Source organism: Eschscholzia californica, unplaced genomic scaffold (genome assembly GCF_041429995.1).
Source record: "Eschscholzia californica isolate CP2 unplaced genomic scaffold, dmEscCali1.0.p SCAF_3, whole genome shotgun sequence".
Taxonomy (NCBI): Eukaryota; Viridiplantae; Streptophyta; class Magnoliopsida; order Ranunculales; family Papaveraceae; genus Eschscholzia; species Eschscholzia californica.
In genome coordinates, this window is record NW_028238420.1 from 17,089,026 (window position 1) to 17,161,114 (window position 72,089).

Genomic DNA, 72,089 nt, shown 5'->3' on the forward strand with positions numbered 1-72,089 from the left:
GTGGTCCAGTGTGCCTTTCCTGGATTCGATTGGTAAAGACTACACATGCTGAAAGCATATGAGACGTCTAGGCAAGTACAGATCGTGGCATACATGATAGATCCTAATACCAAAGCATAAGGCACCTTATCCATGCGTGCTTGCTCATCTGGGTCCTTAGGACTTTGATTCTGGCTTAGCACTGTGCCATGAGTCATGAGAAGAAATCCTCTCTTAGAGTCTTTGATACTAAAACTGTCTAGAATCTTATCTATATAAGTTTCTTGACTGAGTCCAATCATCTTCTTGGATATATTTTTATAGATCTTGATCCTCAAAATGTACTCTGCATCTCTTAGGTCTTTCATTGAGAAACACTTCCGCAACTAGTCTTTTACTGATTCCAATAACGGAACTGTTGTTTCCAATTAGAAGTATGTCATCTACATACAGGTTCAAGAAAACTAGGTCATTCCCACTAACCTTCTTGTAAACACAAGTTTTTTCTTCATTTTTCGAGAAACCAAACTCTTTGATTGCCTCGTCCGATTCGAAGATTCTAGCTCCTGCTTGCTTGCTTTAATCCATAAATGGACCTTTGAAGCTTGCAAACTTTTCTAGAATTTTTGGTGTCTATAAGTCCTCCAGGCTGTGTCATGCACACATCGTCTTCCAGATTTCCATTTAAGAAGGCAGTTTTGACATCCATTTGCCAAATCTCATAATCATAATGAGTGGCTATTGCTAATATAATCCTAATGGATTTAAGCATTACAATAGGGGAAAAGGTTTCTTCACAGTCTATACCATGAATCTGTCTATAATCTTTTGCCACAAGTCTAGCTTTAAAAACGCAAACGCTTCCATTCTTGTCTGTTTTCATCTTGAAAACCCATTTGCAACCGATAGGTGTTACTCCATCAGGCAAATCAACCAAGTTCAAACTTGATTTTCAGACATGGATTCCATTTTGAATTTCATAGCTCCAAGCCATTTTTTAGAGTCTGGGATCGCGCATAGCTTCTTTATAGGTGCTAGGTTCATTATCTTTTAGTAACAGAACTTATGTTCTTTGAGATAGTTCCCTTAGTCTTTGAGACATACGAGGGGCTTGAACAACTAGTGAGACGCTCTCAACTTCTTGAGGGCTCTCTTGCGAATATGATTCGTCTTGTGCGGGAGGATCTTCAAGATCTTCCATCTCTACCTTTCTTTCCCTGTCTATTGGGCCTGAAAGATGAGGACCGCGATTCCTGACATTCTTATATCACTGTCAGTTTGTTGCTCAGATCGGATTTCTTCGATATCTATATTTCCCCCCACTTATCTTCTTGGAAAGAAACTCCTTTTCAAATAAGACACCATCACGATCAACAAACACTTTTTTCTCTAATGAGTAGTAGAAGTAATAACCCCTTGTCTCTTTTGGATAACCCATAAAGAGACCTTTGTTTGATCTAGGTGCTAGTTTATCTCCTTATAAATGTTTTACATAAACTTCGCATCCCCAGACTTTGAGTAAAGACAATTTTGGAACCTTTGCAAACCACAACTCATATGGTGTGTCTTTTCTACAACTTTAGACGAAGCACGGTTCAGTATGAAAAGCAGTCGTTTTCAAGAGCATACCCCCAAAAGGTGTTAAGAAGACTGGCTAAGTTCATCATTGATTGAACCATGTCTAACAAAGTTCGATTTATCCTTTCGGACACACTTTTCACTTGTGATGTTCCTGGTGGAGTGAGTTGGGATACTATTCCACAACTCCTAAGATGATCCTCGAACTCTTGACTCAAATATTCACCACCTCGATCTGATCAAATGGTTTTTATTTTCTTGTCGAGTTGAATCTCTACTTCGTGTTGAAATTGTTTGAACATGTCAAACGATTCTCTAGGTACGAGACGCCTAAGGCATTCCCACACGCGTCCTAGACACCTCCGACCCTTGCCTTAGTCCTAGGCCGTCTGGAACTCTAAGTCCGAGACACCTCAAGAGACGCGCCCTAAGACACGTCTGGTAAGGAAGCTTCCTTTGCGCGTCAGACTTAAAGTTCGAGACGCGATAGGGAATCCAAGACGCGCACGTCTCTTACTCCCAGTCCCAGACGGTCTCGGTTTCAGACCGAGACGCGTCTGTCTGGTCAGGACGCGTCTTGGCTGGACAGGAAACTATTCAATCATTTATTTCTTTTATTGTTTTCTCTCTTCCACCTACAGAAACTTATGATTCATAATAAAAAATTCATATCTGAAAACCATTTCCAAAATCTTGTTAAAACTTTAACCTAGCTCTTCTTTCGAAAATTATTTTCAAAAACTAAAGTTTTTAAAGTTTTAACCCATGGAAATTCTTTCAAAATCTATACGATTAAGCCTAAATCTTATTCAAACTAATCAAATTGATGTCCGAAAATCTATTCGAACTTATCCATCTAATTAAACAAGTCTGAATCTAATTTGTCTAGCCAAAATTAGCTCGTGCAAGAGGCTCTGACACCACTGTTGGGTTATGGTGTCACCTAGTGTTCTAAGCGGAATCTCAGACATCTAATATGCCTAACACTAGTTTCGCGGATCACATGCAAGACCTAACAATGAACTACAAACAGAAAGAAGATTACCTTAATCACTTTCCCTCAAACTAAATTCCAATGCCTTTTAGAAAGATAAAGAGGTCCAAAACGTAGCTCCTCTACTTGAGACATCGAGTAGGTTGAATTGAACTCCCTTCATTAATGTCAGCTAGGATCTTATTGAAGGTTGAGAATAAGAACTTCTTTCTTCCTTGACTAAATAGATGATTGGGAGCTGATACAATAACATTAGCGTTTTATGTTAACTGGGACCGTGACATTTCGTAGCTAAAATGATCATAAGCCCTGCCTTGCAGACCATCAGCAAGGATCAACCCTGTTTTGGCGGGCAACGAAGGCCAACCTTGTCGAAAACACCCTATTCACTAAATTGTCGTAACTTTTACGTACAACCTCGGATTAAGACTTATAATGTATCGAAGTTGTGTATTGACGAAACGGTGGCGCCCGCATGGCATTGGGACTGTAGTCCCAATAGGTCGACCCTAAAAAGTGCTTCTACGATGTTCCGTGGGAGGATTTTCTGTTTTTCTTACTTTTTAACAATGTTTGAATTTACTTGTTATAAAGTTTTAGTATCTTTAGACTTCTATTGTTTTAGGGTTTCAAGCCTATAAATAGGGCTTTATGTTCTTAGAAAAAGACAAGTTAGTTATTCAATAAAATTTCTTTTGATTTAGTCAATCATAGAGGAGCGATCTCTGTTGTTTTGATCTTTTGTCTACTATGTGATGCATCAAAATGTCTCTAGATATTTTTATTATTCGTTTAGGATATTTCAAATGTCTCCCAATGTCTTTGTTATTTATTTGAGATATTTCATGTCATTCAATGTCTTTATTATTCGTTTCACCCAAAATTATAAGCGCTTCAAGACATTTTCCTTTCATAAACGTTGACAGACATTTTAATGTTTTTTTGAGTAAACTTGGGAAACTTTTGCAAAATAAACGTGAAAAATATTGAAGATAAAATAAATGTAAATAATGATCACAATATATTACTGATAATAATCATAATGTATTACAAATAATCTTATGATCACTAATTTTATTATTATTATTATTATTATTATTATTATTTTGCATTGAATTATTATTATTATTTTTATTATTATTATTATTATTATTATTATTATTATGTTGTAATATATTTAATTAGAAAAGAAGAGAAATAATCAACACTATTTATTATCTTAATAATAGTTGGAGAACAAATTACAATCGAAAAAGTAAAACCATACGACATGAGGGTGTGCATATAAGATAATGGGAGTAGTTTTAAGGTGCTGATGTAGCTGAACAGTCCTCTTTTATTTCATCCCAATGCCTAACATTACTTCATATCCCGAAGTTATGAAGTAATTGGACTCATATTACCAACTTTTAAGTGGGTGTTGAGAAGGCTACCCTCACAGTGCATAAATGTTGGCAATATATGGTAATATTAAAGGCACCCAAATCCACATAGAATATTAGTAATGCTTATTACGATATCACTAATAATAATATAAATAAAATATCCAACAAATTTCCAACAATATCCGACTTTTTAAATATCAATAAAAATAAGGGTTATTTTCTAAATACCGCCAACTTTATGACCAGCATCCTGTCTAGCCCCCTACTTTATCGAAAATACCCAGATGACCCGTTTTTTCAGTTACCGTTATATGTCCGCTAACTAGTCATCACCTCTCTCTCCTCCATCTCGTCACCTCTCTCTGCCACTTCATCCTCTCGCCACTTCATCGTCTTCACTGGCAAAGGTTGCCGACCGACCAATTTTTCGGTCGAAGACCTTCAAACATAAAAAAAATGCTCTCTCTCTCCAATCTTTTGGAGAGAGAGATTAGCTAGAAAGAGATTGGAGAGAGAGGGAGATTAGTTAGAGAGAGAGAGAGAGAACACGAGAGAGAAGAGAGGGGAATAAGAGGAGAGAGAAAAAAAAGTTTTGTTTTTTTTTTTATGTTTGGAGGTCGCCGGCCGGAAAATTAGTCGATCGGCGACCTTTTCCGGTGAAGACGATGAGGTGACATAGAGAGGTAATGAGATGGAGGAAAGAGAGGTGATAACTAGTTAACGGACATATAATGGTAACTGAAAAAGGGAGTCATCTGAGTATTTTCGACTAGGGGCTAGGAAGGAACCTGGTCATAAAGTTGGGGGCTATTTGGGAAATAACTCTAAAAATAAATTTCATATGAGAAGATAATAATATTGTAATAGTAATAAGTGTCTATCTAGTGTCCATCATATCTATAGACGTCCTGAAAGTTCGAGAATATGTTTTAAAATAGTAGAACAATAAGTTATTTCAAATGAAACGATAATAAATATTACAATAATAAATATTGTGATAGTAAATATTATGATAATAAATATTTCACCAATTAGTGAAATTCCACGGATTTCCATGAAAATCTGAGAAGACATTTACAAAATTTCAGTAAAATTGAAGTATTTCACATGAAAAAAAAAGTATAAATTAAATATCCACATATTCTCCACAAATGTTTGTATTTTTTTTTTGTTGAAATCCACAAATGTTTGTAATTTACGCTTTTCGAAAATACGTATGTGAAATATCAGTATAAATATGGTATTTCATATCGTAGGAATAAGAATAATCTACCAATATTTGTTTTGTTTAATAAATAATAAGAAAATAATAATGATAATAATTTAATAATAATACTTACTAGAAATTGATGATCCAGAATATGGTTATCAGTTAACTAATAAGTCAAGAAATGACCAAAAGTCCAACGGGTCAACCTATATCAAGTCAACAGGGAGGTTGAACCCGAAAGAAGTTTGTCCGCTTAATATAGAATTAGGGAGTCGATACGATCGTTACAGACGCCTAAGTCTTGCCTTGGCTTATTAAATACGACTAGGTCTGCCCTACGATTTAAGAAAAACTATGGAGATTCGCTTAAGTAAGGGCGATGCCTCAATCCTGAAACATAGAGGGTAAAAGCGTGCCTAATACCGACTTAGTCCTGAATCCTATCAAATACACTACAAAAAAACTGCCTATTAGGGACGGTGTAAAACTGTCCCCAATAGCTAATAACCGTCCCAAAAATGTTTTTGGGGACAGATTTTGTCTGTCCCCAATACCGGCGTCCCAAATAGTATTTGGGACGAATATAGCGGAATATAGGGACAGATGAAAATTGTCCCAACAGAGTATTTGGGACAAATGGCACTTGTCGGTGTAAGTCAAATCTTCTGGACTGGCTTCCGTCCCTAAAATGATTGCCAGGAGATTCTTTTATTATTATTATTTGGGAACAGTTTCTTTTTTGTATAATTATTCCACAGGACTATTTGGGACAATTCACTAATAAATTTAATTAGGAGAAAAAAATATTATATATATTGAATTTACAAATTTCCAATTTGCATTCAAAAGCAAACAAATTTCACATTCACATCAAAATTTAAGAAAATATAACATATATTGAATTCATAGATTTCCTGTTCCATACCAAAAACAAACTCACATTCACTTCAAACAAGTTTAAAACAATATTATAACTCCAATTTATTACTTGGATACCCATGCTCCCCCTAATACCTATTCCAGCCAGTACAATCTACTTGAATCACCACCATAAAACGCCATCCCTGTATTTCCTATAACAAAGACTTTTTGCTCTGCTCGATTGTGCCATTGCTATTTCTTATTTGTAGCTTTAAATTGCTTCTGCTCGCTAAGACTAACAATATTGGCAATGCCATTCTCATTAATCTTGCCTAAATTAGTTGTACGTCAAGGATTTTCTCCTTGTTGCCAGTTCGATTTGGAGATGAGCGTTCCTTTATCTTCTTCACCTCCGAGACAACCTCCTTAGCACTATGTTTACCACTTATTTCGACATTTCCGCATCTCTCTGTACGATCTCCATCCTCTGCTAGAGCATGAATCAAGATGATACCTATATAACTTACCCATCATTAAATCGTTAGTTAAGAGTGTAGAACATGGAAGGCACTCACACAATCCGCGTTACTAAAAATTGGTTGAGAATTTGATTTAAGATCGACAAACCTATCCCTATCTCTTCCGAGGGATGATTCCATATGCTTTGCCTATTAAAATACATATTCTTATTCATCTAATCGAATACTAATATACGAAGAAATAAAACAAGGTACTAGAAGTTAGTAGGAAAATACCCACATGTCAACCCTTTGTTATTTTTAATTGTGCCATCATAAAACCCTCTGCAAGATTAATCGTACCATCCTAAAACAAACATAACAAACCAAGATGTCAATTAACAAAAATATTTGATAAAGTAAAATAAAAAAACTGACATACCCTGCACCATATTATAACTTTGAGAAGTGAAACGAATAAAACACTACTTGGACGTCTCATGTACCGTGTCATCAGTAGATATTTGAATTCATGTGATTCTGCTTACTTAAATTACTCTTTATTACAAATTTAACAGATTTTTTAGTCTAATTGCTACTAAAATATCATCATTAAGTATTCTGACTTGTATAGTTCTATTATTTTATTTTTCTATCTTACTTTACAATAAGAAGAAAGTATGACTAAGGATTCTATTGTGCGCCAATCTGTCAGGTTATCAAATTTAATGCAATGCTAAGAACCACATACAAATGAAGTAGAAAATGATGGCCTAAGATGTTTAAAGATCTAGAAGAACTAGAACGTACCTCCAAAATAACACCTTTCAATGGCCTTCACTTTAGGCACCCTCTTGTTTGACTTCAACCTTTTCTCGACGCTTGGTTATGCGTTCAAAGAGGTAAACTCTTAAATTCCATAACTGCATCAGTCTAGAAATTCGCACATTAATACAACAGCCATATGATCAAAAAGCAGGATACAAATGACTTAATGTATTGGTTGTTCATGCTCTTCTTGCTTTTGTTCTTGGTTATAACAATTGATTACTGTTATAATGTATGGTACAAACTAGAGACATAGAAAAGAAACCCTAACCTCAACCCGTACTTAAAGGAAACAACTCCAAATCCTAATCTAAAACCAACAACCATAAAAAAGCAAAAGAACAAAGTAGATGCAAGCAGAATAATAGTAATAGATTGAGAATTGATCAAATTACCTCCACCTGATATTACTTGGAAAAATTAACTCAAATGTTTAATACATAACCCCTACAAAATCAAACTCAACAATGAATCACATTCATTTAATTGCTAACTATCTTCGAAATCATACATAACCTAATCAACAATCATCTTTACTATCATTCATTGCAGCAAAAAGAAAAAACCTAAAACCAGATATCATTGTGTGATATAGATTAAAAGAGCTAAAACCCCATCTGAAAATGAAAAAAAAAGAGAAAAAATTAACAATTTTTCAATGAATTCCTATGCTAGATAAAGTGGTAGGAAAGTAAAACCTAGTTCAGAAGCCCCAATTTCGAAATATTTAACAAAAGAAAGGATGGAAAACCAAACCCTCGTTGAGAAATTCTTACCTTCCAGAATCGGTCGTTCCTGGGGTTTTTGAGAAAAGTCTGAAACCCTAGTTTTCACTCAGGGTAAGATGAAGACTTATAAATATATGTCTCTAGAAATATTGAGAGAAAGACTAAAAACTCTCCTGCCGAATAGTAGTAGTAGTAAAAGAAGAAGAATTTTATTTCTCTGGTTTGTAGAAGAAGATGGAGAAGGAAGGAAGAATAAAGGACAAATTGGAGTAAAATCGTGGAGAGATAAAAAGGGAAATTTCAGGGTTTATTTAGACTTACTCCAATCCTTTCTGCGGGAAATATGCCCGCCTCGTTTGTTTCCAAAATTTTTTTCGGAGTTTCGGAATTTTTAAATTTGTGAAAGGAATATTAATAATTCTCCGCCTTTTTTGTCCCTAGTGTAAATTTTGTGGGGACGGATACTAAACACTGTCCCTATTTTAAATGTATTAGGGACAAGCGTAAAAAAGTACGTCCCTATTAAGCCTTTTTTTTGTAGTGATATCTCGTTCAGTGAGAATCTTAAGAAATTATTAAACTTTCAAGAGTCACAAATAGAGAAAACTTCTCCTACAGAAACTATAAGATCGGAAACACGATCTATCAAATATCCTTGAACAAGGTAACTTTTATTAATCGAAGCAGGGTAATCCCAAAGAGGAATCCTGATATGTCACATATACGAAATAATAGTTTCAATATAACATGTTGGTCTCAGTTGCTTCATTACACCGCCTATCAACACTCGGTCAAAGAAGTCTATAAATGGTAAAGAAATACATGTAGAAGGCATAAGCACAAGTGACGCCCAGACCAAGATCACAAGCTAAGTCTCAAGCTTGATGATCAATCAAAGATCCAATCCCTAAACTCGTCATCACTCAATACTCCATATTTTAACTGGAAGGACAATCTGACTGTCTTAGACGTCAGAGAAATCTCTGAGTTTCTTGCAGGTTTTGCCCCCAGATCGTGAAGAACATAATAGAATTCAACACAGCAGTCAGAGCTGGCCCTGACCCAAATCGAACAAAGCCTCACTCTGGCCCATCAAAATTTGGGGCTTCATTAACTCTCAAATTTAGAGGTGCCTATAAGAGGAGATCATCCAAACTTAATGAAACTAAAGCAATAGCGGGCCTAATGCTTCTCAAGCCACAATAGAGTCCACATTTCCATCCCGTGTTAGCATGTAGGTTGTACGTGAGTTACAAAGGGCTACATCTAATTTGTCCCATAATTATGATTTATTGTAAAATTTGGCCCTTACATTTATCTATTAATCAAATTTGGCCCCTACAATATCTATTAATAAAATTTGTCTCTGATCATAATTTTATCAACTAACTTTAACTGTCAAATTTTTAATTTTAGTTTTTACCCTTTTGTTTGAACTAGTTCCTTATCTTTTTACTCTAAACCACCCTCACCTTCAGAACAACTCAATCGTAAAAGAGTTTGGTTTAACTGTCCACTTGTAAGTCAAACATACACTGACAAATCTCGTCAACGAAAACAATAACCCTGAAATATATATGACCCAAAGAATTGCGACATCATTAATTAGATTTTTGAAAGACTTCTTGGTTCATTTAAATTGAGAAAGAACTCTTTTTACACAAATTTAATTAAAAAAATAATTATATATTTACAGTTTGTTATACCCCTACTATATATGTACACACGAAATTGGGTCAAAATTCTTGTTCGTCGTGGCTAAAAGTACATATGGATACTTTTCAAGCTTCGACCTTTTTGAGTAAACTCCTGCAACTATGTGTGAACTTGTGCAGTGTGTAAATCTTACATATTATATGTCAGTTTGTGCTAACTTGTGTAGAGTTACACATATACATAATTGTAGCCCAAAAAATTGACAAATCTTTTCTGACAAAAAATATTTTTCTTTGGGATGTTTTGGAAAATTAGACTTTATCTATACACATACAAAGTATAGGGCCACATTTAGATAATTCACTTCCGACCTCAGAAACGTCGGCGATCATGGCAGCGGTGTCAACATCTTGACTGATTCAAGGAAGATAAATTTTGACATCAGCACAAATTTTTGTCTATAGAGTGAATGTCTTAAAATGTCCAAAAAATATTTTGTATACGGACTTAATGTCTTGAAATACTTACAAGACGTTCTGTTTATAGAATCAGTGCCGTGAAATGTTCTTAGAAATATGTATGTATATTTTGTCCATAAATATTTAAAAGCGAAAAAAAATTTGAATGTGAAACTAATTGCGGAGAATGAGATCGGGAGTCTTAAAGCATTTCCAGTGGGACACTCAAACTTTAAAAATTAGAGTGCGACTTACGAGTTTTACCGTTTTTGTTAAAATAATTACTTCAACGGGACACTCTATTGGACACTCCATGATGATGTGGGTGTATTTACTATAGATACTCTCAAGAGGGCAGTCTAAAGTTACAATGTCTTTCTTGAGTTTCCCTAAGTATCACTGCATCAAACTTTAAAGTTTAAACCATTAAAAAATGTTACTTTTAACTACTTTTTTCATATTAAATTTAAGAGTGACATTTGCATTAAATAAAATTATTTTAAAAATCTCTATTAGAAAAGTAAAAAATCTGTAGCGTCTCTATTTTGCTACTTAAAGAATCTCCGATGAGACACTCAAGAAAAACCTCTAAGAAACTTAATTGTCAAGTGTCAATTCAGATTCTCTTTGTTAAGTAAAAAACTGAGACACTCTAAATTTTGTGTGTCTCCAACAGAGATATCTAAAATAACTTTATTTGATTCAAATGTCACTCCTAAATTTAATAGGAAAAATAGTTAAAAATGAAAGTTTCTACTGATCTAAAGTTTAAAAGTTTAATGAAGTGGCACTTATGGAAACTCAACAGGACACTAAGTTTTCTTTTTTGAAAGTCCTCATAATATATCAATACTCTGAAGGAGATGTCCTTCGACTAAAGTGGCAATCCGAGCAATTTGTCGGATAGGACAATTGATAAAGAAGATCATCAAAGTCTGTACGATTTAGGGATCGCAACATTTACATACAAACCAACTACGATCGTCGAATCACTGGGTGGTTCGTGGCTAACTTCGTCTGGGTCCTACATTGGGTTACACTAAAGGGTTCGGTTTCATCAGAAGATATGACTAGAGGGATGTGACATATAAGTTTGGATTGGATCCATAAATATGTCCAAAAGGCAATAAGGCAAAGATAGCAAAAGGCCGAAACAAAGGGGTAATGGCCCGGGAAAAAGGCGGCCAAAAGAGGGTCGGCCAAGGCATGGCAGACCATGCTTTAGGGGTCGGCCAGATCTGTCCCTGATTGGGCTGGGCCTAATCAGAATGGGATTCCAAATATCTAATTTTGTGGCTAATAATGAATCCTTGTCCGAATAGGATTCCGACTCCAAAAATTCTATATAAGGGCCTCATTAGAACAGAAAAATGTGTGAAAAATTCTAAGAGAGATTTTTATCTTTACAACATCAAGTAAAGAGAGAAAGAGAGAATAGTTCCTCTCTATCTATCTAGTCTGATGAAGGAGTTCTTCGTCTAACTGCCGGGAAGTTCTAGCTAACTAAGGCGGGAGAGCAAGTCGATTGCTCTTGTATCTCAAGTAGAGGAGCTACAGGAGCTCTAGGTCTTGGAGAAAGCAATCAAATCAGGCCATGGGAATTAGCGATTCAGGTAAATCACTAAACCTCTTAATTCATCTTTAACCTATGCATGAGATCCTGGGGATAATAGTGTTAGACATTAGATGTCTGAGATTTCGCTTAGAACACTAGGAGACACATAACCCAACAGTAGCGTCAGAGCCTCTTGCACGTAGCTAATTTTGGTTAAGTTTCAGATTGATTCGAACTTGTTTAGATAGATAGATTAGTCTGAAATAGGTTTCATGCATCAATTTGTTTAGTTTTGAATTATATTTAAAAGTTATTCAAATTGATTTCAAAATTGGAGTTTGAAAGAGGTTTCAAAAGGGTTCGATTATGAAACTTTGGTTCTGAAAAGTGTTTCAAAAGAGGTATTAAATTTCATAAATTTTATAAGCGTATTGGTCTTAGAGACTGAGACGACCTAGGATGAGCCCAAGGGTAGACGCGTCTCAACCTTAGGGGCCAGGACGCGTTTGGCCCAGGGCAGGAAGGGCCTTGGCATAGGCCAAATGCCAAGGCACATCTTCGGCCTTGGCCGGGACAAGCCCATGGGCCTAGATCGAGAGGGTCTTGGGCCTTGACCGAGGCTTATCCCAGGTCATTCCAAGAACAGTCTCAGACTAGGGGCCGAGATATTTTGGGTCTTGACCTGAGTGAGAGTTTTTCCGTCTAAAATCCGATTTTTCTCCCGGCTCCAACCAAATTTTTCCGAAAATGTTAGAGGCCACCTGAAGGCCTAAAACGGGGTTTTCTTAAAAGATGATTTTGGAAATCATAAAAGATAAACCAATTTTTTCCGAAATTGACTCGGGCCATGCGAAACCCCAAACAGAGTTTTTTTTAAAATTGATTTTGGAAATCTTTACAAATAAAACCAAAACGCACCATTAGTCAAAATCTTCGAATATAACTTAAGATCTGTTTTCCATAGAGTTCACATCCAAGTAACTCCGGGATTTAATCATGCATATATAATTGATTATTTTGAATATTATATGAATGCATGTGATATGAATGTGGAAACTAGTATTGCCATAGAAAGTTATTTCTTTCATTCTTATTTTAAGCACAAATATGTGTACGCTGTAATAATTTTAATTTCAAGTTTATAAGATCTGCGTAACGTTCGAGTCTTCTAATTAGAGTTTTGGGTCTACGAGTCCATTGAAGAAGCTGAAGGATGGGATCCTGATTCGAGTGGGAGAATTCAATGGAGGTTCGAGGATGGAGATCCAGGTGAACTAAGGAAAAATTAGAAGAATCCTAAGAAGATTAGAATTAGGCTTAGGGCCATACTAGGATCCATATGTTCTTGATTTAGTTTCTCGTGCGCATTTACTTATTTATTTACGTTTATGTTGTAGATGGTTAAGTTTAAAGTTCACTATAATGCATGTTAGAGAAAAAGTAAAATTCCCTAAAGGAAATTTTTGAGAAAAATGCCTACCCAGACAAAGACACCCGTTGCGCCCTTGATCATCGATGATGGGTCTGCCTCCGTAGGGTGTCATCCTTTACCTTGGGACAACGCGGGTAAACCTATGGTTCCACTCGACAGATCAGGAAAAGAATTTCGGATACTCAAGGCAAAAGAATGGATTTGATATTTATTAATGCAATCCATCAACCAAGAATCATAAGGGTATGATCAGAGAAGGAGTTCCCTCACCCAGGACAGCGGGGTTAAGACAGGGCCCTAGTCTGCTTAACTCGAAGAAATGGGGTCTTGGAATCACGTTATTCAATTAGGGACGGTTTTATATTGAATAATGTGGGAAAACTGAATTTTTCCAATGATAACAAGTTTTAACTTTGCAATTCTTTCATGTAGTTTTAAAATGACATAAGAAAGTACATTCAATGTTCGTTCACTCCTTGACAAGGAGAGGTTGAATGAGAATAACTTCCTTGAATGGGAGAAGAATCTAGGAATCGTTCTCAGATCAGAAAACAAGTTGAACGTTCTAGACAATCCAATTCCAAAATTGGATGCTACTTCGGCTGTTGAAGAAAAGGACCATAAAAAAAGATGTTCGGAAGAGGGCAGAATCAGTAACGTTCCTAATGTTGGCAACCATGGAACCTTCTCTTCAGGAGCAGTTCATTGACATGAATGTCTACACCATGATTCGACAACTTAGGGAAATATTCCAAAAGAAGTCGAGGATAGAGAGGCATGAGACTTCTAGGGAATTACTGAACTGTTGCTTGGAGAAAGGAAAACCCGTAGGTCTCATGTTCGCCAAATAATTAGACTTTTTGGGAAATTGGCAAAGCTAGGTTTTTACATACAGTCAAGAGTCGGCTGCAGACATTACCCTTCACTCTGTTCATAGTGGTTTCAATCAATTCAAAATAAACTACAATACGAATGGATGAAGTAAAACCTTGGAGGAACTGTATGCGATGCTTCAGACTGCCGAACAGAATGTATTAATAGTTGAACCAAAGAAGGAGGTTCTAATGGTTCCGAAGGACAAAGGATTCAAGAAGGCTCGCAAATAGAAGAAGAAGAACGAAAGGAAAAGTCAAAAGAGTTGCCAAGGCCAAGAACAAAGGTTCTTCTTCTGATGCTAAGTGTTTGTACTGCGATGGCACAGACCATTGGAAAAGAAACTGCCCTAAGTTCCAAGAGGACAAGAAGAATAGAATAGTGGTTTCCGGTTCAAGTATACACGTTGGCTGTTAATTTAACAAATATTGTAAATTCCCATTCTAGTATTAGATACTTAATGCTCTTATTATTATGAATATACAGGAGCAACTGGGAACTAAGTATTTGGCTAAAGGAGAAAAGATCCAAGAGGAAGCAGACAAAGCAAAAGGTTACTGAGGATGCGAAAACAGGGTCGAAGTCTTGTTAGGCACTAATCTAGATTAGTTTTATTTTCTGTAAACATCATCTCTGTAATAAGTTTATCAGACAATCAATAAAGAAGTTTAGTTCTATATTGAGATGTTATAATAATGCAAAATTAACAAATCAATAATACCAAATGATTTGAATTTTGGTTATTCCTGCTAGATGAGACACAACAGATGATTTGGAATCATACAATGAATGTGCTTCAAAGACAAGATCCCCATAGAAAAGGGATGAGGACAAGTTGTCCAGAATAACCAAGAACACTTCAAGGATGAAAATGGTTGAACAACCAGGTTTCAAACCGAAGTAGAGAATCATCTTAACTGGAAAATGGAATCATCCAAAAGGATCGATGACTTTTGAGTCAAATACAGAGGTTGGTCATCATAAAATCATGTAACTGCATTATAGACCTGTCCAGTTACAACTGTCCAATAGGATAAATTGAAATCTATTAGACGAAATTTAACTAGATGAATTATACCCCGTCCTCCAACCACTTTTAAAGATGTCTAGATACAACTTTCTTCCCACATAAAACCTACTCTGTATAAAGCTCAAAAGACTTCACAAGGATATGAAATTGGAACAATTCCTTGTCCTTTCACAGAGTCTGAGAAAGCTGAGTCTATGTAAAAGATTTTACAGGTTACAAAATTAACAAATCTAACAAAAAAAAATTTGTGGATTATCCAGAAGAAACATGGGCCTTCTCCACAACCAATTAGAGAACAACGTTGTTGTTGCTCGTGGTGGTATCTTCCTTAAAATAGTTATTATTCAAGGAAGATAAGTAGGAGAAAAGTATATATGGAAAAGTTCGATGCAAAGCAACAAACTGTAAAGAGCAGTGAACTGCGGTTCCTAGAGGGAGGAATAAATTCCAAGAGCAAGGAATAAAAGGTAAAGCTAGACAAACTCTAAATACCTACCATACAAGACGAATTAGATTCGCAACAAAAGGAGAACTCCCAAGTAGTTGAAAGTGTCTCAGACGAAAATGTCTCAAGAGTTGAAAACATTCCACTTGTTGTTTACAACCTATTTTTTAGGTCATAATGGTTTATCTATCTAGTTCAGAAGATAGAGATTTTGCTGATAAAAGATAATAAGTCGTAGACCTGCGCAGAGCTATGACGAAACCTAACTCTAAAATTAGCTTAGAACCAGAAGATCAGAAATGAAATCCATATCTCATAAAGTTTGGAACTTGAAAATTTGGACAATGGAGTAAAACCTATTGGACGCAAATTAGTTTTCCAAAGGAGAAAACAAAGAAGGATGAAATCATTGATATCCCCTAGAGCTAAACGAAAGGATAAAGGCCACAACTTCATAGTATGAGACTATGAACAAGATCTTTACATTTGTCTCTAAGCTTAAGTCCATAAAGATCACACTAACACATGGAGGTCAAAAACCATCTTCCTTAATGAACTTCTGGAAGAAGATTTGTACTGGACAATGTCTAAAAGGTTTTTGGCTCTAGAGGTTAGTAAAACACGCAAGCTTCAGAAATCCATCGATGGATTAAAGTAGGCAAGTAAGAGTTGGAATCTTCGATTCAACGAGGTAATTAAAGATGTTTGATTCCTAGAGAATGAGGAAAATCTTGAACCTCGAAAATTTCAAGAAGGTTAATGGGAGTGACCCAGTTTTCTTTGTCTGATATGTAGAGGACATTACAAAAATTGAGAACAGTTTATAACTTACTCAATAAAAGGATCACACAAAAGGATGAAATGTTTTTCGGCATCAAGGATCTATAATGATATTTGATCGAAATGATGACAGGACTAAATCAAGAAACTTACGAAGATAAGATTCTTGAAAAGTTCAATAAGAAAGACTCTAGAAGAGAAATTCGACCCAAGTCTCATGGCACAAAGCACATCAAGAATCAGAGTCCGGTAGGACCTGATGAGCAAGCACGCATGAGAAATATGCTTATACTTTGAGCATAAGATCGATCATGTGGGACATGATCAACATTCGCCGCAGACGTCTCAAATACTTGGAGTATGATGAGTCGTCACCAATCAAATCTAGATAAAGATTTTGGACCATAACTAAGTAACATCCTGAAGAACTTGGGAAGTACTTAGGATAAGTTCTTGGTACAAAGTGGGAAGTGAAAAGGTAATAGATCCCATATAATGCAAACTTCTAGACATGGAAAAATAGTAGGCTGGAAAGAGTTCCAAGTTGGATACTGTTGCAAACTCTACAAACAAAAGAACATAAAGCTTTAGAAGCATTAATTCTAGGAAAGAAAACCAGAAATTATCAAAGAGAATTGAAGGAAGCAAACTTCAATTAAGTGATAGCCATCAAAGGTTTACTCGGATGGATTAAATGATTAATCATTTGGTTGACAGTTATACTCGAGATCAAGAAAGTTTGAAAGATATGACGTATTAGATGGGATATAAATTGGCATGGGAATCGAGCATTACACTTGTTCTAAGTACAAGACAGAGACTGATGGAGATGTCCTTCGACTAAAGTGGAAATTGGAGCAATTTGTCGGATAGGACAATTAATGAAGAAGATCATAAAAGTTTGGACGATTTAGGGATCGCAATGTTTAGCAAGAAACCAACTACGATCGTCGAATCACTGGATGATTCGCGGCTAACTTCTTCCGGATCCTACATTGGGTTACACCAAAGAGTGTCGATTTGATTAGAAGATATGACTAGAGGGATAAGACATATAAGTAGGGATTAGATCCATAAATATGTCTAAAAGGCAATAAGGCAAAGATAGCTAAAGCCCGAAACAAATGGGTAATGGGTCGGACAAAAGGCCTGGCCAAAGGAGGGTCGGCCAAGGCATGGCCGACCATGCTTTAGGGGCCGGCAAGATCTGTCCCTTATTAGGTTGGGCCTAATCTGAATGGGGTTTCATATATCTATTTTTGTGACCAATAATGAATCCTTATCCGAATAGGATTCTGACTCCTAGGATTCTATATAAGGGCCTCATTAGAACAAAAATGTGTGGAAAATTCTCAGAGAAATTTTTGTCTTTACAACATCAAGTTAAGAGAGAATAGTTCCCGACTATCTATGTAGTCTAAAGGAGTTCTTTGTTTAACTGCTGGGAAGTCCTAGCTAACTTGTAAGGCAGGAGATTAAGTCACTTGCTCAGGTGTCTCAAGTAGAGAAGCTACAATTGGAGCTCTTGGTCTTTGAGAAAGCAATCAAATCAGTCTGTGGGAATTAGCGATTCAAGTAAATCACTCAACCTCTTAGTTCATCTTTAACCTACGCATGAGATCCTGGGGATACTAGTGTTAGATATTAGATGTCTGAAATTCCGCTTAGAACACTTGGAGACACCATAACCCAACATACCCCAACTCCATCATGGATTTGTATAATAGAGTGCCCCGCTAGAAAAGATTTTTAAGAAAATTTTTTAAAAATCAGAACTGACATTCTAAAGTTTAGAGTTCGATTGTCCCATTTGAAATACATTTAGGGGAAAAAAAATCTTCACTAAGTCTTAGAACATCTCCAATGAGACACTCTAACAAACACTCTAGAAGTTCTAGTTGTCAAGTTGTTGGGTTTTACATTTATCTAATACATCCCTAATCATGTTACTAGTGTTGGTAGCGGAATCTGAATCATCATATAATTAACACTAACTTTTCCAGGATCTATACATGAACTAATCGATGAACTAGAATGAAGAAGATTACCTTTATTCGCTTTCCCACGAAGTAAATTTCGACCAGTATTCAGAAGATAAAGTGCTTCAAGTGTAGCTCCTCTAGTGGAGACACCAAATTGTATAACTCGAACTCCCTTCATCCAGTCAGCTAGAACCTTCTTGAAGGTTGAGTTTAAGAACTGCTTCTTCTAGACTTGATAGATAGAATGGGAACTTTTTCTCTAAAATCCTCTCTCTCCAATAGTTGTCTGAGGAGAGTGATTTCCTTCTGAAAAATTTCTACACCTTTTATGAACTCATTATGAGGCTTTATATAGGCATTACCTTAGTAGAGTCCTACTCAAATAAGAAATCCTAAAAGTCCCTCGGAAAAGATAAGTACCAGTTAGTGTTAAACTAACTGGGACTCATAATATGGGGAAACCCCAAATTAGGGTTTCCCCATGGTGTGGCCGGCCAGGGTAGCCCTTAATGGGCTTACTCTGCCCGACCCACCCATTTATTAAGGCCGGTCAGGGATCTTCCCTTAAGGGAATCCCCTGTTGCCCCCTTAAAGTGAGTTTTTGCCTTTTCCAGACTTCTCTTTCGAGCCCGACTCTTTCTATCTCTTAGACTGGATCATATCTATCTATATGCTAGTTCCCATTAGTCCATTCTCACTGTTCAAGTTACCGATTCTTATGTGTAACCCGTTGTAGGATTCGGTCTATGTTAGTCGCGGATAACCGAAGTGATCCGAGAATCGTAAGCGGCTTCGAGCTAAGCATTACGACTCCTAATTGAACCGGATTGATTGATCTTCCAATAAAGTCATCATTATCCTACGAGCCAAATCGTATGCATTGCCATCTTGGTCGAGGACATACCTTCAGACTCCAAGGACATATATCCTTCAGTCTCCCACTTGTACTTAGAACAAGTACAATGCTCGATTCCCATGTCTTTCATATCTCATCTGATAGGTCATACTTTATCATACTTTCTTGATCGGGAGGACAAACTGTCAAATCAAATGATTAACTTTTTAATCCATTTGAGCACGACCACGCATTTCCAGTTGTCACTCCTCAAGTGGCCTAGAGATACTTTATCCTAACTCTCGTTAGGAAGACATATTCCATTCTTGTACTCCCGCTCAGTTTTATGTCTATCCTGTCTCACCTAGCCTGCGTCTTTATAACCTCTTTTACGGCGCGGCGTTTGACGGGACCAAGGCTCGACATTCCTCACATAATGTGAGCGCAGTACTCATGTTTTGAGGAATCTCTCCAATTTGCTAAATGAGAGTTATGACGTTCATATCTTCAACTTCTTGAAGTAACCTCACTTGGTGGGTTCCAGTGTATCTTATATACCCATGTAGTTGACTTGAATTCTCTAATTCCTATAGCCCAAGAAACAACGATATCTTGTCAATCACTCATGCTAGTCTTCTTAAGTCAACGTTGTCCAACCGATGTCCTGGATTAGGGTTATTTTGTAATGAAATGCTTCGATGTTCACTCAGCAGGGTTTCTTTCATTATATCACGTATCTAATAAACCTGCCTGGAACTTTCCATTATTTTGGACTGTCGTCTAAATTCTAAACCACAATTTAGATGACGAAATAAATTTAATTTATTTCGGATAACAAGAGTTTGTAAAAGTGAGTTTCCAACGTAAACTCTTTTACGTGCCCAGTTTCACAAGTCTCTTAGGGCAGTCTTTCACGACCCTAACTCCTTAGATTCATACATCTCCCATGTTTGATCTATGGTGACAGTTTAGTTTTGTGGATTCAATCCACTATTCTTTTTCACTTTGCTTATCATTATTATGCTGAAGAACGCCTTTGTCAGCTTTTACAATAATGTCAGTTTTCTTACACTGAAACTAACACCTCCTAAGACCTAATTTTACTTTCTTTACTAATAGAGTTTGCAACGACTCCCACTGTGCAAAAATTCTTTTTCACCTGGTTGTCCTTCCTAAAAGATTCCTATCTTTATTTTTGGAAGATTACTTTTATGACTTTCTTCAACTTTTACTTTCAGAGACACTTTCTTAGATACTCCAAGTATCCTAGGAACTTCTCTGTTGTTTTAGGGCGACGACATCAAATACTTATGTATTTCTAGATGAGCGGGTAAACTTCGATCATCTTCATAATCGATCTCATGTCTCGCGACATTAGTATTTTCCTTATGTGTGCTTTTGCTCATCAGGACTTCCAAATTCTGATTTTTTGCTTAACAGTGATCTATGAGAGATGGGTAGAATCTCTCTGTAAGAGTATTTCTAGTTAGACGTTTCAAAACTTATTTTGAACGAGTCTTATCATATGTTAATCTATAACTTTTTAGATTTCGATGCCCAATTTATTTATTTCTTTATTTGTTTACCCTCGTCAGGTGTCCTATTGAGTCAGTTCCTTAACTGTTTTTTCAATTCTAGTATGTTTCACATACAGGACGTGAAACTAACTTGTTTTACTCCAACTTACGCTGTTGTCGAATAAGAATCTAATCATTCTTTTCAGAAGATCAACTCTTGAATTTCTTTCATGAATGTTTAGATACCAACTCTTACTTTTGATCCTAGTGACTTTCAGCCAATTTTCAGAGTCTGTTTATGTGAGTCTTCTGAAGACCTAATGGAGTATCTGAACAATATTGTAGAACCTTCTTAACTCTTCTTAAGAAGTTAGGTGAGTTTCTCGTACTCCCATTCTGTTCTTTTGTTGCTCGGTTCGAATCAGGTTCGAATATTTTCTCCCACTTGTCTTCTTGAAGAACTCTTTTCAAGGAAGACACCATCGAGAGCAACAATCCAATTTTGTTTCGATGTTTTGTTAGGGAAAACACCCCATGTTTCTTCATTTTGAAGGAAAAACTATGTCTGACGTTATTAGACTATAAATAAAAGACTATTTTAGAATCTTTCTAAAATCCATACTAACATGGTATTCTTTCATTTTCTATAGCAGTTTTGGGTTTCTTGTGGGTATGCATCTTGTATTTAGACACTATCGTTTCGAAAGACTTGTTATGACTGAGACTATTGATCTCATCAATATTTTCAATCATTTCGATTCATTACTGGATTTAGGTTAAGTTTCTAAAACTTTTCTAAATTCGAGTACTTTAGTTGCTTCTAGTCACATTAATCATAATCTTATGTTATACATCAGTCTTAGTGATTAATTGACCTCTGTTTTGTCATAAGAGATCCTGTCAGACTAGTTAGTTCGAGCAATGTTACTCTTTCGAATTTCATGTTCATCCTAGTTGTCTGACTAGATTAGAATAACTAATTGAATCGTTCCGTGTTAATGTTTGTAAGTCGAAATGGGCACCTTTCTTAGAACATCATAAAATATCAAAACCAAATACTTTATTTCTCATAAATCCAATTTCAGAGAGATGTGTTCAAAAGAAAAAGGAAAAATTACTAATATCTTATAAAAGTAATGCCTATAGGAGACTAGAATCCTCCAGGAGCATTCTTAGCAACCACTGTTCCTCTTCTCTTGATGGGTTCGTCTCCTTTCAGTTAAATACTTTAGCTCCCACTTGCTCATGTCATTCATAATGAAATGAGCGTTAGGTATCCAATACCTTTAAGGGAAATGTATTTAATTGAATCAACTTTTAACATTTTTACCTTTGGCGGAAACCACTGTTCCGTTTTTCTTGTCTTCAAGGAATTTGGGACAGTTTCTCTTTCAATGGCCCATGCCATCACAATACAAAACACTTGGAGTCAGAAGAGGAATTTTTGGTTTTGGCAACTTGTTTGTCTTTTGTTTTGCCAAATTTCATCTTGTTCTTCTGTTTTCCATCCCTTTAAATCCTTTATCCTTCTGAACTATAAGAACTTCTTTCTTAGGTTCTGCTACTACGATATTCTCTTCGGCAGTCTGGGGCATTGCCTCTAGTTCCTTTAAAGATTTATCCCATCCATTCATATTGTAGTGCATTCTAAACTGATTAAACCCATTATGAAGGGAATGCAGGATGATATGAGTGGCGAAATCCCGGCCATGATCGCTCCAAGTCGTGCTAGTTTCTCAAAAAGACTGATCATTTTGAAAACATGTGGCCCTACAGGCTTACCATTTTCAAGGCGGCAATCTAGTATTGCCTTTGACGTCTTATACTTCTCCATTCTGGACTTCTTTTGGCACAATTCCCTAAGTTGTCCTATCATGGTTTAAGCATCCATGTGTATAAGCTTATCCTGAAGATTGGGTTCCATGGTTGCTAACATTAAGCACGTTACGGGCTCCGATTTCCACCGAAGTTTCTTTTCTTGCTCCTTCTCCTCACTAGTCGATTCTTTAGTGATTATCGGGATAAGAGTGTCCAAGACAACTACATTGTTTCGGATCTGAGGACAAGTCCTAGATTCCGTTCCCATACCTTAAAGTTATCTCCGTTCAGCTTTTCTTTCTCGATGAGCCAACGGATGTTGAGGGTTTCTTTGTTATCCTATCAAAATTCTAATTTTGCCATATTATTCAAAAATTTTATCCCTAGTTTGAATAATACGATTATAATATCCCAATTGTTTGAAGTTAAGCGTACTAGGGCACTGCCCTTAACTCCGTCGTCCTAGGTGAGTAACATCTTTACTGATCATACTCCTATGATTCTTGGTTGATTAGTTTCACACTTGAGTGTCAAACTTAATCCTTTGCCTCGAAATCCAAAACCCTTTTGCCGACTCGTTGAGTAAAACCAGTTTAGACGCGTAAACCTCTTCATAGATCTACCCGTATCGTCCCGAGGTAAAAGTTGGCACTCTGCGGAGGCAGACCCACCATCGATGAACAAGGGATCAACAGGTGTCTTATTTATGGGTAGGCTTAACCTCAAAATTCTTTTAGGGATTATTACGTATTTTATCAGGTTTGCGTTACTGTGAACTCTATCGTAACAATTTGTGACTTTTATACGTAAGTTTTTATGTGAATTCTCGTAAGGTTTTATCTAAAATCTTAGTAGAGCCTCCTAAAAGATCTTTATCTTTTAGTTTATTCTTGTTTGCCTAATGGTTCTTTTGGATTTCATCCTTGAACCACCATTGATTACTCCCACTCGAATCATGATCTCATCATCCGCTTCATCAACGACTTTTCTAGACCCTATACTCTAAGTATTATTCGGGCAAATACTCGTTTGTGCTTAGAAACAAGAATCGTTTATTTAACTAAAGACAATATTATACTACGCATTCACATATACATACAAAATATATGACAATCATAAATAAAGTATGTGACCTAGATTCGTTTTTAGGTTTTTGCTGATTTCAAAAATTGGATTTCCGTTATATCAGCATGAAAAGGGGAGTTGATGCATGACAGCCTCCGTTATGATAAAATATTCTGTTTGGAGAGGTGAGATTCCTCTCTTCAGCTCTGCTTCTCTACTCTGCTCCGCTCATTTCCTCTGCTTCTCTGCTCCTTGCTCCAGCTTTTGACTCCTTGCTGCAGCTCCTGATTCCTTGCTCCTGTTCGTCTGTTCCCGAGGGGGGAAAACCTGCAAAGCGTTCGAAAACCGCTATGACGCTCAAGACAGTCAGGGTGCTATTTGCAGTAAAAGAATGAATATTTATTGATCCTTTTGGGGGACGAGTTATGAGAACTCTGTTTTTGGGGGCGATCCTTCTGGTATGAAGAGATCTTATGTTTAGGAGAGATGGTGTGTTCGTTATCCAGAAGTCGTGTCCTTTGAAGGACGATGTGGGGGCCTATTATAGGCGAAGGTAGGCCGACTGTCCTTAGTGGCGGTGGTGAGGCAGTGGCCACCAGACCGTAATAGAAGATACCACTTTTGCGTATCTAGGGTTTCTCTTCGAGTCTATCCCGGATCTTTGATAAGTGAAAGTTCCTAAGTTCAAGGATACTTCGTTGATATCTTGCCGGAGTGATAGACTCCAAAGGAGAAGTTTCCTCCTTTAGATACGTGGAGTCCAACCGCGCTTAAGCACTTCAAGATGTGTAACCGACTGAGATCTTTCTGGAAGGTTCGGGATTAAGTCCTAAGGTTGCACCGCTGATATCTTCTCAGTTCTGGGCGTAAGATATGGGCTGAACCTGTGGAGACCCCCCTTGTTCCTTTAGAGATCGCAGGGCTGATCGATCGATCCATGCCAAGGGCATTTTGTGCAGAACTGGTTTCTTCTGGCCGACCTTCCGGTTATGGGAATGTGTGGTGGACCATCAGGGGTTTTCAGTTGTCCTGCTGCCTAGAGCCGAGCTGTTCCGAGAGACTTCTGGTCTGATCTTTGACTCTTCAGACGTTAGTCAACGTCTGGACATTTTATGCATCATCATGAGTCCCGCCACTCCTTAGTTGAAAGTAAAGAGACTAAGGAGTAGAAGTAACTCGTGTGTTTTACTTTGAAGGCCAGAAGTCGAAAGTATTACCTGTCCCAGAGCTGTATCGCGAAGCTCTTTGGGCCTTACCTGGACCAGGGTTGCTTTGTAGAGCTCTGTCTTCCTGTCAATACTCCAAGCTGATGGATGTTTATGAATTGGGGATCTTCTTCAACTAAGTATTATCTTTGCTAGGGCTGACCCAGCTGTGTTCTTACTTTGACGTGTGGTTTTTCATTCCAAGACACGTTTCGTCTTCTGCACGAGTAATTGATCTTTTCCATGCGTGATTTTGTGACGTCACAGATTTGATCCTCTGAATGTGTGCTTCCGGCGCTGATCTTTTGGATCACTTCACACGGCAACCTACTCTGCCATTCGTAGATGCGTGGAGCGTTGTGACTGGTGAACGAACCAAGTCTCCTTGAAACACGCTGAAGCCTCCTTGGTAACCGCAGTTCTTGAGTCGTTCATACTTCTTAGTCATTATTCCGTTGAGTGTTTTCGAGACGCGTCTGGTCTATTGCCTTTAATGTTTCTTATCTGCTTTTGAGAGGTCTCTTGGTTATCCCCTCTTACTATAAATAGCTTGCTCTGGCCTCCTAATTCTTCACTACCAAAAAGTTTGAAAAACATTTTAAAATTTCTTTCCTCCTGTTGTTGCTTCGTTATTTCTTCCTATATACTTCCCAAAGATTCGGGATGAGGCCTCTGTTCGAGTTCATACCAAACGTTTGCTTTGAGGAGTGTTTCTTCATAATGACCGTGATAGAAAATGGGTTCCTTCATAATGGTCGTGATAACTTCACGCTCGTTTTGTTTGAACCTGAAGGAGGGTAAGGATCGTCAGTACTTCTTCCTGCTCAGGTGCTCAGGGCGAGATTGCTGGCGCAAAGAGGGTTCTTTTGTCCTTGGTTGTCTTCTGGTCTTGACTGCGCCTCTGGAAAGGAGTGCCTGGTAGTCCTTCATCTTTTCTTCTCTCAAACTCTGTGACGATTCTTTTGCAGTCGCTCATGTTTTTTGATCTGTTTTCCTTTCCCTCGACAGTTGGGGCTTTTTTTGTAATTTCTCATGTAATAGACCCAAATGCCAGTGGTGGTTTTGGCGTCCTTTTCTGTAATTTCTTCTGTAATAGTTCCTTCTTATGAATTAATAAAGAATTACATTTTTCCTCTTTAGTTTTATGCTTCTCTTTATTTCCCTCGTTTAGGTCTGTTAGTTCCCCATGATTGCTTGCCACAACCCTTCGTTGATCACGCCCACATTATCACGGCCTTTCTGCCCTATAATAAACGTTAAGGCAAAAATAACTTTTCTAAATCTCACCATGCCTCTTTTAATGGTTAGCGGAACTCTCCCTGGTGGTAATGTTAGAGTTGCCTTCTACATGGTTCTGAACTATGATGATTTTTCCATTGAGCACTTCTGCATGGAAGTGGCTGGCGAGGGTTTTGTCGACGTCCTTCGCCTGCATGATCTTCTGGACGACAATCACCTTTCTACCCTCAGTTCCTCCAGGGCACTTTATCCTTTGGTTTATTCTTTGGCTGGTACTACCAACAGTTCCGAACCTACTCTCTTTTCTGCTATAGGTTTTCTGGTTCGTCGTCGTGGGGGTGGTCGCCTTCTGGCCGTCATGATTAGGATTTCAGTGGATATTGGCGATCCTTCGTCATCTTCTTCTTCTGGCGAATAAGAGCTCGCCGCCAGACTGTGTTTTCCTGTTTTCTTAAGTATGTAATAAAAAAGTTAATGTAATTAGCCCTATACTTACTAATGCAATTTTTCTTAGGCTTACTACGCATGCTCCGAATGATCGCTCCTGCAAAAGAAATAATTTAAGTTCTAATCTAGCATGCCCTAAGCTTACTATTTCCTTCTGCAAAATAGAACCCGAATTAGCCATGTGTAAAAAGTTTTGAATAGTGTTAGAGTTCTCAGCTCTGCCTCCGGTTGTCTATTCTAAAGCTGTCTTTGCATGACTAGTTTCACCAGGACTCCTCCTTGGACCTCCGGTTGTGGCTTTCGCTACCAGAGCTGGTTTCAATGGCTTGAGCGCAACTAGTTTTGCTAGAACTTCTCCTTATACCTCTGGTCGTGGCTTTCGCTACCAGAGCTGGTTTCGTTGGCTTGAGCGCAACTAATTTTGCTAGGACTTCTCCTTATACCTCTGGTCGTGGCTTTCGCTACCAGAGCTGGTTTCGTTGGCTTGAGCACAACTAGTTTTGGTAAGACTTCTCCTTAAACCTCTGGTCGTGGCTTTCGCTACCAGAGCTGGTTTCGCCAGCTTCAGCTCGGCTAGTTTAACTAGAACTTCTCCTTAAACCTCTGGTCGTGGCTTTCGCTACCAGAGCTGGTTTTGCCAGCTTGAGCTTGGCTAGTTCAACTAGGACTTCTCCTTAGACCTCTGGTCGTGGCTTTCGCTACTAGAGCTGGTTTTGCCAGCTTGAGCTTGGCTAGTTTAACTAGGACTTCTCCTTAGATCTCTGGTCGTAGCTTGAGCTACCAGAATTGGTTACGTCGGTGTGAGCACGACTAGTTTTCGTCGGGACTCCTCCGGTGCCCCTGGTCGTTGCCTTGGCTACCAGGGCCATCTTCCTCATTTTAAGCATGAATAGTTTCACAAGGACTTCTCCTTATACCCCCGGTCACCTTCATCGGGGCGGTAGTTTAACTTGGACTTCTCCTTGGGGATCCATAGGGACCACGTTTCACTCGAATAAAGGGTTGAGTTTAGCTATGACTCCTCCTTGTGAGGCCTCGGGTCGCAACTGTAGCTACCAGAGCTAACTCCTTTGCCGGCTTGAGTCGATCAGTGTAACTAGGACTTCTCCTTGGGACCTTGGTGAGGGGTCGGTTTTTACTCGAGCAAAGTTCAGTTTAACTAGGACTGCTCCTTAGGGCCCTCGGTTGTCGCCGTAGCTACGGAGGCTATCCTGTCCCTGATCGTGGCTTTCGCTTGGCAGGGCTGTTTAAATTAGGGCCCTTGGTCGCGGCTTTCGCTGTCAGGGCTACCTGCTCGATTCAGAGGGAGATGAGTTTAATTAGGACTCCTCCTTTTGTAGTGTTTTGTGCTAAAAAACATTTTTATTTATAAGGTAAGATATGTAGCTAGTAACGCTACTTCTTTTGCCTAATGGCTTTATTCAAAAAGGAAAGATTGTAGGGGTAATGATGACTTTAGTTTTTCAGCTCTGCATATCTGCCGTCGGGTCACCGTAGAACACTTTGTCTCCTCCAATGATGACTGGATTCACTTCTTCTCGCTCGCAGCCCTGGGCGGAGACGAGATAACATTCCCAGGCCATTTTCTGGTCTCCTCTGACCGTTCCGATGAGATTCGTTCCCGGAATTGGGAACTTCATCGTCAGGTGGTTCATGGAAATTATTGCTCCTGACTCCCTTAGGAAGTTTCTGCCCAGTATGATGTTATAGGCATACATCTTATCGACGATTACGAAGTTTAGCATTATCGCCTTTGCTGATTTTCCTTCGCCGATCAACACTGGCAGGGTTGCTATACCATCTGTTTCGACCTGATTGTCTCCGAATCCTGTCAAGCAAGATTTATAAGATTTGAGATGGCGTTCGCTTACCCCGAGTTTCTGGAAGCACGTTCGACTCATGACCTCCGTGGAGCTCCCTGTATCGACTAGAATGCGTCTTATCCTCCAGTTGGCAACTATAGCTGTTATTACCAACGGGTGTGCGTGTGGAGTTATTACCCTGACCAGATCGTCGTATATAAAGACAATGGGTGGAGTTTCCACGGATGGCTTGATTAGGAAGACCGGCTGGTTTTTTGCTTCGTTGGCGTATCTGCGTTGCTCGCCTTTAGTTGCTCCTCCGAGGGTAGGTCCTCCTGCTATGGTATTGATATTCCCAATTACTTCGGTGGGCCCCTCTAGGCTTTTGTTTGCTTTTCTAGAAATGGGGCCCTGCCCGTTGATTTCAAATCCCGATCGATTCCTGCCCTGTTTACTGGCTTTTTGTTTCGGTATTCGTAGGCTCGTTGTTCTTTATGGATGTATTTATCCAGTTCTCCTTTTCTTACCATCCCCTCAATCAGATTCTTGAGGTGCCGACAGTCGTCGGTCTTGTGGCCATAGCCTCTGTGAAAGGCACACCAAGCAGTCATATCTTTGGATCCGAATTCTCCTCGGTCGTCATTGGGTTTGGGCAGTTCATCCTTTCCTTTCGCTATCAGTACCTGCAAGATCTCCTCCATTCCTTTCATTAGGGGGGTGTACGTCGTGAAGTAAGCCCTGGGCCTCCTGCCTCGCTCTCGTTCCCTGGATAGCCTGACTTCTTCTCTTTCTCTTTTTCGGGGGCGTTCACTTTCGTACGGAATATTGGCCACCTCCTTCATCCGCGAATAATTTTCCTCAGCTCTGATGAACTATTGCAACCTTTCTATCAGATCTGAGAGGCTACCCGACTTTCTCCCCGAGATATCTTTGATTACGTCATCCGGTCTGAGCCCTCTCTGCAAGGCGACAAAAGCGACGTTTGATTCCAGGTCGGGAACCTGAACCATAAGGTTGCGAAATCTCTGCCAGTAGCTTGCTAGCGTTTCACTTTTTCCTTGTACCATGTTGAACAACTCTTCGGTGCCTCTCTTGATACTGGTGCTTCGTGAGAAAGCTTTGCAGAAAGCTTGGGCAAGCTGGTCAAAAGACTTTATTGACCCTGGGGCTAGCGCTTGGTACCATGCCTGAGCTGGCCCTTTTAGGATGGTGGCGAATACCACACACCATATATTTCGATTGGTCGTACATAAATTCATCCTCGCATGTTGATAAATACTCCTGGGTCTTCCACGCCGTGATAGTGTTCCAACGTGGGGCACTTGAAGTTTGCCGGTTTCTCGGATTCCAGTATTTCTCGGCAGAGAGGTGGCTGCCGAATTACCGTCCTTCCCCAGAGTTTGTCCTTCTCTTTTTCTCTTGTTAATTCTACTACTTGGTGTATGAGCAACTCACAGAGGGTGGGGTCGTCCACACACCCCTCGCCTATCCTATCATTCTTGGGGGTATAAGGTTCGTCTGGGTTTTGCACACCTTGTTCCCTCAAGATACTCTCAAAACGCATTTAGTCGCCTGGTTGCAGAGTTAGGGTTTCGGGTGCGTAGGTGTCCCTAGGCGAGAATAGCCTTCTCACGAACGTCTTGAGCACTTCTTTTTTTTCATTAGGTGTTGCGGCCCTCCTGGCTATCTCTGCCTTGCGGAGGCTTTCCTCCAATCGTTTTGCGTCCTCATCCCTTCGGAGGTATATAGTCTTGAGTTGTTCAAGTTCAGCCGCGAGCTCATCTGCGCTTCGAGATCTATCGGATGTCTCACGTGGAGTGTGCTCGTCTGAAGACATGTTTGCCTGAAGAGCTCAGGAAAGTAGTTAGTTTAGAAAAAGTATTGAGTAGGATTCGAGTTACCGAATGTGAGGATTTGCTGGAGAGATCCCCTCCTTCTAGCGCCAAATGTTGATGTCGAAAATTGGCTTTCCGTTATATCAGCATGAAAAGGGGAGTTGATGCATGACAGCCTCCGTTATGATAGAATATTCTGTTTGGAGAGGTGAGATTCCTCTATTCAGCTCTGCTTCTCTACTCTGCTCCGCTCCTTTGCTCTGCTTCTTTGCTCCTTGCTCCTTGCTCCAGCTCCTGATTCCTTGCTCCTGTTCGTCTGTTCTCGAGGGGGGAAAACCTGCAAAGGGTTCGAAAACCGCTTCGACGCTCAAGACAGTCAGGGTGCTCTTTGCAGTAAAAGAATGAATACTGATTGATCCTTTTGGGGGACGAGTTATGAGAACTCTGTTTTTGGGGTGGGGGGGGTGATCCTTTTGGTATGAAGAGATCTTATGTTTAAGAGAGATGGTGTGTTTGTTCTCCAGAGGTCGTGTCCTTTGAAGCACGATGTGGGGGGCCTTTTATAGGCGAAGGTAGGCCGACTGTCCTTAGTGGCAGTGGTGAGGCGGTGGCCGCCAGACCGTAATAGAAGATGCCTCTTTTGCGTATCTAGGGTTTTTCTTCGAGTCTATCTAGGATCTTTGATAAGTGAAAGTTCCTAAGTTCAAAGATACTTCGTTGATATCTTGCCGGAGTGATAGACTCTAAAGGAGAAGTTTCCTCCTTTAGATACGTGGAGTCCAACCGGGCTTAAGCACTTCAAGATTTGTAACCGACTAAGATCTTTCTAGAAGGTTCGGGATTAAGTCATTGGGTTGCGCAGCGCTGATATCTTCCCAGTTCTGGGCGTAAGATATGGGCCGAACCTGTGGAGACCCCCTTTGTTCCTTTAGAGATCACAGGGGTGATCTATCCATGCCAAGGGCATTTTGTGCAGAGCTGGTTTCTTCTAGCCGACCTCCCGGTAATGCGAATGTGTGGTGGACCATCAGGGGTTTTTAGCTGTCCTGCTGCCTTGAGCCGAGCTGTTCCGAGAGAATTCTGGTCTGATCTTTGACTCTTCAGACGTTGGTCAAGGTCTGGACATTTTATGCATCATCAGTTTTGTTATGTTCCTTATAGCTAATTGTGGGATTTTGTGACAAATCTTCGTCTAATGGGCTTTCTAAGTCTATTTTCGTAAAATTTGGACTAATGGCCCATTTAGTTTCTTCCTTTATGATTTGTAAAATCAAACTCGGATAGCCCAGGTCAATGTCGGAAAAATAATGTTGCATAATCGGAAGAAAAAGTAAGAAAATCTCCCACTCGAGTCAAGGCCCAATGGGCCCAAGTCAAACTCGAGAACACTCAAGTCAAACTTGGTCAAAAGTCCCTTTGACTAGCTGCTGTTTTTGCACTATTCACCACCCAAAATCCATGATTTTGAAACCCGTTTTTCAAAAAATTTGATCCGTTAGAGCCGTTTTCGAAAACCCTTTTCAAAAAAATAAAATTTTAACGATTTTATGCATTGAAACCCTTTCAAATACATGTTTGATTGTGTTTTAAACTTTTCAAACTAATCAAAGTTTTGCCCAAATCTCAATTCAAACAATTCTATCTATCAATCTTAAGTTCGAATCTAATTCGTTCTAGCCAAAGATAGTTTCATGCAAACGACTTGTGATGCCACTGTTGGGTTTTACATGTATCTAATACATCCCTAATCATGTTACTAGTATTGGTAGCGGAATCTGAATCATCATATGATTAACACTAAGTTTTCCAAGATCTATACATGAACTAATCAATGAACTACAATGAAGAAGATTACCTTTATTCGCTTTCCCACGAACTAAATTCCGACCAGTATTCGGAAGATAAATAGCTTCAAGTGTAGCTCGTCTACTAGAGACACCGAATTGTATAACTCGATTTCCCTTCTTTCAGTCAGCTAGGACCTTCTTGAAGGTTGAGATGAAGAACTGCGTCTTCTAGACTTGATAGATAGAATGAAAACTTTTTCTCTAAAATCCTCTCTCTCCAATAGTTGTCTGAAGAGAGTGATTTCCTTATCAGAAATTTCCACACCTTTTCTGAACTCATAATGGGGCTTTATATAGGCATTACCTTAGTCGAGTCCCACTCAAATAAGGAATCCTAAAAGTCCCTTAGAAAAGATAAGTACTAGTTAGTGTTAAACTAACTGGGACTCTTAATATGTGGAAAACCCTAATTAGGGTTTCCGAATGGTGTGGCCGGCTAGAGTAGCCCTTAATGGGCTTACTCTGCCCGGCCCACCCTTTTATTAAGGCCGCCTAGGGATCTCCCCTTAAGGGAATCCCTTATTGCCCCCTTAAAGTGGGGTTTTGTCTTTTCCAAACTTCTCTTTCGAGCCCGATTCTTTCTATCTCTTAGACTGGATCATATCCATCTATATCTTAGTTCCCATTAGTCTATTCTCACTGTTCAAGTTACTAATTCTTATGTGTAACCCATTGTAGGATCCGGTCTATGTTAGTCGCGGATAACCGAAGCGATCCGACAATCGTAAGCGGCTTCTAGCTAAGCATTATGACTCCTAATTGAATCGGATTGCTTGATCTTCCAATAAAGCCATCATTATCCTATGAGTCAAATCATACGCATTGCCATCTTGGTCGAAGGACTTTCCTTCGGAAGGACATACCTTCAGACTACAAGGACATATATCCTTCACAAGTGTTAATAAATATTCTCTTTCTTAAGTGTCAAAATAGAGACACTCTAATATTTGGTTGTCTCCAATGGAGATCTCTAATATACCTCTACTTAACGCACATGTCACTTTTCAATTCAATAGATAAACAGTAGTTAAAAGGCAAAAGTTTATATTGGTTAGAATTTTAAAGTGACACTTAGAGAGTCTCAAGGAGACACCTTTTTTTTTTGTTGGTAAAAATAGGACTCAACCTATTAGTTTATTCATTCATCGTTGGGTGAACAAGAGATAGCCTATCACTTTGGATTTTAAAGTGACACTTAGAGAGTCTCAAGAAGACACTCTAAAAAAGGACTCTAATTTTAGAGTGTCTCTCTAGAGAGTCTCCATTAATAAATGTTCCACATCATCATAGAGTGTCTAGTAGAGTGTCATATTGGAGAGGGTTTTTGTAACGAAATCTCTATAAATCCTATGTGGCACTCTAAAATTTAGAGTTTGATGGTCCCATTTGAGATGCATTTAGGAAAACAAAATCTTAGCTAAGAGCATCTTCAATGAGACACTCTAACAAAAATTCTAAAGTCTAGTTGTCAAGTGTCGAATAAAGATTCTCTTTCCTAAGTGTCAATATAGAGACACTTTAATTTTTTTAGGTCTCCAATGGAGATCTCTAAAGGGGTATTTAGCGATATCTCATCCCTAATGTCCAATTAGGGATATCCCTTTTTTAATTGGATATTAGGGAAATCCCCTTTTTTGTACTTCAAAGTTATACCTCTTCCATGTTATGCTTCTAAACGTATTTTCGTTTTCACAGTTTTTTCTATTATCCATCTTTTTTTAATTTACCAACAACATTTATCGAAAATTTAAAATTTATAAATCACAACAATTCGAAATAAAAATCGTAAATTTAAAAAAAAGAAAATTTCCCATTTGGTTTTTTTCTTTTACGTTAAGATTGATGTATGTAACCCATTTGAAGAAAAATTGAAATTATGAATCGAACAAGAAATAAAAAAGTTAAAATGAAATTACTCTATGAACTTGCAAAATTCTTAGAACGGGCGAAATTAGAGTGTTACGTTAGTCGTGAATTTACAAACTAGATAGAAAAATTCACGAGAAGACAAAGTTAGAGTGTTATGTCAGTCATAGTGATATGAAAGGGAAGAAAAGAAAATACAATATGTCGATCGTTGCGATTTATCAATTTTAAATTTTTGATAAATGTTGTTGGTAAATTAAAAAAAGATGGATAAGAGAAAAAAAAAAACTATTAGAAACGAAAATACGTTGATAAGCATAACTTCGAAGAGGTATAGGAGATCGAAGAAAAGAAAAAGAAACAATAAGAATAAAGGTATTTTTGTACTTTTAAGTACAAAAAAAGGGTTTCCCTAACATCAAATTAAAAAAGGGTTTCCCTAATTGGACATTAAGGATGATGGGGTATCGCTAAATACCCCATCTCTAAAATATCTCTACTTAACATACATGTCACCCTTAAATTGAATATGAAAAAAGTAGTCGAAAATAAAAAGTTTCTATTAGTTTAAATTTTAAAGTGACCTGAGTCTCAATAAGACACTCTAGTTTTAGAGTTTCTCTCTCTAGACACTCTCTAATAAATATGTCCACCTTATAATAGAGTGTCTAATAATGTGTCCCATTAGATTTTAAAAAACAAAAACAAAGTGTCCCATTTTTTAACAAAAACTCTAAAAGTCATATATGACACTCTAAATATTAGAGACTGCGTGTCCCATTGGAGATGCTCTACCGATTCATAAAAAGATGTAGAATTTTTGCGAAGTATCCTGACCACGATGCTAAAGTCCTAATCATACGTGATTGTCGTCCCACCCATAGTGGGTCCAAAATTCTCATTCCCCCATGTTCAAATTATGAAACTGTTTGTACTAATTAGACAAATTTCCCCACATGGGTCTAGCTGGAAAAACCAAACAGCCCCTTATTTAAAATTAGTTTCAACGTTCTGATTTATTAGTATCTTAATTGAATTTGAATATTTATTTAGAAAAACTAATGAGTTTTAGTGGTAAATGTGAAATGGTTAGGTTTTAAAAGATTCTTTTAAAACTAAAACCAATTCGACAATTCGTGAAGAGAAATATGATTAGGTTTTTTTTTTAGTTAGCCAAGAAACTCTCACCTGCTCATGGGTTCTCTCTGCCATTTTGTCTTTTTTGGTAAATGAGCTTTATAGCAGATGAAATAAAAAGCTTCATTTTGAATCATTCCCAATTTCAAAGGGTATATTTCTCTTCTTTCTTTTTGTTTCTCTATGTCTTAAAGTTCAATTCTCTGAGAAGTTTCTGTTTATCCTTTTCTATAGTAAGTTGACATTTTTGGCATTAAGAGTGATTTAGAAGATTGAGGTTTTGTTAAACTTGAAAAGGTTACATCCCCAATTTGGGTTTTCTTTTTTCAGGTTTTCATGGATAAAGTGGGGTTTGGTTGAAACTGAAGAATAAGGTAAGGTGGTTGGTTTTAGCCTCAATTTGGTGGTTTTACTAACTGGGTCTTCAGCATTTTTTCAGAAGTGTTAGGGATTTGAAGATTCCTTGGATTTTGGTTGTTTACAAGTGAGCTGGTAAGTGGTTAGGAGATAAACTTGTTGGATTCTATTTGGGAGATGAAATTTGATTGATCTATAGGATTTCTGAGATGGTTAAGAACTAGGTTTGTCTGGGATGCTCTAGAATTTCAAGATGTGCTTTAACTGTTAATGTGACATTTGAGTTTCATAGATTTTTCTCATTCTTACGATCTTCTTCCAATTTAGCACCAAAATTTGTAAATCTTCAGTTTCAAAATGGCTTCTGTGAAGCTCGGATCCAAGACTGATGCATTCCAGAGAGAAGGGCAAGCATGGTAAGTTACTTGAGTTTTGCATTCCCTTTTTCATTGATGACCACTTTGATTTGTTATGAAATGTAAATTATGTCTATGCTTTTCAGCATTTTCCTGAAAACTATTATGGTTCAAGTTGCTATTATAAATTTGGTGATGGGAAAAAATGAACCGGTCGGAACAACCGATATGTTTCTTTTTGGCCAATCCCTACCGGATTAGTTTGAAGCCAGCTTGAATATTTGGGAACCGAGCCTACGGATCCTATGTAATATTAGGATAGAATGATATATTTAGTAGTCCATAATATAGAGTAATTACATGGCCAATTTCAAGGCTCATTGACATGATCTAAGGGTAATAATTTGAAATCCAATCTAGACAGAAAATAATCATTTCCAAGATTGAAACCGTTTAAGAACTTGTACAATTGAATTCTTTCATTTCTTATGATCAATATAAAGTATAAATATAAATATTATCATGTAATATTAAATGAATATGATATATATTGCTAGAAGGATTGAAATATGCCATTAGACAATGTTCATATGGACTACCCATGAAATTCAAGTTAAATGCTGTAATAGGTTAAACCGATCAACAAAACCAAATGAAGCAAACACTTAGTTGGATCGGCTCGGAATGAGAAAAAATAGTCAGTTACTGACCGCCGACCACCCCTAAATTTAATCCTGTTGAACCAAAAGTTGGTTAGGAAGATACTTTCTCTTTTTCTTTTCCTTTTATATATTGCGTCTTAGAGATCACTTTTCCCATCCTTCACATCTTTCTAAACTACCTACAACAGTTGAAAACTGTTTCTAACGTTCTACAAATAAGAATGCTATTCTTATTATACATCAGTTTGATTCTTAGCTTCTGTTACTAGATATGCATTCACCTGGGATAGTATTTACAAAAGGGTGGGTTGCTCTTACTCTCTTCATGTGGACATCTCATTTTGGAAAAATTTGTAGGTTTTGTACCACTGGTCTTCCAAGTGATGTCGTTGTTGAAGTTGGAGAAATGTTATTTCATCTTCACAAGGTTAGTTTCTTCTTATCAAATTGAAACTTCTTTTATTATCGTTTTCTCCATGACATTCAAGAATGTAGTTTATTGCACTGCTAAAATGATTATAACTAATTGAAGAATTCGGCTAGATTTGGCTAAACCTTACATTTTTGTAAATGTTTCGACTGTGCATGCATGAAAAAGAAATTATTAACCCAGATTCTTCTAAAATTCTAACAACTCGTAACTGAGGGACCTAGGCCCCTCTGGACACCTTAGCGTCACAAGATGGCTGAGCCTTTCTTTTACATTTAAACCTTTTAAGCTTTTCGTTGCATACTTTAGTCTGTGCTATTAGGGTCGACGTTCGTACGACCGTAATCTTTTGTACAGTTCTCTTCCCGTAATTAATTCAAACTGTTCAAACAAAAAAGATATGGACAAACCTTTGAAGAGGCAGAACAAAAGAAAGGGAATTGTGAAAGTATTACTTTTTGAATAACAGAAGAGTAGTGGACATCACCCAATTGTACTTAGTTTACTAAGAATACCATCGCGATCAGACCAAATAGAGCAAGTGTAAAACAACTATGCGGACTGAAAAGCAAAATAAGTTGAACTGATGTGAATTCAATTAGGACTCGCGTGGGCCCTAATAGCGGACCTCGTCCTTCCATTTTATTTAATTTAGAAATAGTTGTTATTAATTTCTTTTCAAGTAGAATAGGTCCCTAATTTAAGTTGAATTGGTTTTAGAAATTCATTATGTTCAGGAAAGTACTCCATTATAAAGAAGGGCTTAGAGAGTTTGTTTGTAGATAGTGGTGAAGAGTTCAATTTTTTTTTTATTGGAGTTTCGTAAAATGTTTATTATTCAGCAAAATCAGTTTATTTAGTTAAAATTCATATTGGTTCTAGTTTGAGGATTAAAAAAACATTATGTTTAAACCTCCGTATTTGCTTTGCATATGTGTTTACATCAAATTGGTACCATAATTTTTTATTTTGAGAAGACTATTGTTCCAAAGGGAACTTCGGGAATATGTGAAGCTCCCGTCAGCAATCTTATGAATTCTGTAAACGGAATGAAGGAAAATGGTAGCGAATTTGAAGACAAGCTTTGAAGAAATTAAACAACTAAATTCGGAGAGATGCAAAAAACAGATGGCAACTAGAATGATGTTACATAGATAGGAGAAAGCGTTAAAATGCAAGAATTTGTTGTTCTCTTTTAGCTTATTTACTATGATGTGTTAGTTGTTTCTGTCATCCAAATATATTTATTGCATATGTTTTATAATTATATGTGATATTTAAGAAATTTTATCACATATAATGTATCTATCATCTGTTGCAGTTTCCATTGCTTTCGCGGAGTGGGGTTCTAGCAAGATTGATAACAGAAGCATCCCATGAAGGAGAAGAGGGTTGTGTTTTCAAACTACCTGACATTCCTGGTGGGGCAAAAGCCTTTGAACTTGTTGCAAAGTTCTGCTATGGTGTAAAACTAGAATTCAGTGCCTCAAATGTTGTATACACCCGATGTGCTGCCGAGCATCTTGAAATGACAGAAGAGTATGTGGAGGGAAATCTGATAGCACAATCAGAATTGTTCCTCAATCAAGTTATCCTCCGAACTTGGAAAGACAGTCTGAAGGCACTTCAGACCTGTGAGGACTTGCTTCCTCATGCCGACGATCTGAACATTGTAAAGAGGTGCATCGAGTCACTTGCTATGAAAGCCTCGACTGATCCAAAACTATTTGGGTGGCCCATGGTGGAACATGGTGGGCCCATGCAGAGTCCTGGTGGTAGTTTGTTATGGAATGGAATTAGCACAGGAGCGAGGCCTAGAAATGTAAACCCAGATTGGTGGTATGAGGATGTATCAAATTTAAGTCTGCCCATGTACAAGAAACTTATCTCCACAATGGAAGCTCGTGGTATGAAGCAAGAAATAATTGCTGGATCCCTAACTTCATATGCGAACAGATATCTTCCTGGTTTAAATAGACACCAGTTAACGAAAGAATCTAACTCTCGTGTATTGGGGACCCCACTATCTGAGCAAGAACAAAAGTTCCTCCTTGAAGAGGTTGATCGATTACTTCCAATGCAGAAGGACTTAACCTCAACAAAATTCCTCTTTGGGTTGCTCCGTACAGCTTTAATTGTTCGTGCAAATCCCTCTTGCATATCAAATTTGGAGATTAGGATAGGGATGCAATTGGACGAAGCAACCTTAGAAGATCTCTTGATGCCAAGTTTTTCTTATTCTATGGAGACCCTTTATAATGTTGAGTGTGTGCAACGAATTCTCGAGCATTTTCTGGTGATGGATCAAGAAACAGGCGGGGCTTCTCCATGCTCAGTAGATGGTGGTCAGTTAATGGGATCACCTTCTTTGACACCAATCACAATGGTGGCTAAACTTATCGATGGATACCTTGCTGAGGTAGCCCCTGATGTTAACCTGAAACTTCCCAAGTTTCAATCATTGGCTGCAGCTGTTCCTGAGTATGCAAGGCCGCTTGATGACGGACTCTATCGTGCAATTGACATTTATCTAAAGGTACTCAGTTAACTCCTTTTGTTGAATTTATGGTAAACACTAAGAGGCCATTTAGTTTACTCAGAGACTTCACTCTCACTATTTATGTCTAGTGGTATCTTTCACCCATAAAAGAGTTCATGAATATGTTTATGCAACTATAGTTGCTGAGTTTGTGGACATTCAACCAAACCAATCGGAATGTATATATATATATATAGGGAGTAAAACTTAATTTCCCAATGTTTCTCAATTGGCAGGCACACCCGTGGCTGACAGACTCCGAGAAGGAACAACTCTGCAAACTAATGGACTGCCAAAAGCTGTCTTTAGAAGCTTGCACTCATGCTGCACAAAACGAGAGGCTTCCCCTCAGAGTAATAGTTCAAGTCCTGTTTTTCGAGCAACTTCAGCTTAGAACTTCAATTGCTGGCTGTTTCTTAGTCTCTGAAAATCTTGATGGATCAAGACAGTTAAGGAGTGGATTAGCAGGCTCAAATGATGGTGGTGGCTGGGCGACAACAGTAAGAGAAAATCAGGTTTTGAAGGTCGGAATGGATAATATGAGAAGTCGAGTATCTGAACTAGAGAAAGAATGTTCTAGTATGAAGCAAGAGATAGAGAAATTGGGTAATGGAAAGAGTTCTTCTAGTGCATGGGGTACTGTATCAAAGAAATTTGGCTTCAAGCTTAAATCACAGATGTGCAGTGCTCAAGAAGGATCTGTAAGTAACCAGAACAAGGAAGAAAAGTCCAAGGACAGGCAAGGGAAGCAAAAGAAGAAGATCGCCACGGATTAGTAACTAATCTTTCTTTCTTTTGCTTTAATTTCTTATTTTAGTTAATGAAGTTGTCAAATTTATTTGTTATTTTTTAGTGTGTTTTCGGGGGTAACGCCTTTATATTTGTATCTTTTGATGAAAATGAGATAATACCTTGTTTCTTTTTTAATTAACAAAAATGTTTAAGTAACAAAAATGTTATATCTTAAGTTTAAAATATTATCTCTAATTATCAATTAGGTCATTTTGTGTTCAATTATTTTACTGCAAAAACACTCTATTGACTTAAAATCTGAGTTTTTTTTAGGTTCTGTCCCTCAAAGTACAAGGAGAGGTTCATCGTCGGGATTGTTGATTCTTCATTTTTTGAGTGATGTCCTGACAACCACATTTGGACGCCATCAGTTTGGTGTTAGAATAAGGGCGTGGCTCCAGCAAAATCTTTAACCAATCGACACCTTGAACCTTAAAACCCAGGTTCTTCGCGAAATCTATCAGTTCACAACCAATTACCTTGAGCTCCTCATATCTATAGAAGAGGATTTAGTGGCAAAAGTCGCATGCTTGAAGGAGGAAAAGAAGCCTGACGCAGAAACACATGCTACTCATGCACTCTACTTCTAGAAGTGCAGGAAAAATAGACAAAATGAGGAAGTTCAAAGAACCAAAAAAAAGAAGAAGGGAATCCTTCCAATCCCTTGCCAAAAATCTATTCGCCACTCCAGCGGGTAAATTTACTACTTTTATCGGGAACGATAAGAATCTAGAGGATATAGATAAGTGATGGCTGAAATCGAACGAAGAAGTCGAGAAAAGAAAGAAAGAAACAAGGATGAAAGAGTTGGAAAGAATTCAAAGAAAACATAAGGAAGCCACTCATGTGGCCGAATAGGAAGGAAGAAGGATTCCATCAATCACGGTGCTAAAAATCAACTCAGAGAAGAGGGGACCTTGTGTTGGAAAAAAACGGGCACTTAGGCGCAGTGGAAACAAGAGTTTTTCCCCCTTTGTGTTAGTTACGAGGATAATACAGAAGAATATGTGGGAGCAATAAACAAAGAACGGAAAGTAAATAAGACAACGATTTTAACTTGGAAAACCTCCTCAACGTGAGAAGTAAAAACCACGGGACTCGTAGTCCAACAAAATCAACTATAATAAGCAAAGTAGTTACAGACTACGTCCACCCGAGTTTCAGACCCTTCCCAAAAGAATCAATCTCAAACACGAAGAAACACGGAGAAACCGTCACAAGAAAGAACAAAACAGCCCAGAAATTTACAGTCCAAAACGACCCTAAATTCACTAGGATTTCGGTGATCAATCAACGATCCCTCCGTACAAATACTAGAAGAATATGTCAAGAAAAGTTCTGCCAAATTTCAGCTCAATTGGAGAAGAACTCACCGTCGGATTTTCTGAACAACGAAGACTGCACGTGCTGAAAAAGTTCTGCCCCGCTCTTCTCGGCAACCTCCTTCCCTCCCTTCTTCTCTTGTGCGTTTGTAGTTGTGTTGCCCCCTTTGGTGCTCCTCACACACATCTAAATTAGGTTAAGGTAGTATTTATAGACTCCCCCTTAATCCTAATTCCACCGTCATAAGTAACCGACCCAAAGAAACTCGACTCGGCCCGGGTTTGGTTTCCTAATCCAAACCCAACTAGGTTTCCCCACTAGGAGGAAAACCCAACAAACTCCCCCTCCGACTAGGTGAGAGAAACAGCTAGCTCCCATTTTCCTCGATTTTCCTGAACAACCAGCCCCGCTATCCCCTCGAAGATATTTCAAACCTAGCAATTTTTTCATCGTATACATCTTATTGTTTCCTGTCTTCCAAGCAAATAATTGCTCCAGCTCCAACCACAACGAACGAGCATTAGTCTCATTCTCAATATCACGCAACACATTATCATTTATCCATTGCCTCATCAAACCACACACTTGGCAATGTAGCAATGCCCACTGATCTTCAGTCGCCCGCTGATCTTCAGTCTTTTCATCGGGTTTCTTCTCATGAAATACCGGAGCGTGAAATTCCGTCACAAAGAGCAAGTCTTCCATCTTACCCTTCCATAGATGATAATTAACACCATTCAAACTAATCATTCTACCCATATTTTCCATCACTAACACAAACAAACCAATAACCAAAGTTATCACAATCCAAAGAACTCTCTGACCTGGAGCTCTGATACCATTTGTTGGGAAAAACGGGCACTTAGGCGCAGCGGAAACAAGAGTTTTTCTCCCTTTGTGCTAGTTACGAGCATAATACAGAAGAATATGTGGGAGCAATAAACAAAGAACGGAAAGTAAATAAGATAACGATTTTAACGTGGAAAATCTCCTCAACGTGAGAAGTAAAAACCACGGGACTCGTAGTCCAAACAAATCAACTATAATAAGCAAAGTCGTTACAGACAACGTCCACCCGAGACTCAGACCCTTCCCAAAAGAATCAATCTCAAACACGAAGAAACACGGAGAAACTCTCACAAGAAAGAACAAAACAGCCCAGGAATTTGCAGTCCAAAACGACCCTAAAATTCAATAGGATTCAGGCGATCAATCAACGATCCCTCAGTACAAATAGTAGATGAGTATGTCAAGAACAGTTCTGCCAAATTTCAGCTCAATCGGAGAAGAACTAACCGTCGGATTTTTTGGACAACGAAGACTGCGCGTGCTGAAAAAGTTCTGCCCCGCTCTTCTCGGCTACCTCCTTCTCTCCCTTCTTCTCTTGTGCGTTTCTAGTTGTGTTGCCCCCTTTGGTGCTCCTCACACACATCTAAATTAGGTTAAGGTAGTATTTATAGACTCCCCCTTAATCCTAATTCCACCGTCATTAGTAACCGACCCAAAGAAACTCGACTCGGGCCCGGGTTTGGTTTCCTAACCCAAATCCAACTAGGTTTCCCCATTAGGAGGAAAACCCAACAAACTCCCCCTCCGACTAGATGGGAGAAACAGCCAGCTCCGCTTTTCCTCGATTGTCCTGAACAACCAGCCCCGCTATCCCTCGAAGATATTTCAAACCTAGCAATTTTTTCATCGTATACATCTTATTGTTTCCTGTCTTCCAAGCAAATAACTGCTCCAGCTCCAACCACAACGAAAGAGCATTAGTCTCATTCTCAATATCACGCAATACATTATCATCTATCCATTGCCTCATCAAACCACACACTTGGCAATGTCACAATGCCCACTGATCTTCAGTCGCCCGCTGATCTTCAGTCTTCTCATCGGGTTTCTTCTCATGAAACACCGAAGCGTGAAATTCCTTCATAAAGAGCAAGTCTTCCATCTTACCCTTCCATAGATGATAATTAACACCATTCTAACGTATCATTCTACTCATATTTTCCATCACTAACACAAACAAACCAATAACCAAAGTTATCACAATCCAAAGAACTCTCTAACCTGGAGCTCTGATACCACTTGTTGGAAAAAACGGGTCCTTAGGCGCAGCGGAAACAAGAGTTTTCCCCCTTTGTATTAGTTGCGAGGATAATACTGAAGAATATGTGGGAGCAATAAACAAAGCACGGAAAGTAAATAAGACAACAATTTTACGTGGAAAACCTCCTCAACGTGAGAAGTAAAAACCACGGGACTCGTAGTCCAACCAAATCAACTATAATAAGCAAAGTAGTTACAGACTACGTCCACCCGAGACTCAGACCCTTCCCAAAAGAATCAATCTCAAACACGAAGAAACACGGAGAAACCCTCACAAGAAAGAACAAAAAGCCCAGAAATTTGCAGTCCAAAACGACCCTAAATTCACTAGGATTCCGGCGATTAATCAACGATCCCTCCGTACAAATACTAGATGAATACGTCAATAACAGTTCTGCCAAAAATTCAGCTCAATCGGAGAAGAACTCACCGTCGAATTTTCCGAACAACGAAGACTGCGCGTGCTGAAAAAGTTCTGCCCCGCTCTTCTCGGCAACCTCCTCCTCTCCCTTCTTCTCTCCCTTCTTCTCTCCCTTCTTCTCTTGTGCGTTTCTAATTGTGTTGCCCCCTTTGATGCTCCTCACACACATCAAAATTAGGTTAAGGTAGTATTTATAGACTCCCCCTTAATCCTAATTCCACCGTCATAAGTAACTGAACCAAAGAAACTCGACTCGGTCCCGGGTTTGGTTTCCTAATCCAAACCCAACTAGGTTTTGCCCACTAGGAGGAAAACCCAACACCTTGGTCATAATGATGCTGATGGAGTTGACCAAGAAGTTTGTTGAAGGAAACACCATTAACGTAGGGAAAGATCACTCCACCCTCTTAGGTTAGAGGTAATCGATGTCGAGCGGCTCTTAGAGTTTAAGTGTTATATTTTGGAAAGTTATGACAGATTAGGTGACGAGGAGATCTTTCTTCATAATTATATTACAGTCATGAGTCTAGGCATTATGAACGAATCCGTTGTGTGTCGGGTTTTCGCTACCTCTCTGAATGGAGCAGTTAGATAATGGTACACCACACTTTCGTCAGGTTCTATAAATCGTTCGAGGAGCTTGCTACGGGGTTTTATACTGCCTTTCAAAGCAGTTAGATCCATTCAGTATCGTCCAAAACAAGGGAGAAACTTTGAAAAGTTTCTTGCAAAGATTGAAGGTCGACATGGTCCAAATCGCTCGCCAGAACGCAGAACTCGCTTGGAAAGCTTTGAAGAGAGGACTCGCCAACTCGGCCAAAGTATTTTACTCCATGAAATTGCTAAGGAAGAGCCCACGCGCCTATCTGGTCTAATGAGCAGAGTTCAAGTTCTCACAACAACTGAAGAGGGGTTTCGATAGATGAATCAGGTGAATAAGCCAAGAGAGAAAGAACATCTCAGGAGGAGAGATCGAGAAGAGGACCGGCGCTCAACTGAGTGTGACCATTATAAAAGAATTGGGTCAGAACACAATGAATATACTCCCCTGAGGAGGAAGATAGAAGAAATCTTAAAAATAATTTTAAAGAAAAACCAGATACAAGTACATCGATCAAATCCGAAAAGCAAGGATAAGTGGCCCAAAGATCCGAGACCCTAGTCTGACTTCCATAAAAAGAACAATCACAAAACTAAATATCCGCAAACACCCCTGAAACCTCATAGAGATCATGGTCAGAAGTGGGGAACTTGACATGCTCGTAAAAAATGGAGGTCCGACAGATACAACTGAGTATCGTAGCATAAACGCCCCTAGTACAGGAGGGGTAGGGTCCGGGATGGACATGAAAACCCACCACACCTCACCTCGAACCCATGAAAAAGACAGCGTAGCAAAAAAGGATCACTCTGGCTCTGGAAAAATAACATTGACCCATTTTCTCGATCAAGGTTGGAACCATCCTCACTATAGTGGGCTTAATTGTGGCAGGGTACATGAATATGTTGCAATTTAGTGTAACTTACTTAGTCGTACCTACTTAGTCTTTGTTGATTTAGTCTATCATTAATTTAGGATTTGAAGTAGTCTTGAAGTCTGTTATGAGTCATAGTAGTTGAGTTATTTTAGGAGAAAGTTTTGCCACTAATAAAACTAGTATAAGTAAGGGTACTCGATGGAAACTAAGAGGATCAAGTTCTATAGTTTGTTCTTTACTTTGTTGAGTAATAAAATAAATCTTTCTCCATCTCTTGTCTTCTCTATTTGATAAGAAATAGTTGCAGTAATTTGTTACATGGTCCAGAGCTAGGTTGCTTACAAGGTGTTTGATTATTTTACTGAGTGAAGTTAGACTATATTATTTGGTGTTGAATTTGTTATTCACATGAAGAATAGTGGAAATGGTTCCTCTCAAGCTACAATTGACAAGCTTGTTGGCAGTAAGTACAACTATTGGAGGTTGTGTATGGAAGCATATTTACAAGGACAAGACTTGTGGGAGCTTATATCTGGTGCTGATTGGGTAATCCCAGAAGATATTCCATAAAATGCAGATATACGGCGAAAATGGAAGATTAAGTGCGGCAAAGCTTTATTTCCTTTGCGAACGTCGATTAGCAAGGAATGTATTGAACATGTTCGTGATGCAGATTCCCCAAAACAAATGTGTGATACACTTGAACGATTATTCACTCAAAAGAACACGATGCGGCTGCAATTTTTGGAGAATGAATTAGCTGGAATGACTCAAGGTAACCTTTCTATTTCAGAGTACTTTTTGAAACTGAAAAATCTGTGTTATGAAATCTCAGAACTCGATAAAGAGGAATCCATTAGTGATGCAAGTTTGCGTCGTTATCTGATTCGTGGTCTACAAAAAGAGTATATGCCATTTATTTCCTCAGTACAAGGATGGGTAAATCAACCCTCGATTATTGAGCTGGAAAATTTACTCACAAATCAAGAGGCTTTGATGAACCAAATGTCTAACAAACTTCAAGCACAACCTCAAATGGATGAATTCTCTACACAAGAGACCAAAGGAAAAACAATTATTTTTCGAGGAACAGTTCAAATAATGGAAGGTTAATTAGAAGTGAAGAAGAAGGCAGTAGTAGAACTTGTTACAAATGTGGAAAAGTGGGTCATTTTAAGCGTGATTATCGGGTAAAAGTATTTTGTTCTAGATGTGGCAAACCTGGCCACATAAGGAAAAATTGTCGGACACAACTTGACAATGTGGAAGCAAATTTAGTTAATGAACCAAAAGTCGATGATGAACCAGAATGGGAACAATGTTTTTCCATTGAAACTATTGAGGTTGACAATGTAGACTCAATTATACAACCTACCCATACAAAAGCAGATGCTGACTTCATTGATTACAAGAATGAGTGGATCTTTGATTCGGGTTGTTCACATCATACGACTGGACATGATACCTTACTCTCAGATGTTCGTCCACATGTAGGCAAACGAGTTATTGTAATTGCTGATAATTCATTACATCCTGTAATGAAATAAGGGAATGCAAATCTAAATGATGATAGAAATAGTTTGAATGATGAAGGGGTTGCTCTTAAGGATGTATACCATGTTCCTGGTTTAAAGAAGAACCTTGCTTCGGCCTCTCAGATCACCGATTCAGGTAATTATGTCTTGTTTGGTCCAAATGATGTAAAGATTCTGCAAAATTGCACATTTGTTGATGCAGATGTTATTTTTAGTGGAAAAAGGAAGAACTCATTATATGTTTTATCTGCAAATGAAGCGTATATCCGAAAGACAAGTGAGGGGACCAGTCCTTTAATTTGGCATGCTCGATTAGGCCACATTGGCTATCAGTTGCTGCAACAGATTTCTGTAAAGAATCTACTTGACGGTGTTCCTCTCTTTAATGATACTAACACGAATATAGTATGTGCTGGTTGTTAATACGGAAAATCCCATCGACTTCCCTTTCACAACAAATTTTTAACATTTTCTATCATGTGTCACTATTTTTTTTTACGACAAGTCGTTGTTGTTGTGGATTGGATTGGTTTACTATTATGTCTTTGTCAGGGTTCCTATCATATACAGACTGATGTAGATTGTTGCGGAAGCGTAAAAGTAATGGAATCCACCATTGTTATTAAACTAAACTAATGAAATAAAGCTGATGAAATAACGATAAAAGCGATAAAACGATAAACTTGATTAATAATAAACGATAAATTGATTAATAATAAACTTAATTCATAATATTCTCTGATCTGAATAACAAGGACATACCTTACTTCCTTTTATAGGAACTTAGAAACTTCTAGATAGACTCAAATTAGGATTCCTAAATATCAAAGATACTCAAACATAGAAACTTCTAAACCTAGACTTAGTAGGAAATACTAAAACATGGAAACTCCAAAACTCTAACCCTAATGGGCTCGGCCATGAGGCCCTCTAACTAGTTCGGCCGTGAGGCCCATCTTGATGGTCTCCATCATACTCCCAGACCGAGAACGAACTTGCCCTCAAGTGAGACTCAAGAATGCAATCCTTAATTCCCACTTCGAGCGAACGGTGCATTGGGGTCGAAGGACACCCACTTGGACGAAATCACTAGCTTCAATCTCATAGTGCAAAGAATCTTGCAAAAATAAATGTAGGAAAGAAACTTCCAACAAATTGCAACATCTCCCGTCATCTTTTAATTTGATAAGAAGACCACAAACACCACATAATATTTTATGGAAAAATCAACCTTGAATTTCTTCACTTGAACAATCTTCCCACGTTCATCTTCGTGTTGCTTATAAACCAAACTCGAATATGGCTTAATCAAATCTAAACTAGAATGAACTGACCTTTCCAAGCAAAAAGAGGATAATTCACTTTGTTCTTCTTTTTCCTCCGTCATTGAGAAAATTTTATTCTTTTTGTCAAGAACTACTTCTTCAATACCATCGAACACGGTGACCGAAATAACATTTAAGAACTGTCTACTGGATTCAATCTTTGTCTCCACATATGAAAAATATTCATCTAAAGGAAAAAAAAACATACCTAAAGATGTTTTTCAATGTAGTCCAATCGTCGACGAATTTTTTTCCTTGATTAATGAGTCTCCATTGCATTGCATTGAATTGTTCATAGATTCTTTCGGACATATGTTGTTCAATGAGAAAAACCTTATCTTCATCATGGATATCTTGGTTTATGAACCAATCTTCCATATGTTGAATCCAAAAATTTATATGATATTGACCGTCAAATAGAGGAATTTTAGAAACAGTATTAATTTTTTCTTCATATTTTCGATCGACATAAAATTGTTTTGAATCTCGAAAGGGATCCCAATCTAAACGTGGAAAAATTTTCCAACACTCAAGGAGAGATGTATCCATGAAAAAAATTTCATCTTTTGTTCCCAGATTTTTAAAGCTCTGAATACCAGCTGATGTAGATTGTTGCGGAAGCGTAAAAGTAATGGAATCCACCATTGTTATTAAACTAAACTAATGAAATAAAGCTGATGAAATAACGATAAAAGCGATAAAACGATAAACTTGATTAATAATAAACGATAAACTTGATTAATAATAAACTTAATTCATAATATTCTCTGATCTGAATAACAAGGACAGACCTTACTTCCTTTTATAGGAACTTAGAAACTTCTAGATAGACTCAAATTAGGATTCCTAAATATCAAAGATACTCAAACATAGAAACTTCTAAACCTAGACTTAGTAGGAAATACTAAAACATGGAAACTCCTAAACTCTAACCCTAATGGGCTCGGCCATGAGGCCCATCTTGATGGTCTCCATCATACTCCCCGACCGAGAACGAACTTCCCCTCAAGTGAGACTCAACAATGCAATCCTTAATTCCCACTTCGAGCGAACGGTGCATTGGGGTCAAAGGACACCCACTTGGACGAAATCACTAGCTTCAATCTCATAGTGCAAAGAATCTTGCAAAAATAAATGTAGGAAAGAAACTTCCAACAAATTGCAACATCTCCCGTCATCTTTTAATTTGATGAAGAAGACCACAAACACCACATAATATTTTATGGAAAAATCAACCTTAAATTTCTTTACTTGAACGATTTTCCCACGTTCATCTTCGTGTTGCTTATAAACCAAACTCGAATATGGCTTAATCAAATCTAAACTAGAATGAACTGACCTTTTCAAGCTAAAAGAGGATAATTCACTTTGTTCTTCTTTTTCCTCCGTCATTGAGAAAATTTTATTCTTTTTGTCAAGAACTTCTTCTTCAATACCATCGAACACGGTGACCGAAATAAGATTTAAGAACTGTCTACTGGATTCAATCTTTGTCTCCACATATGAAAAATATTCATCTAAAGGAAGAAAAACATACCTAAAGATGTTTTTCAATGTAGTCCAATCGTCGACGAATTTTTTTCCTTGATTAATGAGTCTCCATTGCATTGCATTGAATTGTTCATAGATTCTTTCGGACATATGTTGTTCAATGAGAAAAACCTTATCTTCAGCATGGATATCTTGGTTTATGAACCAATCTTCCATATGTTGAATCCAAATATTTATATGATATTGACTGTCAAATAGAGGAATTTTAGAAACAGTATTAATTTTTTCTTCATATTTTCGATCGACATAAAATTGTTTTGAATCTCGAAAGGGATCCTAATCTAAACGTGGAAAAATTTTCCAACACTCAAGGAGAGATGTATCCATGAAAAAAATTTCATCTTTTGTTCCCAGATTTTTAAAGCTCTGAATACCAGCTGATGTTGATTGTTGCGGAAGCGTAAAAGTAATGGAATCCACCATTGTTATTAAACTAAACTAATGAAATAAAGCTGATGAAATAACGATAAAAGCGATAAAATGATAAACTTGATTAATAATAAACGATAAACTTGATTAATAATAAACTTAATTCATAATATTCTCTGATCTGAATAACAAGGACAGACCTTACTTCCTTTTATAGGAACTTAGAAACTTCTAGATAGACTCAAATTAGGATTCCTAAATATCAAAGATACTCAAACATAGAAACTTCTAAACCTAGACTTAGTAGGAAATACTAAAACATGGAAACTCCTAAACTCTAACCTTAATGGGATCGGCCATGAGGCCCTCTAACTAGTTCGGCCGTGAGGCCCATCTTGATGGTCTCCATCACAGACGATGTGTTTCTTCCTTTCCTTTTTCTTCTAATAGTTTTTTCTATTTGTCATGTTTCCGAAATTTTCACCATGTAATCAGTTTTGTTTGTTTTTTTTCCTTTCAAACATCACCCTTTTACTTTATCTCCATATTGTGTTCCAAATTTGAACCATATTTCTTGGTTTATCCTGGATGATGTCAAAAAATGTCAGCCTTGGTTATCCGTCAGGAAACAAAGACTTAATGCTGAATCACGTGTGAGTGATCTATATCCCGGCTGGATGGATGAATCTAAATGAGTAATACCACTCCTTTGGATCCCGCTCCTACTCCTAGAAACCTCGGGGAAAAATATGACGCTCAAGACAGTAAGATTGCCCTTTGCAGTTAAAGTATTGAGTATTTATCTTTGGGGAGCGTACGTTGTTGATGTGATGCCCTTTTAAAAGCTTCCTTGGACCGACTGTGATAGACGGTGAGATTGAGGCGGTTCGGATCCACCGTGTTGTATTGAAACTACTATTTTGTAGTTAGAGTTTCCTTTTGAGTTTATCTCGTATCTTGGATAGTTAGAAGTTTCTCTGTTCAAGGATCTTTCGTAGATATCCTGCCGAGTTGATAGATCTTCTAGGAGATATCTCCCCTTTTGAGACTCTTGAAGCCAAAGTTAACACTTCAGATCCTAATCGACTGAGATATTTAGGAAGATTAGAGATTAAGTCGGTAAACATGCGGCGCGCTTCTGCCTTCGCACATTCAGAGCGTACTGCATCGGCCTTGCTTACGTGGACCCCCAGCTCTCTTTTGAATCATAAGGCAGACCTGGTTGTGTTTGAGGCAAGGCAGGGCTGGTGCTCTTTGATAATCTTGCCAACCTCCCGATTTTGGACTTAGGTGGCAGACCTCTTTAGACTCAATTCTCCTATTGCCTTAAGACGGGTTGGCTTGTTGGCCTTCCGGTCTTTTCTTGACTTCTCGACATCAGTCAACGGATGACCATTTTATGTATCATCAATCATTGTTTTCTTTTCACACCTTCGCGGACTTCTCACATTTCAAGTTTATCTCGCTGATCAGTTGAATTTATCATTTTTCTTGACTTACTCCACCAATGAATTATTTAGTTTAATTTTTTTCAATTTTCGGTTCACTAGTTTTTTTGATAGTTGATTCCTTTTGGTATTTTTTCATACACTTTTTTGGAAATTATTTTAACTAATTTTTGCCTACCCCTGATTTCTATTCCTTCACCCTCATTGAGAAAGATTTTTTTCCCTGATACAAATACTAATGACCCTAGACCTACGACTACAACACTTCTCTTAGAAACTTTTCTCTCCATCCACTATACTTGGATTGTCCACAGTGCTGCTTCGTGCCACATGCATCTTTTTACACATTTCACTTCTTATGAACTTGTTCCTCCATCAGTTTATGTTCAAATCCCTGATAAAAACATCATTTTTGATTATACATATCAAGAAAGTGTTTTTCAGACTCTCACCTTCTTAATGTGTCTTTGCGGACACCTTGTCGACTTCTCTGAATGGACAACATGATGAGGTTGGTGATCTATACGTTCTACGCCATAAATCTTTAGCACTTACTCTCCATAAGTCGCTTGAGCACAGAAGACAGGACATCCTAGTTTGGATCGTCTCGAACACTTACCTCAGCATTTTGATTTTATCTGCTTCGGCTACTCGCATGACTGCATAACTTGTCATATTGCAAAGTGATCTAAATTTCTTTTTCATTAAAGTCCTCCAGTTTGTACTTTCCCTTTCAAATTAGTTCATGCTAACATTTGGGGACCGTTTCTTGTTCCTTCGCTCACAAATAAACGCTACTTTCTCACCTTCGTTGATCATGATTTCAGATATATTTGGATATTTATTATGCAGTCGAACTCTGAGACTAAGAAATATTTGAAATATTTTTTTAATTTTACAATTAAACAATATAAAAAAACTATATAATCCATCTCTTTTGATTGGTGGACAACGTCCACTTGCCCTATTCAGACTTTTCGATCCGACAATGGGACTGAACTTCTCACTAAGGATTTACAGTGTTGGTTTCATTCTTATGGTATTATCTGTTAATGCAATTGCGTTCATGATGCAAACTCCGGTTTTATCTCTTAAGTCACCTTATAAACTTTTATAAGAAAATCCACCAAACTACTCGACCCTCCGTGTTTTTGGGTGGCTGTGCTTTGCTCATAATGTCAAAGCTACAAAGAAATTTGACATGCGAGCTAAACTAGGAATCTTTGTCGGTTATCCTTATAGAAAAAAGGTTACAACATCTATGACCTAGAGACTGAAACCCTGTATGAGTCTCGAAATGTCACATATTTTGAAAACAAAATTCCTTTAGAGTCGGTTACTTATATTTTATCTAACTCACAAAATTTTCCTACTTTGAATATTTTGGTTGACCATGTGACTTCTTCAAACCAATTTCGGTCTCCACCGCGACCAAATATTTTGCCGTCTCCACCTTTAGCCGAGTCTCCAACCTTACCTTTGAATGATTCCTCTCGTATGCCTTTCATAGAGCCACTATCTCCTACTTTGGTTGAGCCTCTGACTCTATCCTTTCCAACATTTACAAATTCTAACGAGGATTTACCTTAACGATCTCATGTGGAGATACCTGTCCTTCTTCTGATAGTGTATCTTCTCAAAACTTTCCTGCTTTCGCATCTCCTCTGTCTTATACCACAAGTGATGCCTCATAACTTGACACTCTCATCGAGGAACATGATAATCCTACATGACGCATCTGTGTTAGGAATCTGCATGCTCATATATGTGGTTGACTATATTCTTTTTAGTTTAGAGACGACATCTTCGCGTACTCCTTATCCACTACTCGACTATACCAGGTTCACTGGTTTTAGCTGTTTTCATAAGGTTTTTCTCACTTCTATTATCACCAAGAAAGAACCCAAATATTACAAAATCACATATGCTTCGCCGGAATGGCGTGAGGCGATGGCTAAGAAAATCTCTTCCCTCAAGACATAATCTTGGTCTTTGACTTCCTTGCCTCCTAGCAAGAACCTCATTGGTTACAAGTGAATTTACAATATAAAATACCATTCTGATGGATCCATCGAACATTATAAGGCATGACTCATCGGCAAAGGGTACACCCCGGTTGAAGGTGTCGAGTATCATGATACGTTTGTTCCATTTGCTAAATTGGTAACTGTTTGTGCCCTCTTATCCCTTGCGTCTATCCACGGGTGGTCGTTGCATTAGTTAGATGTCAATAATGTTGCCCTCCAAAAAAACTTGGAAGAGGAAGTCTATATGGTCATTCCTCCCAGATTTAGCTGCAAAGGTGATACTAAAGTTTCTCGCTTGAACAAATTATTATGTGGTTTTAAACAAGCTTCTAGGCAATGGTTTGCTAATTTTTCCTCTGGTATAAAAGACAAAGGTTTTTTCCAATCTTTGTCAGATCATTCTATTAGGCCTAGAAGTTTCTAGGTCCCCTTAAGGTATTTTCCTCTATCAACGAAAATACGTTTTGGATATTCTCCGGTGATTCTGGCCTTCTCGGAGACAAACCGAGTTTATTTCTCATGGAACAACATTTGAAACTATTACCTACGTACGGTCAGTACACCTTTGGAAGATCCCACTTCATTTCGACGTTTCATAGGTCGAGTTTTGTTCGTCACTGTAACGAGACGCGATATCGCTTTTTCGCTGAATTATTTAAGACAATTTATATAGCATCCCGGTTCAACACATATGGATGCCACTACTCGAGTTCTACGATATTTGAAGGGACCCTCGATCATGGTATCCTCCTTTCATCTTCTAGCTCTTTGACACTTTCGACCCATGCTGACTCTGATTGGGCTAGCTTCCCCATTACCTGTCGTTGCACCACCGGCTATTTCACAATGCTTAGTGCGAATCAGTTGTTTTGGTAATCTAAGAAACAACTAACAGTTTCCCGATCATATATTGAGGTAAAATATCGTGCCCTTGCTCTCCTTATTGCCGAGCTCGACTGATTGAAATACCTTTTCTAGGATCTTCAGATTTCCATTCTAGAACCTTTTCAGATGTTCTCTAACAATAAGGTGGCTATGAATACGATGCTAATTGATGTGAAATCTAGTGAACCTAAATAATAGACTAACTAGACTAAATTAAAACTCGCAAGTACACGAACCGTATGTGAATATGGTTTGTATTACGAAGTCGATCCCACGAGGATATGTTCTGAATTAAATCAAAACCTAAGACTAACTAATAAACTAGGGAAGAAAATAGTTGATTTTGAGAAGATGTTTGGAAAACTAAAAATGAAACTTAGAAAACAAAATAAAGTTGTGATGAAAAACTATAAGTTGGTAAATCTAGGATATTGGAATTCACCACTAACAATCATATTCGAATCTAATATCTAATTCAAATTATTATCCCTCTTTTGATAACTCAAAAATTGTTAGAAATCAATCTTCAATTTTCGGAAAATAAGACAATTAAACACTTTAACAATGATCAAAACCCATAACTCACTTCAATTAAAATATATTGCAATTCATCTTTTTCTTCTTCTTTCTTTTCTTTTTTTGTTAGAGTGAGAAAGAGAGAGTTATAGTATTGTTTTAGAGAGAGAAAGAGAAAGGTTAGAGTGAGAAAGAAGGAGAAAACAGTAGAGAGAGAGAAAAACCAGTTGAGGAAAATAATTTTCCTTCAGAGAAGTAATTTCCGAGAAGACGAGCAAACTATTTTCCCTAAAGGTCTGTTTGGCTGTGCAGAAGGAAAAAAAGTGAAAAAAAGGTGTTTTCTCTCCAATTCTTTTTCTCTTATTATTAATTGAACCATGTCTTTGATATTCATGGGTTTCTAACTCTCCCACTAGGATAAAGGATGAAACCCTAACATGAGTATTTGGATTTTAATATCGTATTTATTTTTTTATCTCGTTTAAAAGGCTTAAAGTTTCGAATTAATCGTACTTCGGTTAGTCTAATAAACTAACAACTTGGATTTAAATTGCAATATATTTTAAGTGAAGTGGGTTATGGGTTTTGATCATTATTAAAGTGTTTTATTGTCTTATTTTCCGAAAATTGTAGATTGATTTCTAACAATTTTTGAGTTATCAAAAGAGGGATAATAATTTGAATTAGATATTAGATTCGAATATGATTGTTAGTGGTGAATTCCAATATCCTAGATTTACCAACTTATAGTTTTTCATCACAACTTTATTTTGTTTTCTAAGTTTCAATTTTTAGTTTTCCAAGCATCTTCTCAAAATCAACTATTTTCTTCCCTAGTTTATTAGTTAGTCTTAGGTTTTGATTTAATTCCGAACATATCCTCGTGGGATCGACTTCGTAATACAAACCATATTCACATACGGTTCGTGCACTTGCGAGTTTTAATTTAGTCTAGTTAGTCTATTATTTAGGTTCACTAGATTTCACATCAAATTTTTGGTGCCGTTGCCGGGGATTTGTTTTTAGGAATTGTTTCTAAATTTAGAAACAATTCCTAAAAACAAATCCCTGCAGTGGCGCCAAAAACTTGATGTGAAAGCTAGTAAACCTAAATACCAGACTAACTAGACTAAATTAAAACTCGCAAGTGCACGAACCGTATGTGATTACGGTTTGTATTACGAAGTCGATCCCACGAGGATATGTTCGGAATTAAATCTAAACCTAAGACTAACTAATAAACTAGGGAAGAAAATAGTTGATTTTGAGAAGATGTTTGGAAAACTAAAAATTGAAACTTAGAAAACAAAATAAAGTTGTGATGAAAAACTAAAAGTTGGTAAATCTAGGATATTAGAATTCACCACTAACAATCATATTCGAATCTAATATCTAATTCAAATTATTATCCCTCTTTTGATAACTCAAAAATTGTTAGAAATCAACCTACAATTTTCGGAAAATAAGACAATAAACACTTTAATAATGATCAAAACCCATAACCCACTTCACTTAAAATATATTGCAATTTAAATCTAAGTTGTTAGTTTATTATACTAACCGAAGTACGATTAATTCGAAACTTTAAGCACTTTAAACGAGATAATAAAATAAATACGATATTAAAATCCAAATACTCATGTTAGGGTTTCATCCTTTATCCTAGTGGGAGAGTTAGAAACCCATGAATATCAAAGACATGGTTCAATTAATGATAAGAGAAAAAAAATTGGAGAGAACACACCTTTTTTCACTTTTTTTCCTTCTGCACAGCCAAACAGACCCTTAGGGAAAATAGTTTTCTCGTCTTCTCGGAAAATACTTTTCTGTGGGAAAGTTATTTTCCTCAACTGGTTTTTCTCTCTCTACTGTTTTCTCCTTCTTTCTCACTCTAACCTTTCTCTTTCTCTCTCTAAAACAATACTATAACTCTCTCTTTCTCTCTCTAACAGAAACAGAAAAGAAAGAAGAAGAAAAAGATGATTTCAATGGATTTTATAAATAATTCAATCTCTTTCTCTCTCTACAAATCAGCTGCCCTCTCTCTCTAAATCTTTCAATATACACCTCTCTTTATCACTAAGAGAATAATAAAGAAGAAGAAGAAACAGAAAAGAGAAGCTTTCAAACTCTCTCTCTCTCTAGCCTCGGTTGTAATCGTTTAATGGAGGATGATTCTATCTTCTCGGTTTCTTCTTTTTATAGTTTAGTTGAGTCGGTTATTTCCTTTTCTCTCTCTCCTTCTATTTCTTCTTCGAGTTGGTTAATTCCTTCAGTCGTTAGTCGGTCTCGGTTTTAATGGAAGTCGGTTTTTTTTTTTTTATTAGAAACAGAGAAGAGGAAGGAAGAAGATGATGGCTGCAAATAGCTTGGTGTACTCCTAACTGTGCCCGAATGTGGCCCGATTCAATTCTGGTCCATCTTTTACTCATATTTTAGTATACAGAAATTGACCCGAACTTTGACTCGCCATATTTTACTCATCCGAACTCCGATTTGACTTCCGTTTTCGCCTACGGGTTTGTTTTGGACTCTACTTTCCATCCGAGCACTAATCTTGACCATGAAATCAGAATCAACAAATGACCAAAATACCCCTAGTCTGCATTTTCTCCGACTTTTATCCGTTTTGCACACATAACTTTGAAAAAGGTACTTGAGTAGAAAAAAGAGTAATTCATGAGAGTAAATTGCCCTAGATAAACTAACTCATCCAATTTAAGAGACTAAGATGCGACATTTTCATGTCTCATCACTAATCTTTTCCACAAACGAACAAAGCACATCGAACTTGATTGCCACTTTGTTCCTGAGAAACTTAAAAGTGGTCTCATCCAGATATTTCATGTTTGCTCTGCAGATTAGGTAGTTCACAAAGCCTCTTGTAATTCTGACGATTAACTTCCAAATTAGGCTTGACTTGGATTTCTTTCCGAGCTACAACTTGGGTGGGGTGGGATGGCGTAAGTAGTATAGAAGAACAAAGGAAGGATGGCCTTCCTTCCATCATCAACTGAATGCAATATATGACGGATATTAACCTCAGTTTCCTTTTAGTATCAAATTTTCTATCTTTGTGTACCTTCATGTATTCCTAATTGTATATATTCCTCTTCTTATACAAGCTTATAAATACTTATTCGTACTGTCAATGAAATACAGTAGATTGCTTCCTTTTTGTACTTAACATTTAGCAAAAGACTTTTAAGTTTCAATAATATATATTAAGTTTTCTCTTTTGATATTCTTGCACCTCGACGTAATACGTCAAGCAAATATTAGCCAAAATAAATTTGAGGTTTTTGTTTTCTAAAACGATGTCTGTGGATCTCACATATTTTACAATCTTTTAACAAACATTGTTTGCAAATTAGAAGACTTTGACATTTATTTTTACAGCCAACGGCTGCCACAGTGTAAAGAAATTTCTAAAAAGAAACAACTTTATGTTTTTTCTTTAATATACAAAGCCGTTCTTGCGGCTAGAGAGATGATGAAAATAATTTTTGGGTTCCTAGTAAAAATATCTACACCTAAACACACATATAGTCTACCCTAATATTAAGGTCGCGGCTTTGGGGAATAAAGAAAAATCTCGGGGAATGAAGACTTAGTTGATATTGACCTACGGGCATACTTTTTTTTTTAGTCCAAAAATTTACTAGATTGAGTTATGCTCCCTAATCATCATCTTCCATTTACCTCCACCACCATTACATAGCCATTCCGGATCACCACAATCAAACCACCATTTCATTTCTTTTTTCTTTTTATCTTCTTGTTCTTCAGTCTTTCTATTCTTCTTGTAAAGATCAAGATACATCAAGAAACCCTAATTCTTATCCCTAAAAAAAGCTTTCTTTGAATTTCGAATTTTCCCAAACACATTTCGAATTTTCCCAAACACAGACACACAAAAAACCCTAAAAAGCGAATGAATATGAGAGAGAACCTTTTCCGCGGAGAAAATTGTAGCTTGTTCTTGAAAAGAGAGTGAGTTGATTCGTATTCTCTTCCCGTGTCGCTGATATACACAAATTAGGTTTTTACCCCCAATTTGTTTGAAAATGACAAGGAACATCTTCTTCTACACCACCCATCAAATCATTTTCAAAGAGAAAGTAAGGGTTATTAGTTGATTCACAAACACCACAGTCTTCTTCACCACTCATTACATTGTTTCTTCGAGTATATGATTTTTTTCCATTGTGACGATTTCGATAAACTTCAGAATATTATCCAGGCATCTCTTAAACATTTAACACGAATTAACAATGAAAGATGAGATAATCTTCATCTTTAATTCGATTAAACCCTGAAATTAAGGTTTCAGAGAAAGAGAGAGAGATTCTAGAGAGAGACAGAGAAGTAAACAACAAGAGAGGGGAAACCAAAATCTCAAGTATCAGGTAGTAATGATCCTCTCATTGATTAATGGTGTTGTTTCTCATTTGATTTTGTTCTTTTTGGTTTCTTCATTTGGTGAAATTTTACTGGCATTAAAACTGTCTCATGGGTAGGGACAAAAGCTTTATTGACTTTATTGTTTGTATGGGTTCCTCCACAGATCGAAGGGACTAGAAAGACAGAAGCTTTACTATTGTAGAATTGTTGAATTTCCAGAGAGATGGAGAGGAGAGAGTGAAGAAGAGAAAGATAGAGAAAAAAATGGCAGTGAATGAGTGGTGATCGAAAATGGAGATGGGCCAAAAGTTGTGGTGGTGGAGGTAAATCGAAGATGATGATTAGGGAGCATAACTCAATCTAGTAAATTTTTGGACTAAAAAAAATAAGTCCCATAAGTCAATATCGACTGACTGTCTTTATTCCCCGAGATTTTTCTTTATTCCCCAAAGCCGCGGCTAATATTAATACAGGATTTTAAGTCAAAATAATAATTATAATGGATATTTAGTCCAAATTGACCCATCTCTATAGAAAAAACAGATCTCTATCATTTCTATTTAATCATAATACCCCATTATAACCTTTTTTCTAAGAAAAAAAACCCACTTTTGAAAAACAATCTCTAAAATTCTCTTTCTTTTTTTTCTCAGATTTTTTCGATTGATTTCAAACTTACTTACTATCTAATTCGCAATAAACACGTTATTTAGTATCAATTACGTTCTGACAACAAAACACATTTAGTATAGTTAAAGTATGTCTAAATGTCAAAGTTACAGTGTTTTTCTTTTTATTGATTCTTGTTTTGTTTCATAAATAACGTGTTATTCATTGTTAAAGTTTCATACTTTTTTTTTTCCTTTTTTTATATGTGTCATACATAACACATTATGTATCAACAATGTTTCTACAAAAAGAGAAAATGACTAAAATCTCTTTTTCTGGGAAGATTGGACTTTAATTATTTTTTTGAATTTTGGGCCTAAAACACGTGGACCCTGAAAAAGTCTTAAATTCTTTAGTTACATAAAAATACAGTTATCTAATACTTTCTTTAGATACATGACTTATTCTGAATATAAATTCATTATTTCTTACCCATAAAAAACAATAGTTCTTCAACAAAAATAAATAAATAAAGGGTTATTTAGACATTGACCCCCATTTATTTAGCAATATTAGGGGGACACCCCTAAAATCATTTTCGTTTAGGCGTTACCCCCAAAGGCCCTTTTCCGTTGAAACAGCCGTGAAGGAGTCGTCGTGCGAACCGCACGCTCGCCCACTGACCAAAATACCCTTATTCTAATCCGACGGTCAGAAATAGCTATTTCGATGGAGGGTCCAAATCTATCCCATGTTTGAAACTGTCCCATCCCACTCCTCAGCAAATGAGAAAACGCGGGAGTTAATGCCTTGCTTTTCTTTCTCGATTTCTATCTAACCTTACCAACGAAACCCTAGAAATCTTTTCTTCTTTTCGAGCTTGGATTAGGGCAAAATCGAAGGTGGGTTTTGAGCAGCAAGGTTTAAATTGATGTCCATCTCTGTTTCTCTCTCTAAGGTTGTCGGTTAAGTTGCAAATCCTTCGATTATCATTAGTGGGTTGTAATGAACACCCTAAATTGTTCAGTGAGTAATGGCTTCTCTTCGTGAATTGTAAGTAGCTCTAAACCAAGCTTTATCATCTGTTTACTTGTCATTTGAGTCATTTACTTCATATACACTCGATATTTGATACTTGTAGTCTGGAATTTAGGGTTTTGTTCACACTTATGTCTTTAACTTTTAGTCTGGGATTTAGGTTCGTGTTAGTGATGTTGTTATGATAGGATTTATGGTTTGTGATCTTGTGCAATGTATAAGATAGTGATTATCAAATGTTATGCCTGTTAGTGATGTTGCTCTGTTGTTTTAACATTACAATGGCATGTTCTATTGTTCCTACTGTTGTGCTAACCTTATAATGCCATATTCTTGTTAGGTTAATGTTTCTTACATGTTATGATTAAGTTCTTAACTCAATTTTTGTGAATAATATAGTGATTATCAAATGTTATGCCTGTTAGTGATGTTGCTCTGTTGTTTTAACATTACAATGGCATGTTCTATTGTTCATACTGTTGTGTTAACCTTATAATGCCATATTCTTGTTAGGTTAATGTTTATTACATGTTATGATTAAGTTATTAACTCAATTTTTGTGAATAATATAGTGATTATCAAATGTTATGCCTGTTAGTGATGTTGTTCTGTTTTTTTAACATTACAATGCCATGTGATATTGTTCCTACTATTGTGTTAACTTTATAATGCCATATTCTTGTTAGGTTAATGTTTCTTACATGTTACGATTAAGTTATTAACTCAATTTTTGTGATTTGTAAATGTGGTTGCCTTCCTTCTATCTATCAGGCCTAGGGCAGAACTTGGTAGTTAAACTCTTATTGTTAACTATGATGGAAATTGGAGAACTTCCCAAAAGAAGGGAAAATGGAGATATGAGGACTATTTGTGTGGGAAGATTGCTATTTTTGAAGGTATTGATGGGGATGAGCTAAACATTGTGGATTTGATTAAAGGTATGGGGTCTAGGGACATGGATTTGGTAGGACACAATATGGTGTTCTCTGATACGCAGAAGGGTTTGATTGAAGCTGTTAGTCAAATCTTTCCAAAGAGTCCACACAGATTTTGTTTCAGACACTTGTACAAGAACTTTAAGAAGTCATTTGGTGGTGATCACCTTAAGAACTTGTCATGGTCAGCAGCCAAAGCATACAAGAAAGAAGATTATAAAAAATGGGCTGATGAACTGAAGAAAGATGATGAAAGAGCATACCAGTGGCTGCATAGGCTAGATGTTAGTTCATGGGCCAGGGCATTCTTAGATGAAAGAACTAAATGTGAACATATCACAAACAACTTCTCAGAGAGTTTGAATAGTTGGATAGGAGATCTTAGAGATTTACCCCTGTCATCAATGGTAGATAAATTTCATTTGATGATGATGTCTCTTTTATATGAAAGAAGCAAGATAGCTAGGAAATGGGATCCAAATGGAATTGTTCCAAGAGCACAGAGAGTGATAGATAACTTCAAGAAGAACATAAACAGGTTTAGAATCCAAGGTTCAAGTGATCATCTTTTTAATATCTATGAGGTTAACACTCCTAATAGATGGACAGTCAATTTAACTTCTCTCACTTGTACTTGTTGTGTATGGGATCTTACTGGCATCCCTTGCCAACATGCTGTCCCTATTATCTTGCAGACTAGGATTGCATGGGCAGAGTAAGTGTCTCTTCTATTCATTACTTGTGTACTTGTTTTATATCTATTCTGTTTTGGTAAGGTTTTAATGTATTGTACTTTGCTATGACAGATTTTGCTCTCCTTTTCATAGAGTGAAAACATATTTAGAAGCATATGATGGATTTATCACACCCATGAGGCAAATGAAGGATTGGGAAGAAGTAAGTGTCTCTTTTATTCATTAGTTATAATTGTTTTGAATTGTCTTTCATATTTGAATACTTACTAATAAGATTCAATAGTCTGCATATGAGGTACTCCCACCATTGTTACTAAGGCCTGCTGGTAGACCAAAGAAACAAAGGAGAAGAGACATAGATGAGGGACCTTCAAATGCTAAAACTCAGAAAAGGTGCAATAAGTGCAAAGGGTTAGGTCACAATAGCAGGACATGCAAAGGTCCAAAAGCAGTACCACAAGAACCTACAACCACAACAAGACAACAACCTTCTTCACAAATACTTGGAGTTTCTCAACCACTTGGAGCTTCACAACCTCCTGTTTCTCAAGTAGCTTCTTCCTCTCAGCCATCAACTTCACAATCTGCAGTACAGAGGGAAGGTCCTCTAACCTACTTTGGGAGGAAACCAACTAGACCAATTGCTCAGGTGTTTAGGCCATCCAAGATGATTCCAAGGAAGAAGAAGTAAGGTTTATTGCCATCTCTTTTGTGTTTCTTAAACATCTATATGAAGTTTAAGTAGTTGATGAACATCTATTTTGAGTTATAGGGTATATGTTATTTGCATAGGTTTGATTTTGAATTTCTTGATAAATTTGTGTCTCATGGCAGGAACATAAAGCAAAAGACAATGTCTTATAACCATAACATTACTTCACATTTGGAATTTCTTGTTAAATTTGTTACAAAACTCTTCAAGAGTAGTTGTGATTACAATTTGAGTTTGAGACGAGCTAGACGAGCTATTATCCTTGTCTTTAACTGGCATACCCATGGGACAATCTTTCTTCCAATGACCCACCTCACCGCATCCATAACATCCTTGAATTCTATGTTGCCTAATAGGTTTTGTTGCACCTCCTTTGATCGCATCGTCGAGCCACTGAAAACTATCACATTTGAGGTATTGACACAAATATTTTCTTCCTGGGTTTTTTGACGTATTCGACACCATTACTTTACGAATACCATCGCAACTTCCATTTGTGCATGATGAATACATGAAGGGACAATCTAACGCCTCATGACCCTTCAAAAGGCATACCTGACATTGTGTTTCCTACAAAAACATGTAGCAACTAGAGTTTGGTAAAACACCTCACTGTTAATAAAGTAATTAGTGAAGGCCCCCCAATTGAAATCGAATAGAATATGAATACCTGACTAGCAGAACCTGATTTTGTCCCTCCTCCCATTGTTTTCAGCATGAGTACTTCGACTAAACTTTGCTTCCCAAGATATACAGAGATTTTGCAAGGTGAAGGTGAATGGTTTGGGTTCGGGTTTATACAGAAAGAGGGTTATGACCGTTGGAGATGGGTAGGGGTAAAGCTGGAATGATGTTCCAACAGCTATATCAAACATGGGATAGATCTGGACCCTCCATCGAATTAGCTATTTCTGACCGTCGGATTAGAATAAGAGTATTTTGGTCAGTGGGCGAGCGTGCGGTTCGCACGACGACTACTTCACGGCTGCTTCAACGGAAAAGGGACTTTGGGGGTTAACGTCTAAACGAAAATGATTTTAGGGGTGTCCTCCTAATATTGCTAAATAAATGGGGGTCATTGTCTAAATAACCCATAAATAAATAATAAATAAAGAACAAAAGTTTTTATGGTGGCATATGAACTATTCCCTGTATACATGTTTACTTTATTAAAAATATATTTATCCATATATAATAAACCTGAAGAATTCTTTTGTTTTTTTTTTTTGTTGAGAGGAAGAATTATTTTGTTAAGCAAATACTACTATTCTCTGATTAAAGTTTTTATTCTTCAAAAGGGATTATATGCCTAAGCCTTTTTGTTCTGACCATTCTTTCCTAGGATTAGATACCCTCATTTGAAGCATCTACTCTGATTATAATATTCCACAATTGTGTTTTGCGGTTTAAAACAATTGAAAAGGAAAAAAAATGAAAAGAATGATTTTAGGATATGATAGGCCGGCGGAGTCTTTGCAAGGTCAATTATGAAATTCATTTTTTATTTTTTTTTATTTTTTTTTTATTTTTTTTTTTGTTGATATTCACAATATGACATGGATTACATCATATAATAGGATAAATATGACATGAAGATTAAGTGAGCACATAAACTGCCATAAATACGACACAGAGATCCGTAAACGTCATATAAGACGCCTCATAAGACTTCCTAAAGCCCATTTACACTACCCTATATTCATATTTTTTTTAGCGAAAGTTAGTAAAGAAGGGGATTTTTAGTTCCAAGTAAAGTAAATGTGTGAATTTCAGAATTCAATTATTTAGATTATAAGTACAACAAACTGGTCTATCAGTTATTTGCAATTGTGAAATTGTTAGACCTTTTAAATTTCGTTTCGGATCACTTGTATGAGTATGGAATGTCCATTGTGTTGGGTGGTCTTCGGCATCTCTCATCCCAAAAGCTAGTTTGATGATGAACCAGTCCAACTATAATCAAGCCACAAGAAAAGTCCTGCCAACTTAGAGTGAAAGTGCTTTCAACTTGGGATAGGTTAGACGTGTAAATTCATTGTAGTGGACTAATTTCCGATTTCAAATCAGCTTTCGGTCCACACCTGTTCGCGTAGTTAATATGAGTCAAAGTTAAATAAAATATCTCCATGTACTTTCTAAAATCATGGTTAGTTAGTCACACACGATGTTGTTAGTGCTAGGTTCAACTCTAAACATTCTTTTAATAATCAATGGATATTGATCACTAAATTTTTTATCATTTTTAATGTTTCCAAGGAATTTGTCCCTTGACTAAACCAATAAAAGTATATAGTCTGGCTTCCAACTATATCTAGTTCCATTAGCAATGATAAATAAATAAAAAGATAGCTACTAGGACTGTAAAGTTTGAAAATAATATCAGATTAATCTCATGATAGCTTCGATATATTTATTAAATTGAGAACTGATTAACTAGATATTTGTCTAATAGAAGAATAAAATCTCACCAACATGTTTGTACACCATCTCTCCAAGACTGTCAACTTTACCACTAAACATTCTATTTACATTAACTGAAAGAAAATATGGAACTAGCTTACGGATAGGAACCTATTGTTGAGTTTATAGCCATCGCTCAACATTTGATAGTCTAAGTGGTGGATAATGTTGAAGTAAATTCTAAAATTTTGGAGGTCTCAGGTTCGTTTCTTGGAAGAGGTGGATTCCATAGTTTATTGAACTTGGGTATAAAGGTATAAATAATGCTGACGGGTTTCAGGCCATAGTTTAGTTGGATTACAGCCCGTTCTTATAAGTGTTTGAATTAGGCGGTTATCGTGTTTATCACATTTTTGATGTATCAGTGTCATTGCCTGACTATCGTTGATCGTTGTCAGTTTCCAAAAAAAAGAAAAATTTACAGTCATGTAACTCAAAACCAATTGGTAATTATGAGTGGGGAGGACCTAGACATTGTATTCTTGGTTGCTATATCGTCTTTCTCTTATGTAGGTCTATTCTAACTAGCCCCCTCACATGTAGTATTCTTTGCACCTAACATGTATTTTTTTCCTTTTTGAGTAACCTCGAGCGCTTACAGTTTGTAAACCTACAACATGTATGCCTGACACTAAAATTAGTAATGAGTAGAGAAGATTTAAACATTATATTCTTAGTTGCTAGATTACCTTTCTCCCATGTGGGACTATTCTCATAGCTATTGTCAACCACATCCATCATTCTCCACTGAACTAAGCGATTTTAGAAAAACTTTAACAGAGTTTGAAAATCACCTTCAAAGTATCAACTTTGTAACTTTATGTGCTGCGGCCCAAGATACTCCATGTAAAATTGCCAAAGCTTCTCCTTCGTCTACTCCGAGGATGGCTTCTCCTGCTTGCATGTTTGAATCTCGTTTCATCATGAACCATGAAATACACAACAGTAAGTTGAATAACCATAGTAGTAACCCATGGTTTTAATCTATTTTTGGCAGGTGAAAGGGCGAAACATCCACAGATGACCATAAATTGGATAAAGGTCTAAAAGAGCCAAAAGTTTGTTTCGCCCCTCTTCCTAAACAGAGTTAGGACCTACATCATTCTCTTGGGACAATGCCACTCGAAAAACACACGTCAACTTCGTCTTCCCGAATTAAACTCATTAAAATTGAACTTTATATAGACATATAAATTTAAAACATGATAGTCACTAATGCAGAATTCCTTAACAAACTTAAACTCAACACCTTGAGTTCCGTCTGGCAGAGAGAAATGTCAATTACACGAAAGGCCAGATAATATTATAATATCTGCTTGTCATATCGGGAAGATAAAAACAAATGACTTGATTGAAAAGATTTCATTAATAGCCATGTGGGACTATTCTGAAACTAAAATTAGCAATGAGTAGAGAAGATTTAAACATTATATTCTTAGTTGTTAGATTACCTTTCTCCCATGTGGGACTAATCTCACCTGGCCTTCATTAAACCAGTGATTTACCACCATCATGTAAAATCTATATACTTAAACCACACAAGTATGTTGTGAAAAGGGATCCGATATTTAACCTTTGTTTTCTCATGAACTCTTAACTCGCAACATTAAACTGACTTGAGCTTAGGAACCCGCCTTTGTAGGTACCATCATCAAGTCATCAACAACACCAAGGAAGTAACCAAATTGAGGGCAACGAGAACGGTTGTTCCACGGATATCTGAGAAGCCACTTCCCGACATAGCCAGCTACCGATTTTGTCATCAATAAATTAACGCTCGAAATCTAACTAGCATTTTCTTTAATTGATTAACTAAACCTAATCATTATAAAATCAACAATTATTCCACTAAACCCCATCTAGGGGTGTACTCGAGTCGAGCCCATGCGAGTAGTAAGATCTTCAAGCTCGGCTAGTGTCCTTGATTGTTTGATTAAGCTCGAATTGGAGCTCAATCGAGTAACTGTCAACTTTCTGGAGCTCGACTAGTATATGTTTCAAAGAGCTCGAGCTCGCATCGTTTTAAGCACGTTTATCAAAATACTTCAATTTAAAACATCTTTCCAATAATGTTGAATTTATAATGATTAGGTTTAGTTAATCTATTAAAGAAAATGCTAGTTAGATTTCGAGCGTTAATTTATTGATGACAAAATCGGTAGCTGGTTATGTTGGGAAGTGGCTTCTCAGATATCCGTGGAACAACTGTTCTCGTTACCCTCAATTTGGTTACTTCCTTGGTGTTGTTGATGACTTGATGATGGTTTCTACAAAGGCGGGTTCCTAAGCTCAAGTCAGTTTAATGTTGCGAGTTAAGAGTTCATGAGAAAACAAAGGTTAAATATAGGATCCTTTTTCACAGCATACTTGTGTGGTTTAATTATATAGATTTTACATGGTGGTGGTAAATCACTAGTTTAATGAAGGCCACGTGACAAGGCCATTAATGAAATCTTTCCAATCAAGTCATTTGTTTTTATCTTCCCGATATGACAAGCAGATATTATAATATTATCTGACCTTTCGTGTAATTGACATTTCTCTCTGGCAGACGGAACTCAAGGTGTTGAGTTTAAGTTTGTTAAGGAATTCTGCATTAGTTAATATCATGTTTTAAATTTATGTGTCTATATAAAGTTCAATTTTAATGAGTTTAAGTCGGGAAAACGAAGTTGATGTGTGTTTTTCGAGTGGCATTGTCGCAAGAGAATGATGTAGGTCCTAACTCTGTTTAGGAGGAGGGGCGAAACAAACCTTTGGCTCTTTTAGACCTTTATCCAATTTATGGTCATCTGTGGATGTTTCGCCCTTTCACCTGCCAAAAATAGATTAAAACCATGGCTTAGTACGATGGTTATTCAACTCACTGTTGTGTATTTCATGGTTCATGATGAAACGAGATTCAAACATGCACGCAGGAGAAGTCATCCTCGGAGTAGACGAAGGAGAAGCTTTGGAAATTTTACATGGAGTATCTTGGGCCGTAGACATTGATGGTTGGTATTATATGTATAAGTTTCAATACAAATACATAATTATTAACTACACTAAAATAGATAGTGTTAAACGAGTTGTTCACGAGTAGCTCGGGATACACTAAAGAATGATCAAGCTCAACTCGTTTATATAAACGAGAATGATTTTAAGCTCGTGTTAAGCTCGTACTCATTAGTCTTCGAACACGAGCAATAGTCGAGCCCAGCTCGAGCAGCTCGTTTTATGCTTGACTCAACTACACCCCTAATCCCATCAGAACCACGACTACGTTAACCACTACGTTATTCTAAAGTGTAGAAATTTTAATTCCGCACTAAGTTGATATATACTGCATTTGTATAGTACTATTTTTTAATTTATACTTTAGATGTGAAGTTGAAAACATGTGCAAAGATGCTAAAGACGAGCTCATGGGCACAACACAACCCACCAACCCTACTCCTCAAATTCCTTTGTTATAAATAGATGGTTGGCCAGGAAGAGTCTTTGGTGTCTTATTAGTTACTTTGCTCAACTCTTCCCCATCCAAAATAATGTCTTTCCTATTACAAATGCACTCAATATTTATAGTTTCTTTCTCTTTTGCTGTTTAAATAATGACAGAAGGCACTAAATTTCATCACAGAGTTTACTTCTTAAGTACTTCATTCTCCTTCTCATTTTAGCCCACCCACCATTAAACTTTTGCATACTTAACAAAATGGTTGCCGATAGTGGGAATACTGTTGGTGGTGGTGGTGGTGGTGTTGGTGGTGGTGGTGGAAGAACATCCTCAATGGAAGTGGTGAGAAATAGAAAAAATTCATCAACAAGGGGATGTGGGTTTTGTAGAAAAGAAGATTTTTTTCCAGAAGAATCATTTCAGAGTTGGAAAAGTTATGTAAACGCATTAAGAGAAACAAAAACAAGATTAAAAGATAGATTACTGACAAGATCAAAAGAAGAAGATGAATTAACTGAGATGAGACAGAGAAGTCAAAATGAAATGAAGAAAAATTTAAATTGGTGGGATTTGATTTGGTTTGGTTTTGGAGCTGTTTTTGGTGCTGGAATTTATGTATTAACTGGTTTAGAAGCAAGAAGAGATGCTGGACCTGCCATTATTATTTCATTCTTGGTTTCTGGTTTCTCTGCCATGCTTTGTGTCTTCTGCTACACCGAATTCGCTATTGAGATCCCTGTTGCAGGTAACTTTCTCTTTTCACAACTTATTGGTTTGATTCTTGTTTACCAAGTGCTTACTCAATAAGTTTTGTCCGTGGTATTCGGTAATAAGGTTTCGTTATTGAAATTTGACTTAGCTTAAGTGACTATAGTGGTGTTCTATTTTCCAAATGATTTGGAATCTGACTCGACATCTTAACGGTATTGAGAGTCCAATTTCGTAATGCTTAATTGTTTTTATCTGAATCGTGCATCTGACTCGTTTGAATTCAGTTAGATTTTGGGTACATTTCAGTAAGACACAAAAATATTCGAATTAAAATAAGAATTGTACGTATTTGCAGGTGGATCATTTGCCTATATAAGGGTAGAGCTCGGCGATTTCGTTGCTTTCCTTGCAGCTGGTAACATACTTTTCGAGTACATAGTGGGGGCAGCAAGTGTGGCTCGTACTTGGACGTCTTATTTTACCACTCTCTGCAATCATAACCCTGATGATTTTCGTATATATGTTTCTTCACTGCCAGAAAACTACAACTATCTCGACCCACTCGCTGTTGTCATTGCAATTCTTGTTGGTATGTTGGATTTTTTGCTTAGACTCATCTATTTTCCTAATTAATTACTTAAGAACACCCCATAAATCACATATAGGTAAGAAGGTAGATACTCTTGTTCATTATTTTAAAATTTTAACCAACTTTTGATTATAAAATTCATTTGATAAGATATGATCAATATTGGACGAAGATCACCTTTACAAATAATAGTTAAAATGTGACCAAGAAAGTATATTTCATTACACACTACTTAGAGGTTTTATCAGTGGCGTGGCTGAGATTTTGGGGGTCCGGTGCTAAATTTTAACCCGGGCCCTAAAATATTATCATGACAAAAAAGATACATTTGTAAAAGTATTAATGCATGCAATGATTACATAACACTAGTATGAATATAAGCTTTTTTTTTTAACAAAATAAAACAAGAATGTAAGTATGATCTGAAAAATCCAATTCAACACGTAAAACCTGTATTTTTTGGGATTATTTCTCAAATGTCCCCCAACTTTGTGACCAGCTTCCTGCCTAGTCCCCTAGATTAGCAAAATACCCATATGGCCCCCCTTTTCAGATTCCGTTATAACACCGTCAACTAGTCATATTTTCTCTCTCCTCCATCTCATCTATTCTCTCTGCCACTTCATCTTCTCCGGCGACCTTCAAACATAAAAAAAAAATTAATTTAATTTTTTTTTCTCTTTCCTCTCTCTCTCTAAATTTTATTTTTCTTTCCTCTCTCTCTCTCTCTAGATCTGACAGACCAGATCTGTTCGTGTTCATTACGAACAGACTAGGTCTGTTCGTGAAACCTCTCTCTCTAGATCTGTTCTAGAGAGAGAGAGAGGAAAGGAAAACAATTTAGAGAGAGAAAGGAGAGACAAAAAAAAATTAATTTTTTTTTTATGTTTGAAGGTCGCCGGCCGGCGACCTTTGCCGGAGAAGATGATGAGGTGGCGAGAAGATGAAGTGTCAGAGAGAATAGATGAGATGGAGGAGAGAGAAAATATGACTAGTTGACGGTGTTATAAATGAATCTGAAAAAGGGGGCCATATGGGTATTTTTGCTAATCTAGGGGGCTAGGCAGGAAGCTGGTCACAAAGTTGGGGGTCATTTGAGAAATAACCCTATTTTTTGCATAAGAAATTACTAAGATGACAAAACAACCCTATTGTATTTTAGTAGGTAAGAGGGAGAGAGAGAGAGAGAGAGAGAGAGGAAGAAAAAACAAAAAAAAAAAAAAGAGAAATGAATAGAGGTTCAAAGAAAAGTAGAGACAAAGTAAAGAGAGAAAGAGAAATGAAAAACATACACACAAAGAGAAATAATAATATAAAGAAACAAAGAGAGGAAGAGATTAGAGGGGCCTTTATAACATCTGTAACATAAAAGCATGGGTTTATGCTAAAAAATAGACCATGGGTCTGATATTGGGTTGGGCGCCCTTAGCACAATTTTTTTCAAAAACATATGAATAACAGATCTTAACATTGTAAAGAGAAGAACTCGTACTCGAGACCTCTCATGCACATGAGCGGGTTCCAAACCA

The 72,089-nt window shown here is 37.3% G+C and overlaps 4 protein-coding genes across 9 annotated transcripts in view; 3 read left to right on the plus strand and 1 right to left on the minus strand.

Annotated features, from left to right (window-relative positions):
- Positions 1-27,821: 27,821 nt before the first annotated feature.
- On the minus strand, positions 27,822-28,861 carry LOC147548757 (uncharacterized). Its single transcript, XM_086668110.1, has 2 exons — positions 28,688-28,861; positions 27,822-28,571 (listed from the first exon to the last, which is right to left on the minus strand). The coding sequence occupies exons 1-2, from the start codon at positions 28,859-28,861 to the stop codon at positions 27,822-27,824; spliced, it is 924 nt and encodes a 307-aa protein (XP_086524236.1).
- Positions 28,862-34,852: 5,991 nt separating this feature from the next.
- Positions 34,853-40,143, plus strand: LOC147548758 (BTB/POZ domain-containing protein At1g30440-like). Of its 6 annotated transcripts, none has more exons than XM_086665142.1 (6): positions 34,853-34,997; positions 35,176-35,337; positions 35,530-35,618; positions 36,578-36,647; positions 37,972-39,186; positions 39,426-40,143. In XM_086665142.1, the coding sequence occupies exons 3-6, from the start codon at positions 35,560-35,562 to the stop codon at positions 39,963-39,965; spliced, it is 1,884 nt and encodes a 627-aa protein (XP_086521268.1). In that variant the 5' UTR covers positions 34,853-34,997; positions 35,176-35,337; positions 35,530-35,559; the 3' UTR covers positions 39,966-40,143. The 6 variants fall into 6 exon arrangements, with proteins under 6 accessions (XP_086521268.1, XP_086521271.1, XP_086521267.1 ...); XM_086665145.1 differs by having other exon boundaries at positions 35,553-35,618; positions 36,578-36,768; positions 37,511-39,186; XM_086665141.1 differs by having other exon boundaries at positions 35,553-35,618.
- A 21,816-nt stretch (positions 40,144-61,959) lies between these two features.
- Positions 61,960-63,340, plus strand: LOC147548759 (uncharacterized). Its single transcript, XM_086668111.1, has 3 exons — positions 61,960-62,669; positions 62,761-62,851; positions 62,933-63,340. Exons 1-3 carry the CDS (start codon positions 61,960-61,962, stop codon positions 63,338-63,340), a joined length of 1,209 nt encoding a protein of 402 aa, XP_086524237.1.
- Positions 63,341-69,175: 5,835 nt separating this feature from the next.
- Positions 69,176-72,089, plus strand: part of LOC147548760 (cationic amino acid transporter 1-like) — a 6,571-nt gene continuing 3,657 nt past the window's right edge. The window contains exons 1-2 of the mRNA XM_086671252.1: positions 69,176-70,005; positions 70,327-70,560. Coding sequence (XP_086527378.1) covers positions 69,519-70,005; positions 70,327-70,560 — 721 coding nt within the window. The 5' untranslated portion in view covers positions 69,176-69,518. The remainder of the gene's footprint in view (positions 70,006-70,326; positions 70,561-72,089) is intronic.

Coding starts and splice junctions, on each gene's coding strand:
- LOC147548757 (XM_086668110.1), bottom strand. CDS start 28,861: ATGGAGGAGATCTTGCAGGTACTGATAGCGAAAGGAAAGGATGAACTG. Junction 28,572..28,687: donor AGAATCTGATTGAGGGGATG/GTAAGAAAAGGA, acceptor ATCAACGGGCAG/GGCCCCATTTCTAGAAAAGC.
- LOC147548758 (XM_086665140.1), top strand. CDS start 35,560: ATGGCTTCTGTGAAGCTCGGATCCAAGACTGATGCATTCCAGAGAGAA. Junction 36,648..37,971: donor TGTTATTTCATCTTCACAAG/GTTAGTTTCTTC, acceptor CATCTGTTGCAG/TTTCCATTGCTTTCGCGGAG. Junction 39,187..39,425: donor CAATTGACATTTATCTAAAG/GTACTCAGTTAA, acceptor CTCAATTGGCAG/GCACACCCGTGGCTGACAGA.
- LOC147548759 (XM_086668111.1), top strand. CDS start 61,960: ATGGGGTCTAGGGACATGGATTTGGTAGGACACAATATGGTGTTCTCT. Junction 62,670..62,760: donor ACTAGGATTGCATGGGCAGA/GTAAGTGTCTCT, acceptor TTGCTATGACAG/ATTTTGCTCTCCTTTTCATA. Junction 62,852..62,932: donor AAATGAAGGATTGGGAAGAA/GTAAGTGTCTCT, acceptor AAGATTCAATAG/TCTGCATATGAGGTACTCCC.